The sequence below is a fragment of the Diplotaxodon limnothrissa genome, linkage group LG3 (genome assembly GCF_057381915.1).
Source record: "Diplotaxodon limnothrissa isolate DT_005_m linkage group LG3, D_limnothrissa_male_GT1.1, whole genome shotgun sequence".
Classification (NCBI taxonomy): domain Eukaryota; kingdom Metazoa; phylum Chordata; class Actinopteri; order Cichliformes; family Cichlidae; genus Diplotaxodon; species Diplotaxodon limnothrissa.
The window spans coordinates 47,070,826-47,142,914 of NC_140598.1; the positions used below are offsets into that span (position 1 = coordinate 47,070,826).

At 40.0% G+C, this 72,089-nt stretch overlaps 3 protein-coding genes across 3 annotated transcripts in view; all 3 read right to left on the reverse strand.

The window, feature by feature from the left end:
- Nucleotides 1-3,224: 3,224 nt before the first annotated feature.
- On the reverse strand, nt 3,225-36,151 carry LOC146636212 (uncharacterized). Its single transcript, XM_085350294.1, has 18 exons — nt 36,096-36,151; nt 35,943-35,976; nt 30,289-30,415; nt 28,073-28,348; nt 27,571-27,777; nt 27,213-27,345; nt 25,458-25,549; nt 9,289-9,555; nt 8,398-8,664; nt 7,997-8,275; nt 5,482-5,763; nt 5,053-5,172; nt 4,931-4,946; nt 4,728-4,783; nt 4,337-4,387; nt 4,199-4,255; nt 3,469-3,528; nt 3,225-3,301 (listed from the first exon to the last, which is right to left on the reverse strand). The coding sequence occupies exons 1-18, from the start codon at nt 36,149-36,151 to the stop codon at nt 3,225-3,227; spliced, it is 2,457 nt and encodes an 818-aa protein (XP_085206420.1).
- Nucleotides 36,152-45,881: 9,730 nt separating this feature from the next.
- Nucleotides 45,882-64,996, reverse strand: LOC146636213 (Fc receptor-like protein 5). The gene is made up of 15 exons (XM_085350295.1): nt 64,987-64,996; nt 63,452-63,718; nt 60,561-60,827; nt 59,915-60,169; nt 59,515-59,805; nt 58,541-58,813; nt 58,076-58,342; nt 53,836-54,135; nt 53,423-53,680; nt 52,930-53,178; nt 52,639-52,755; nt 52,309-52,403; nt 52,007-52,066; nt 49,581-49,623; nt 45,882-46,177 (listed from the first exon to the last, which is right to left on the reverse strand). Exons 1-15 carry the CDS (start codon nt 64,994-64,996, stop codon nt 45,882-45,884), a joined length of 3,048 nt encoding a protein of 1,015 aa, XP_085206421.1.
- Nucleotides 64,997-71,794: 6,798 nt separating this feature from the next.
- The window catches only part of LOC146636214 (uncharacterized), a 4,460-nt gene continuing 4,165 nt past the window's right edge, over nt 71,795-72,089 (reverse strand). The window contains exons 8-9 of the mRNA XM_085350296.1: nt 71,994-72,056; nt 71,795-71,868 (exon numbers count right to left, since the gene is read on the reverse strand). Of these exons, the coding sequence (XP_085206422.1) occupies nt 71,795-71,868; nt 71,994-72,056 (137 nt within the window). The remainder of the gene's footprint in view (nt 71,869-71,993; nt 72,057-72,089) is intronic.

Consider the following 72,089-nt stretch of genomic DNA (forward strand, 5'->3'; position numbering starts at 1 on the left):
AGGCACAGTGTGAGCACTCAGGTCGGATCAGAGCATCGGGCCATATAGTGTGAGACCCTGCATCGTGACCTACGAACTTCTAACCCCTGCGAGTCAATCGTACAGTTTGAGCAGAAGCTGAATAATGCGACTGAAAAAAATCGCACAGTGTTTGCCCAGCTTTAAACGAGAACTCCCACCGGGGAGACTCAAATATGGCATAAACAAAACACTCAGGGTTTTACCAGTGCCTACTATGATTGGTACAAATGACTGATGCTCTGTTCTTCTTACTAAAACATGTTTATGGATCAGTATGAATCAAACAATAGAAGTCAGTGACTAATGATGTAGGCCCAGCTCACAGAGCAAAGTGGCTCCCATCCTCACATCCAGCAGTGACACGTCTGAAAACTTCTACAACTTTCTGTAAAGAGAGAGAGTGAAGCAGCAGCACAGCAGACACCAAAGAGCTGTAACATACATCTGCTGATTGCTCTCAGATAAACATGTTAAATACTCTTTGTCATAAACAATTAGTAGCATGTCTTTTTTTCCACAAATGCAGTTTTTACATAAACCACTATTCAAAGCTAAGATTAGCTAACTAACTGAACCAAACCAGATGTAAAAATACCTCTCCAAATAAACAATAAATCAATTTCCATCTAAAATGAGAAAGAAATCTGCCCATGGTGCACTCCACTTAAGACAGCCAGGACATGCTCCAGCCCTCCTGAGACCCAAAGTTTTAACATGGTAAAACATGGATTCATAAACGATTAAAGCATCGTTGACAGATATGTCATACTCACTTATGGTACTGCTCACAGCAGTTGATGGTAATCCATGCACTCTCTTAGACAAAAATCCTGAGCTTCGCTAATGTGATGTATCCTATTACTCCACTGCAAACTCTTTTATAATACAATTCTGATTTGGTCATAAGATCTCCTACAGGAAGTGACTGAGCTTGAGAAAAATAAATACAGTGTCCTTAACGGAGTTAGAAGAACAGAAGATTTCTGAAAAGATTCAAACATACAGCTCTGCTATCACTTCCAACATAAATGAAGATGGGAAACTAAACAGCAGTGACATTTGTAAGGTTACTGAAGTTGGGTTAGGTGGTAGCCCACACCCCCCGCGCACACGAACGCACGAACACATCCTCCAACCACACACACTCATATTTTGCTCCATTGCGGTTTATTTCACACCTCAAACATTTAGTAAACAATTAAGCAAATACAAGTAATCTGCAAAATAAACTACTAACTCTTTTACGCTGCGTCCACACCTACACGGGTATTTTTGACAACGCAGCTGTTTTGTCCACACGTAAATGGCGTTTGTAATCACCAAAAACTGAAATTTTTTAAAACTCCTTTTTTGCGTTTACGTGTGGACAAGGAATACAGAGTTCGTCATGCAACATCAAAGGTATGTGCCTTTTTTCACATCGCCACGTTATTGTTTACATGAGATGAATTGCTATCAATAAATTTTTCAAAAAATGCCTCTCTGTGCAAAATGGGTTCAAAACATAAACAACTGTTGGATACTGTTTGTCCGTGATTTAGACAGGGGGAACAAATTGTGGCAGGATCAGCCTGATATTATTTGTATCCCGCTGTAACTTTACTGTATAAAGAGCTAACAGCTCCAAAATGTCCAAAGTAGTTAGTCATTACAACAACATGTGTGTGTGAACTAAAAATCAAGAATGTGGGATACTGTTTGTCTGTGATTTGGAGAGCCCAGCGCTGCTCCCGACGCAGGGAAAACCAATTCTACAGGGGAGACCTACCTTGGCACTTGTGCAGGTGAAGCCAAAGGGCAGATATGCTTCACCATATTTTCTAGTCTTTGGCTTAGAATGAAGTTGCTTTGGAAACATATTCAGTTATGCAAGTTATGCAGGCTTGTTTGCACAACAAGGCTAAATAATTATATAAACTTTTCTGAATCTAAATATTGTACTTTGGTAGAATTAAATAATAAGTGTAATGCAGGTCTATGATGATTTTTAGTGCTACTATGATTCTGGTTCTGTCTTGGTTAAGTCCTCAGTAGTTCTGATTTTGAACTGTTGTAGTCCTGTTTTAATTCCGGATCAGTTCTGGGTCTGGTTGAATTGGGGTTTAGTCCTCGTGTCTTGATACAGCCCTGACTTTGTTCTGCCTTGCTGCTTAATTAAAAAACTAGTTTAAGGTGTCCTGCACATGTGAAATATATTTTTTTCCTATGTGAAGTCATTCATTTTTGAACAAAACTCAAAACAGAGCATATTAATCTTTCAGTCATTTCTACCCCCCCCCCCCCCCCCCCCCCAAGAAAAAAACAAAAAAATCCCACATGCATACTACCCTTTTGGGCTAAGCCCCGGGTGTTTCAAATGTCTGGCTCCGCCTCTGCCACACATAGGAAGGAAGATAGATCAACGAGGAAACAGCACACAGGAGGGAGACATGGCTTAACCTAAATAACGTGAAGAGACAGGGGGACGCAAAACAGAACACACCGATGTCAGACATGGGCCTTCAAAGTAAAACAGGAAACACACTGACTGAACTGAGAGACACCATACCGACAGAGTACAGAGGGCAAACACAGGCAGAGATGACTAGACACTAAACTAAACCTACCCCAACACGATAATAATGATAATAATGATCAGAAAGCACAATTGAAGATCAGAACCTAAACCGTAATACACAATAGTACAAAAACACAAGAAACAGAAGATGCTGGGTCAAAAGGACCCAGAACTGTGGCAGTAGCTGATAAACAGTCATGTGTCACGCAACTCTATCTGGTGTGTTGGAGCAAAAAACATGAAGGAGTATAAGTCAACTTGAACAGGTTTCTTTTTCAGCAAACACCACAGAACACTGCAAAGTGAATAATATATCAGGTTTAATAAAGAAATGATTTATATGACACACGTAATCAGATAACAAAAACTACTGACAAAAAAAGTTAATCAACTTATAATATTGTTTTAAAAAAGCTTTTTGAAATGAGTCAAATGATACGTATTCAATTCAAGGTAACAGAAAAACATACTTAAAGAAATAAATAAATGAATAAGTGCTTATGCTAACGTGAAAACAGATCCTAATCTCAACGCTTGCCATCACTTTATAATAAAGCTCTATTTTAATAATACAGTCCATTAGCTTTTTTCCCCCACAATGATCTCTTCAATTCAGATTTGGGACCGAATCTACTTGCTTGAAAACTTATTGAAGGTACTCATTACCAAGAGCTGTTTGTGGCTTGATTTCAGAGTAAACGTCTTCATCAGTTGCTGCAGGAGCTGGATTTTCATACAAATAAAGACATCATTAGTCAAAGTTAATTGCCAGTAACCTCTTACTTACATACGACAGCTGTTCGTTTTTATACAGTTTTCTTTGATCTGTAAAAAAAATTGTAAATGAGACAGAAAGATAAATAAATTATTGATTGTATTACTTTACTTACATTTGTCTCTCTTGGATTTAGCTTTATTGTAGTAGACCTGTGTGTAGAACTGGCTGTCATCTAAAAGAGGATGGACAGATGCTCAGCATAAACAAAGGGTGGAACGATTTTTCTGTCAGTCAACACCAAACTTATCACATGAACTGACTGAAGGAGGTTCTCGCTCTATTAAAGGTGAGATTTCCTGATGACCCCTTGCTGTCATGTTTAAAAATCTGTTTCTTTCTCTGCTGCTGTTAGCTCTCATTTCAGTGTCAGAGAAGCTCAACCCTCCTCCACCCCTGCAGAGGATTACAGATTACTGCTGTCTTCATATTCCTTCTGATTCTGGGAGACACAGCAAACCTTCTGGCAACAGCAAGTGTGGACGATCCATCCTGAAGGAGCTGGTCTACCTATCCAACTAGAATGGGATGCAGGTACTGTTGTCATTTTTGGGCTTGCCATTTTGTTGCCTCTCCAGTGAACCTGCTGTCACTTTTAGCAGGTCATATGGAGTCACCATGGTTTATGCTTCCTAACTGGATGTATTTATGCCTCTTAAATTTAACTGGCTTTTGTTTTATTTATTTATTTTTGAGGAATGCACATGACAAGCAGACAGCATGTTTCTTCGTCTCTGTTAGAAGGCTCATATGAATGAATGATTTTAAATTTAATATAGATACTACTGTCCTATGAAAACATCTAATCTACTGTATTTCATGTTTTTATAACATCAAATTCTTACCTTTCATTGTGAAGTTTTTTAACTCAATCAAAGAATATGTGAAATCCCCAGATTCAGCTGGAACAGAGTTACATAGTCATACATAAATAAACATCACACAGACTCTATATACCTTATTGCCTTATTTATGTACTTTACCATTTTGTGTGTCGTCGCAGTCTTTGATTGATTCATAGAAACAAGCATCATCTACAAAATCAAGGCTGATGTTAGAATAACTAAAAAAATTAAAAAAACATAAAAAATACTGACACTCAAAGCCATGTAAATATATTAAATGTGGTTACAACATTACAAACAGCAAAGGCATAGCATTTTTACATCACTATAAACTTTCCAAAGAACATTTAAAAAGAACAAAGAAAACAAAAACGAAATGACAATTTCTGGGTAGATGATCAGATACATATACAAATTTTAATTATTAACCACTATAGTATGTGGATAGCATCCACTTCCTTATTTAGTACATTTGTTACATATTTACATTACAGACCAACAGCAACAATAATAGCAAACAAAGGCTGACCTTGGAGAGGAGAACTGTTTTGTCTCTGAATTTCATTCTGATTTGTGTTCTCAGTCCTGGTGGAACATAAGGTGTAGTAAAACAGTAGATTATTATTATTATTATTATTATTATTATTATTATTATTATTATTATTATTATTATTTAAGAAACACAGGATTTAATTCTTGTATGCTAAAAAGAGAAGTGAAATGTGAACCAACCTGACAAAGAATGAATCTGTAAAAAAAGACAATTACTTTTTTTAGTGTTGTAACACTACATGCAGCTTTTTAAACACATCATAGATCATATTCAATCTAATACCAGAAGAAAATGGTCTCACCCTTTGACCGCTTGAAGACATACAACAACAGAAGAAGAAGAAGAAGAATCAGTAAAATTCCACAAAGGAGTCCAACAATCAACCGGGTGAGAAATGAAGATCGTTCAGGCTCAGGTACTGCTGTAATAAATAATATACCCTAATTAGATTATTATAATGTGAATCACCACCACAATTTACATAGGGAGTTTACAGAACATATCAGCTATATTACAATGTTCTTAATAGTAACTGATGATTGCACATTTTATTGCAATCTGTGGTGGGTTTTTTTTTCCTGCTTTATTTGTCATCAATTCATATTCCCATTCACTGTCTTCTTTGTGGATCTTATGCTCTTCATATGTATATAAATGACTAATGACAATATTGATTTCCACATTCTTTATTCCTGGAATATTCACTCTTTGATAGTGATGGAAAACTCACCCTTTTTATCAATCCTGACTGACTGGCTGTCCTCTGTGTAGTAAACTGGGTTTCCTCTTCCTCCTCTGCACCTGTAGAGTCCTTCCTGTGAGACACTGATTTGTCCATTTGGGTAGAAAACTCCATCTTGTATGATCAGAGGTTCAGATGAGTTCTCATCTCTGTACCAGTAGTATTTCCATCCAGATGATGATGATGAGTTCACAGAGCAGGTCAGGGTCACATTTCCTCCTACTGGGATGTTTCTCATATCAGATGTTATTTGGGACTTTGGTTGATCTGCTGTTGAGTTAAGATAGAAAAAGAAAAAAAGTAAATATATTATACTGTACACAAAGGTCAGGATCTACACTGTACTAATGTTACAAGCCTTCATTTCCCCTCTTGTCCACCTCTGCTTCAGTTTCCAAAAACAAATACAAGGAAAAGAGACCAAACTGAAATGGTACGAGCGCATCACATTTTTATCACCCAACATTGTAAAAGCAGTGTTTCCCCTTTCCTACTCCATGTATAAAAAAATACTTTTACTTTTTTTGTGTGATTCTTTGTAGGTCCCACTGCAACAACAAATTCGTGAGATAACCCAACAAGTGTTAGTAAGCTTAGTCTCAGATGTCAGACCACTCAGGAGGAGATGAACATGCTTTACAGAGAAACCAGCCATATTCCCATGTCATAAAAAAAATCCCTTTTTAGTTTGGAAAAAAAGGCTCAAAACTCACAAATTACTGTTCATTAACTCAATAAACTCCTGGTCCAAACTTAATAAATAAATTCTAAAAATGTTCACAACACTTGGCTCTGTAAATGATGATCAATGTCACCAAATCATTATACATAGTTCTAGGATGTCTCATCCCACCTTAATCCAGCTGAACAAGGGAAATAGACTACTGATTATAGCGTTATCAGTCACCATGGCAACAAGTAAAAAATGAGTAAATTATTAGTAAGGAAAATGTTGACATCTCCTCCTGAAATATTACAACAACAAACCTACATCCATATGCTCTTTAACCTCCTACAAAACTTATTTTCTTCTTTTTACATTTTTTTCACACCCGGCATGCCCAGATGTGAGCCCTTTCTGTGGGTGCATAGACAGTGCACAGGCTACAACCTCCTCCATGCATCTGAACTCACGCACAAGGCTCAGATTATGTCCACTCTGGTTTTACTTCCATAGCAATGGGTTCAGATTGTAGTAATGACTGGGTGTCAAGCTAAATCTGGCAACCTAATCATTTTTTCCCCTCTTTATTTATGTTAATATTGCACTCAAGTGATGGAGCAGCAGGTCAGCATTGCGGTGGCATCATTAGCCGTGTGCAGATCCAAACTCAGCACCAGGTCCTAAAGTCAAACGAACACTGTGGCATCACTGAGAATTACAAACTGTCTAAATTCTTTCATCTTTAATAAAATGATCAGTGTTGTTGCTCTACCAGGTGTAACGATTAAATTTGACATCCAGGCATTCATGAAAACAGAATTTATGAAATTTAACAGAGTCAGAAGCTAGCAGGAAGTTACCTAAGGTGGTAACATGGTATAAAGATGATATACCATGTTCTGACTGAGGGAATTCTGAAAAATTCAAAGTACAGCTCTGCTATCACTTCCGACCTCAATAAAAACAGGGAACTAAACAGCAGTGATGTTTTTAGGGTTACTGAAGAGGCTAGCTGGTATATTTTGAAGTGACACGGGGTGACTAGCTACACATCTACGTATAGCATAATATAAACACATTAGCACAGTTAAGCTGGAGGATGAACACTAATTTTTTTCAAGTTGATAAAAGTTAACGTGGGGGTTCCCAATGGTTAGGGACAAATGCAATGGTATGGCAGGATGCTGTAAACAGAACAAACTTAAGTCAGGGGAACAACTGAGATAATCCATCCAAAATACGAGGTTAGTCATTAACGCAGAGCTTCCCAAAGTGTGGGGCCCGGCCCCTAGGGGGGGTGCACTGCTAGCATAATGGACAGGTTTTTTGACGGGGCGCCCACACAAACGCAAAGCAGGAGATGCAGCATTTTTCTTGTGAAACAAAGGGGGTTGCGAAAAAAGTTTGGAAACCACTGCATTAACATACTGCTGTATGGGCTCTAGGTGCATCGTAAGGTTTTCAAAACTGAGTTTTAAAATGAATAGTTCTAATAAAAAGCGAGGCAGACTGACAGTGATAACTGACTTTTTTTGGGGTTTTGTTCAGATTAAATAGAACAAGATACAAAGCATTAAAACATGTTAAAGACACAACAGCCTTAATAAATGAAGAGTAATTTGGACCCGGAAGCAGGGTTCATCACATCCTCACTTAAAGACTGGATACCAGTTGAAAGTTGATGACAAAGTGGTGACAAACTGTCTACAATGAGGCAACTATCAGGTGCAGCTCTTTGTCTGACTAACAATGTAACATGCTTTGTAGACCATTGAATTCATCCTGTGCTGACCATTATGACATTTGTCAAATGGAGATCACACAACAAACATGACTTACTTGATGCTGACAATGTGAAGGCTTCACTCCACTCTGTTGAAGAATATGAGTCATCTCTGCATCGACTCTTACACATGTAGTCTCCACTGCTGGACTCAGAAACTCTGAATGTCACATCATTATTGTGTGTCCACTGTGTGGGTGTCCTGGGTCCTCTCCATTCATACCACCACTCAGTGGTTTCACCTCCTTCCTGCACCTCACATGTCAGAGTGATCGTCTCACCTCTGAATATCTGAGGCCAGTTGGGTTGTTGTTTTACAACAACTTTATTGGAAACTGTTTACACATATTAACAGTTGAGATACAAACAGAAACATGAAATCAACACAGAAAACTTAACATTGTACGTTTGATAATCATGAGTGAATGTATATTTCAAACTAAATGACTGAACTCACAGGTTTTCTCAATGGTGACTTCATCACTTCTATCAGTGTAGTAAACTGGGTTTCCTCTTGTTCCTCTGCAGCTGTAGATTCCTCCTTCAGATACTCTGATATCTCTGTTTTGTTGATCTCTGATTTTACCTTCAGAGGTTCTTTGGGTTCGTCTGAACCACTCATATTTCCATCCATCAGAGCTCTGCACAGAGCAGGTCAGAGTCACACTGCCCCCTACTGGTATGATTGTTGTTCCTGCTTTCACTGTGGCCCTGGGTTTATGTGCTAATATGAAATAAAATATACACATCATGATCTATTATAAAGCTACACTTTAAAATATGTTTTCAGTGGATTCAATTTCTGACTTGAGGTAAAATCTACATATTTCACTATGATCATATTTCAGTTTTGTTTTTTGTTTTTTTAATTTTTATTTTCTTTCCGGTGTCCATCTCAACACTGTTCCAGTGGTGTAGTAAATCTTACATCCCAACAAAAGAATGGTATAGCAGTTTTTCAGTTTTCTGGCCTGAAGAAGTCGCACTTAATTAATACATGAACAAAATAGTGAACTACTTGTAACTAATTAGTAAAGTAATGCAGTTCACTGCTGAATGATAGACAATGATGGGTTAAGAGGGATTTGTATTTGTATGATTTTTGCTTAGATAACAGAAGTTTTTTTTCTAATTTCATTCACAAGTGCTGCTGTTACACATTAAAACGAATATGATGCATTATAGAGTGCATTAGCATTGTGTATATTGTGAGCAAAGTAACATGTAAGAAACAGTGGTTGTGTTCAAAGTTTCAAGTTTCCATGACAACATTAATCAAATGTACACTGTATTTTATCATCCAGATTAGTGTTTAAATGTATCGTTTGTTTTTTCACTGAGGACTTACCTAATACAGTTAGAGAGACAGTATTACTGTGCTTTGGTTTATGTGAGCTCTTTGTACGACTTGAGCACTGGTATTCACCACTGTCACCAGTAGATCTAATTTCTAATCTGTAGTTTTTCAGTGTGTTGTACTGGATAAATTCTCGACCATTCTTGTTAATTTTGTATTCCAATTTACTGTCTTTTCCTTTGTTCATGTTACATTTGAAGGTAACAAACTCCCCGGTGAAAAAAATGGACCAGCTGGGTTGAATAGTTAGCACAGCATCTAGATTCAAACACAAGGACAATATAAGCAATCTGAAATACTTTTATGACATCAAAGGCAACATCTGTGTTGATGTTTTCATAAAATGAGAAACGTATTAAAAATGAATAAATAAAAACAGAAATGGAAAGTGTTTAAGGGTGAGTATGCAGTATTTTCTGTTCAATCTTTACTAAATAGATAAAAAGGAAGTGTATTGGACATTTCTTTACTCTATATATTGATCACTTTAGTATTATTAATATCACTTGCTCACTTAGTTATATGCATGTACAATAGCACCCCAAATGGGCCTTATGCTCTATCACACATACACATACAGACAGAGTGGGGCCATTGTGAGTTCAGGTGAGATCTTATACAGACAGACAGTGAAACTCCCATCCTTATCTCAGAGAAGATCGAGGGAGGATTCGGGATGTAATTCTTTAGGTGCTAAGTAAGAAAACAGCGTCGTAATTCTTAAACTCTGAAGAGAAGGATTTAAGGATGAGGCTGAAGGTATCGCCCCCTCGTGACATGGGCCAACTTCAATTTCCTTTGTCTCTAAGTTTGGTCAAGGTATAAAAGGACAGCTGGAAGACTTTGGTCTCTGGGGAGTAGTGATGGGAATAACAGCGTTACTAACAGCGTTACTTTTTTCAGTAATTACTATTCCTATCGTTACAACGGCATTACCGTTGCTAACAAGAAAATGCGGTGCGGCCCGTTACTATTTTTCAACAAACAGACGGTTGAAGCTGTGTTCAGCTTACTACACCCTATATCAGTTGCACGGAAGTAGCTGACTACGTAAGTAATCTGGAAGCTACAGCTTTAACCCTTTAAGACCTACCATAGAACCAAGTCCACCAGAGCTTATATTATATTTTTACATGCTGTGGAGCCATTTATGGGAGCATTTCAAGTTGCTGTACATCAATACAACCATTATAGCCCAAATTTTAATAATATGTATTCATTAAGTGCATAGTAATTACATAAATTGCAAAAAAGTGCAATAAACTACAAAAAAATTGAAAATCGTTTTTGTTTTTTTAACATATATTTGTAGTTAGAGAAATTTAAGAGGCTTATCCCTCAAAACTGTAAATACAAAAAAGTTGCACAAAATAGTTTCCCACCACAGGAAATTTATTTTGAGTGTCTTCATAGTTTTATTTTTGAAATACACCAATTTTTATATACTGCAGGAAAAAACGAAATATTACAATGCAAATTTGTAAAAAAGCAGCATATGCATCAAAATAAACTATTTCCAGCAGTGCAATTTGAGTCCTAAGCATCCCAGAAACAACACAGAAAGTCATAAAGTCAAAGATAACTTTTAAAAACACAAGTATAGGCTCATTAGGCCCTGATAGTAAAAAACTACATTTCCGCGAAAATGATGTCACTTCCGGTTTTGGGCAGGTAATGGCGGACATGCGAAAATTCGCACTGACGTCTATTCTAACATAGGAAGTGTTATGAACAGCTTATCGGATCGGCAAAGCGTGTTTCTGGAATATTATGTTTTTGTTGCTGCAAGCGCTTTTTATGCAGTTTTTGCAAAGCTATATGTGGAAGGAAACTGTGACCTAGGACAAGCTGGTGGCATAAGATGTAAGTACAACTCCTTCGGTTTCATATGCAAAAAAATTATTGCGCTAGCTCACGTGGTTGCAGCACTACCGGGATTTAAAAATAGTTACGCAAAACAAAGTGTGCCCGCTCCGACCGGCTTTAAAGGGTTAAGCAGCTATGGGCGCTCCCACTGACAGTAATCACTTTCTGCCCGATGATCACTTTCAAGCACAACAACTGAAGCTAGGGGGGCAAAACAATCGCATGAGTGCTGCTGTTTGACTGAGGAAGAATATAGTAGCCGATCACATGACCACTTCAAGATGACAAAGCAACAAGGTGATATATACCAGTTTTTAAATTGTGTTGATAGGCCACGTAAAACCAGAGTCATGATAAACAATATATATACTTTTTCCTCATAGTTTCTGTCTTAGGACAGCGCTAGCAAGCACTCTCTGCTTATGAGCAAAAAACAAAACAAAAAACAGCCCTTTCGTGTTGGTGGAAAAATGTACCATGTCGACCAATCAAAAATGATGTGGCAACATGACATTTGGTTGTTTAGGAAGAGGGGGGAGGTTTACGAGTGACGGTGAGAGAGAGAGAGAGAGAGAGAGAGAAAGAAAGACAGCAGAAAAAGAGAGAGAGCGAGTTTTGAGATGTGAGAGATTTGTGACGTTTAGCGTGTTTGGAGCGTGTAGTTAATGTGTTGTCTTGTGTAGTTAGTGTGTAGTGTTGTGGGTAATTTTGTGTTGTGTGTCAGAACAATGAGGTGACTGCTGTCTCCAGGTAGAAAAAGGAGTGATACACCTGCTGCTGTCAGACCTGCAGGTATCAGGCTGTGATGTTCTCCTTTATAGTGGACAGACATTTTTGGAATGGCACAAATAATTTGTGTGAAATCTTATTGAATGTAGAACAGCTGATTGTTATGTAAATAGTTTTGAAATGGTTATTTAAAAAAAGGGGTAAAATGTAAATGGCTGCAAATAACTTTGTTGTTTGCAAAACTTGTGCATATGATTTTCAAATTGACAATTTATATTTGCATTTAAAGTTATGAAATATGATTCAATAAACATGTTTGTGGTTGTTACAGTAAAAAAATATCACTTTTTCTACTCGGATTTTATGTTTTTTGTCTGATTTTAGATCAATTGTGTTAATACAGTATGTCAAAATGAAAACAGAACTGTAACAGACACGTGAGGTTGTGCTGAAAAGAATGATACCAAACAAGGCAAAGTAAATAGTTTTTAACCCTTTAAAACCAGCTGGAGTGGACACGCTCCATTTTGCGTAACTATTTTAAAATCTCTGGAGAACTACAACCACGTAAGGTAGCGCAATAAATAAATAATAAATTTTTTGCATATGAAACCAGAGGAGTTGTATTGACATGTTATGCCATTAGCTTGTCCTAAGTCACGGTTTCCTTCCACATATAGCTTTCCAAAAATTGCATAAAAAGCTCTTGCAGCAACAAAAACATAATATTCCAGAAATATGCAACACTTCCTAGGTTGCAATAGACGTCAGTGTGAACTATCGTATGTCCACCATTACCTGGCTGAAATCAGAAATGACGTCATTTTTGCAGAAAATTTAGTTTTTTACCTTCAGGGCCTGATAAGCCTATACTGGTGTTTTTGAAAGTCATATTTTGCTTTATGCTTTTCTGTATAGTTTCTGGGATGCTTAGAACTCAAATTGCACTGCTGGAAATAGTTTATTTTGATGCATATGCTGTTTTCTTTGCAAATTTGCATTATAATATATAAATGGTAAATGGCCTGTATTTATATAGCGCTTTACTAGTCCCTAAGGACCCCAAAGCGCTTTACATATCCAGTTATCCACCCATTCACACACACATTCACACACTGGTGATGGCAAGCTACATTGTAGCCACAGCCACCCTGGGGCGCACTGACAGAGGCGAGGCTGCCGGACACTGGCACCACCGGGCCCTCTGACCCTCTGACCACCACCAGTAGGCAACAGGTGAAGTGTCTTGCCCAAGGACACAACGGAGCCGGGGCTCGAACCGGCAACCTTCCAATTACAAGGCGAACTCCCAACTCTTGAGCCACAATCGCCCCATAATATAATATTTATTTTCGTTGTTCCTGCAAGATATCAAAATTGGTGTATCTCAAAAATAAAACTATGAAGACACTTAAAATACATTTCCTGTGGTTGGAAACTATTTTGTGCAACTTTTTTGCATTTACAGTTTTGAGGAATAAACCTCTGAAATCTCTCTAACTAGAAATATATGTAAAAACAAAAACAAAAAAAAAAGATTTTCAATTTTTTTTGTAGTTTATTGCACTTTTTTGCAATTTATGTACTTTCTATGAACCTAGTGCATACATATTACTAAAATGTGGGCTATAACGGTTGTATTGATGCATAGCAACTTGAAATGCAACTTAAAGAAACTGATGGACATTAAAGAAACTGATGGACATTATGAACAATGCTGGGCATCCTCTGCACACGGCCATTAACAACCAGAAGAGTCTGTTCAGTGACAGGTTGCTTCTCCCAAAGACAAGAACTAACAGACTTAAAAACTCCTTTGTCCCACACGCCATCAGACTGTTTAACTCCTCTCTGGAGGGGAGAGGGAGGGGAAACAGGAGGACAAAGGAGGGGGGAACAACTAAGCTGTAGTGCCTCTTCACCTCACTGTACAATACCTTGTGCAATACTTTTGTAAATAGTCAACAGTGCAATAGACTCAATACTTGAAATGTGCAATTTCACTTGTATTTTTATTTTTTATTCCTATTTATTCTATTTATCCCCTTTGTATATTTTATTTATATTTGTCTCTGTATTTATATATATGTGTGTGTGTGTGTGTGTGTGTGTGTGTGTGTGTGTGTGTGTGTGTGTGTGTATATATATATATATATATATATATATATATAACAATTCTGTAACTGTAACTTCGGTCGTTGCTGTGCTTTTTGGAAGTCGAATTTCCCAGAGGAACCCACCCGAGGGATTAATAAAGTTCTATCTTATCTTATCTTATCTTATCTTATCTTATGCTCCCAAAAATGGCACTACAGCATGTATAATATAAAGATAAGCTCTGGTGGACTTGGTTCTATGGTAGGTCTTAAAGGGTTAAAGGTGAAATGTAGAAGTAAAATCAAAAGTAGTTAAAAATGGCCAATTATACACTGGACCCCACAGGGTTAGACTTTTTTTTTTTTAAATGACATCAGAAACAGCAGTATGCGACATTACGTGATGGCAGAGCTTCAGTTCATCCTTTGTCATTTTTTTTTTTTTTTTTTTTTTTTTAATAAATAGGACAGGGGGAATGAATGAGAGAGAGAGGGGGAGAGAAAGAAAGAAAACCCAAGGGGAGAAGAGACGGTGAGAAGGGGGGGAAGAGAGACAAAAAAAAAAAAAAAAACAAAAAAAACTCCTGGGTCACCTGTATGGGGAAAAAAACAAACAAACAAACAAACAAACAGAGGAGACAGCAAACAACAAAGAGCAACATAATAATAGAGAAAACAAAGCACCATCACAATAAACTAGCTAGTCATAGATATCAGTATTTACTAAGTAATAAACGATATTGTGCAGCACGCAAGATAGACAGCGCACAGTGTGCTTTGAGGCAGCAGCCAAGAGAGCTTTAGTCCGCGTCTGTGAATACCCATGTGTGCATACCTGTGTGGATCAGCATGCTTGCATTCCAAAGGTTTCTCCATGTAATGATCTGCTAGGGAGTGTGGGGGGGCCACAGCCCCGTCCTCCAGGGTGTGAAGCGGGTATGGAGGAGATCAAAACTCCAGACATCCAGAGGCCCCCAGAACACAAGAGACCATGGAAGACCAACAGAGGGGCAGCCGCGCCACTGTTCCAGTAAGAGCTAAGGAGAGTCCCAGATGAGGGCTCACTCAGCAGCCGCGGAGCAGAAGCCAGGGGGGGTTGCAGTGACGCGCCCGTGAGCTCCGCCGGCCCCCAGCTGCGCCTGAGTGACCGAGCCCTAGGCCGAGAGGCCGGGGGCACCCCACCTCCAAAGGGGCCCGAGCGAGCCCCAGGCCCCAGGCCCCGACAAGCGGCCGCCAAGGAGTGAGCCGGTGTGTACCTGGACGCCCACCCCCAGACACAAAGAACCACCAACACACCGACACCTGAGGGAGTCCGCCACCGGCAGGGGAAGTGGTGGTGGGTGGAGATAGGCCTCCAAACCTTGGAGGGCCTGAGGTGTCCCCAGAGAGGTGGCGTCTGATACCCAACCTGACATATAGACACAGACATACAGGCACACACAGACACAAACATCCATTCCCACCCTCATGCTCTCATATGCACTCACTCCACACTCAACCAACGTGGAGACAGACATAAAGAGACGCTGTACACACAATCACACTCCCCAAGCGTACTCTACAAACCGGGTCTAGGTACCCTTGCCCCTGGAGGGGGGAATTGCACCCAGACCCAGGTGGTGTTACCCTTTTCCCTGCGGTGGGGAGAGGCAGACCACCCCGACTCCGCAGCAGCAGGGAGGCCCCACACCCCAGACCGCAGTCGGACGGCCAACTCCTCCTACTAGCCCTCCCGCTCCAGCAGGCCGCAGAGAATGGGGGTGGGAGAAGACTCCAAACCTCCCTCCACCCGCTCATTGTAGTGTTGATGCATATGTGTTCTAAGGTGCAATTAAAACCCAGGAGGGCATGGAGCTACCTGCCAAGGAGCAGCAGGTAAGCGCATAGTCCCTCCTGCTAACCCTCAATGACTAAGTGTATTTAAAATTGAGAGGTGGGCAACGACGTCAGGGGTGAGGTATACACCCTGATGGTGATTTGGACTCCGTGATTGTGCCCACCCCCAAGATCCTATATGTATGTGTAATGAGAGTGTGAATAATGTGAATGTCTAAGTTGTGGGATAAAATTGAGGCAGAGGCAGCCAGAAGGGGACAGGGGGGGGGTAGCCTCCTCTGCACCCTGGTGACATACCCCCACTCCAAGGCCCTGCATGTGTGGGTGGTTGTGGAGGAGCGGGAAGAGGGAGGCAGCTGGAGATGGGGAGGGAAGGAAGGGAGGGGCAGGTAACCCCTCCCTGGGGCCAGCTCCCCCGCTGACCCCAGTAGGCACTCCCACCCTCCGCGACCCGCCAGGGAAGGGGGGCCCAGGCCCATCAGACCGGGGCCCAGTGCAGTAGCGCCCCCCGGCTCCACAGAGCCCTGGACAGTCCACCCAACCCCACCACAGAGAAAACTGCACCCACCCCACCAACCACACATCTTCCAGACTACATAAGACGGTAAACGCCCAGGCTGAGATCTTCCTCCACCTCTCCTGTATCTCCCCCTCCTGCAGAGAGTTCCTGAGAGAAGAAAGCTCCTGCCAGATATGACCATCCCCCCCACCAGTTGAAGAGCCCCCCAGGCGGCTCGATGCACCGGCGGCACCCTGCTCCAGGGCCGGGCCCCCATGCACCCACCCGCCCACAACCCCGGCAACACACCAACCAGGACCCGAGCCCCCGAGGCCCGGCCCGGGCCCCCGCCCAGAGACGGAGCACCCCCAGAACCTCACGCCCATCCCGGACCTACCCAGGGGCAGCCAGGTTGCCAGGTCAGTAACCCACGTCCGTCAGCACAGACCCTCCCCTAGCCCCGCTGCACGCAGCTGCGAGGAAACAGTCACCTGAGAGCCAACAGAGCCCTCAACCGGACGTGACCGCTACCCCGGGTTGAGCCCCCCAAGGAAGATGCCTCCGGGGAACCCCCCGACGCCCTAAGCCTGTCCCTACCCCCTCACCAATCACAACAGTGAAGGCGGGACCAAACTATGACCCCCCACCCCCACTAGGTGATGGAGCTGATAAAAGGGGCCCAGAGCAATTGATCTGATGTGGTGGCAGAGGCTGTGTCAAGACTAATGTAATCTAATAGATAATTTCTATATTGGTTAGAATTAAGATTATTTTTATTTTTCCAGTTCATGAGGACTGTTTTCTTGGCTATGCATAGGGCAGTGAAGATCATATGGGCTATATTCTTTTCTGAAGTGACATTATCTAAGCTGCCCAACAAACACACTAAGGGGGAGGTTGGAATGTTACATTTCAGACATTTTGATAAATCTTCACATATCTCGCGCCAAAACTTTTGCACTGGTGGACAGAACCAAAGAGCGTGGATGTAATTGTCTGGTGTATTGCCTTGACAGTGTGAGCAGTTGTTGGAAGATGTAAAGCCCATCTTGAACATCCGATGACCTGTATAGTGCACTCTATGAAGTATTTTGTATTGTATTAATTGCAGACTGGGATTTTTAATTAATTTAAAAGTTTTTAAGCAAATCTGAGACCAGAAGTTTTGGTCTAGGTTGACTGATAAATCTGCTTCCCACTTTGCAGTAGGAAGGGATATTGATTCATCTAATTTAGAAAGTGTTCTGTATATTTTAGATAATAATTTGGGGGATTTAAGAGTAAGAAAATGTGCCGCACTTAGTGGTGTTTGTAATTCAACTTGACTGAGGTTAAATTTCTTTTTTACTATGGATTTAATTTGTTGATATTCTAAAAACCTTGTCTTGTTGATCCCATATTGTTTAACTAGTCTGTCAAATGGAATAAATTCTGTTCCCTCTAATATATGTTCTAAGTATTTAATTCCTTTGCAACTCCATTCTGGGAAATTAATCATATTATTGTTTTGTAATATGTCAGGGTTATTCCAGATAGGTGTACGTTTGCATGGGATTAATGAAGACTCCGTTATTTTTAGAAACTCCCACCATGCTGTTAGAGAAAAGCTGATGTTGATACTTTTAAAGCATTCATGTCTTTTGATGTTTGAGCTAATAAATGGTAGGTCTGAAATCTCTAGATCCTTGCATAGTGCCTGTTCAACATCTAGCCAGGGCTCAACTAAGAAGGTATGTTTTAACCATTCTGAGATGAACTGAAGCCTGTTGGCTAAGAAGTATTGGTGAAAATTAGGCAGATCTAATCCTCCTCTATCCTTGGTTCTTTGTAGCGTTTTTAAGCTAATACGCGGGGGTTTATCTTTCCAAAGGAATTTGGAAATATATGAATCCAGAGATCTGAACCAATCTTGTGATGGTTTGTTAGGGATCATCAAAAATAAGTAATTTATTTTTGGCAAGATCATCATTTTTATAGTGGCGACCCTTCCCATGAGTGATATGGGTAAAGATTTCCATCTAGTCAGATCGCCTTCTACTTTCTTTAGAAGTGGGATGTGGTTTAGTTTAGTTAAGTCTGAAAGCTTAGGAGAGATATTAATACCTAAATATTTAATATTTCCGGATTGCAGTGGGGCAGAGGAAGAATTATGGAAGGAGCAGTTAATGGGGAGAACTGTAGATTTTGGCCAGTTAATTGAATAATCTGAAACTCTTGAAAACCAGTTTATTAAAGTAATTACCTCAGAGAGGTTGGTTTGTGTGTTTTGCAGAAAAAGCAACACATCATCCGCATAGAGACTGATTTTATGTTCTATGTTCTTACATTTTATGCCCTTAATTGTTGTAGCCTGTCTAAATGCTGCTGCTAGAGGTTCGATAAAAATTGCAAAAAGTGAGGGGGAGAGTGGGCATCCCTGTCTGGTGCCCCTCAGGAGACAGAGGCTGGAGGATGTCTGGTCATTTGTTCTGATACGAGCCGTTGGGGAATTGTATAATATTCTTATCCAGTTTATGAAAGAGTTTCCAAAACCAAATTTGTGTAAAGTTGCGAATAAAAATTTCCAATTAACTCTGTCAAATGCTTTTTCTGCATCTAGAGATAATATTATGGCTTCGATGTTTTTATCGTATGAGTAGTCTATTAAATTAAGTAATCTACGAGTGTTTGTTGAGGAGTGCCGACCTTTTATGAAACCAGTTTGGTCAGGATGAATTAAGAGGGGGGTCATTTTCTCTAATCTCTTTGAGAGAGCTTTGCAGATTATTTTAAGGTCTACATTTAAAAGAGAAATTGGACGATAGCTTGAGGGAAATAAAGGGTCTTTGCCTGGTTTTAGCAGGAGACTAATGTTGGCAGAATTCATATTTGGTGGTAGTCTGCCCTTTTCCTCGATTTCCTGCAACATGCTGTGGAATACTGGTGCCAAAATTGTCCAGAATTCTTTGTAGAATTCTGCAGGGAAGCCGTCTGGACCTGGAGCCTTATTATTGGGCATACTTATCAGGGCTTCCTGGAGTTCACTTGGCGTCAGTGGCGAATCCAATTCCATTGCTTGACTGTCTAGTAATTTTGGAAGAGTTACGTTGTCAAGAAACAGATCAATTTCATTTTTAGATGGGTTTATTTGTGGTGAGTATAAAGTTTCATAGAAATCCCTAAAAATGTTGTTTATTCTTCCAGGATCATATATTGTGTTCCCCGATAAATCTTTAGCAGCACATATAGTTGTTTTTTCTTTATTTATTTTTAGCTGGTTAGCTAGAAATCGACCTGATTTGTTACTGTGTTCAAAATTCTGCAAGCGAAGTCTTTGTATAAGGAATTGTGTTTTTTTATTAATAGTTTCATTTAATTCTAGTTTTGTTTTGCATATTTTGTTCAATGTTTCCTGATCTTGGTGGGACGCGTAGGCTTCTTCTAGTGATTTGATGTTTTTTTCTAATTCCTGAATATTTTTGTTTTCTTCTTTCTTTTTTTTTTTCTAAGTAACGCAATAGTTACTTTTCATTATTTTTAGAATCTTGTAACTCAGTTACTAACTCAGTTATTTTTTTGAAGAAGTAACTATAATTAATTACTTTGTCAGTGTTACTTGCCCAGCACTGCTAGGGAGACAACTGGAGTAATTTTGAAGGTATAAAAGGATCAGAGTGGCCGATCTTCAGAGACCAATCTGATGTTGGACTAATGTGTTTCTCTCCATGTTGCAGCACAATATTAAACCACTTTAAATCATCTTCACCTGGTGTTAGCAGTTTATTTTAAAACTTTCACGACAAAAGAAAATAAAAAAGTAAAACTGTTCAGTCACCTTGAGCGTGTCCAGTGCAGAGAAGTGTATAAAGCACTACAATAAAGACAGAAACTTCAGACATTATCAAACTTAAGAGACTGAAATACAGAAAATAAACAAATAAATGCATGCATAAGCACTTGTGGTTTATCAGTTTCTACTATAATGTGTTATTATCTTATATTATTATGTAAAATGCATCAAATTACTGTTGAGGAAGAAACAAACCTTTCTTAGATAATCTAAACCAGCTCCACTCTGATCTGAGTCAGTGCATCTAATCCAGTCTACAAACAACCATGTTGGTAACAAACATGAGAGTCCTCTGATCACATGACCTGAAATGGTACAAATGACTGATGCTCTGTTCTTCTTACTAAAACATGTTTATGGATCAGTATGAATCAAACAATAGGAGTCAGTGATGTACTCACAGAATAGGCCCAGCTCACAGAGCAAAGTGGCTCCCATCCTCACATCCAGCAGTGACACGTCTGAAAACTTCTACAACTTTCTGTAAAGAGAGAGAGTGAAGCAGCAGCACAGCAGATACCAAAGAGCTGTGAAGGAAACAATAGTTTTTTTTTCTGCTTTCTTCCTTTTACACTAAAATAACAACTTAACATGATCTGACTACAGCATGCTGTGATGTGTTTATACTATAGTATAATAGTATAATAATATAGTATAATATTTACACAATAGATTCTCAGAACTATTACTAATCTTAATAAATTCATACATCCACTCACACAAAACTATGAATTAGAAACAATAAATATCAACAAATTTGTCTAAACAGTTAAACAAAGTCTCTGAATGCTGTTACACTGCTGGATCTAGCAAAAAGTTTTTTCCCCCTGTGGAATTGTTGATACATTGATACATTTGTGGAAACTTGTTATTTTTCTGCTTTCCTCCAGTTTCTTATCAGTCTTCAAATTTCTAACAAATATCTGCTAATATTAAGTAATAAAATTACTTCTCAGTAATATGTTTATTATGGATGCTGGGAGTGCCCTTGATGGACTCTAATATTATACAGTTAATGGTTTTAATGTAATAAACGTCAAAGCCAGACAAAAACTTTGAAAAGCAGTTTGCTTGAAAGTGTTTCACACACTGGAATAACTGCATTGCAAGGCTTAAAACTTGACTGAGGTCTTACAGAAACAGGAGATTGCCTTTGCCTGCTCATTTTGTTATTAAGCAATTTTACCACTGATAATTATTACCCTCACAAACACAACACTACATAAACACCTCATTCAGATTGGTTCAAACTGCTGTAGATGGATAAGTGAACAAAAGCATTATAAAGGAAGAGAATACACTTTTCTTTACACTCTTTCTTTTATGCCACAGAGACAATCCCAAATAGGGTGCTGCTAATATCTAAGCAGCCATTAATTTCTCATACTAAAGGCTGTAACACAAAATTATTATATTGATTCAAATGTAAAGTAAATAAACCACAACATCTCACTCTAAAAACAGCTGGAGTGTGATGGAGGCCACCTGCCACTTAAGTTTTATAAGCAGTTAAGAAAATAGTTTGAGAGATGAATAAAGCATTAACTGATAAACAGAGATGTCATACTCACGGACAGTAAACCTTCACAGCAGGTGTTGTTGATCCATGCACTTTCTCACAGAGCAGTTGAATCTATAACTAAAAATATTTCCTAATTGAAAAAAACTGAGCTCAGTAATGTAAAGTACTGCATTACATCAGGGCCGATTCCTTTAACGTGAAATTCTGGAGTGGTCATAAATTCACACACAGAGAGTGAGCGGCCTCGAGCAAAACTGACATTTAGCAGAAGTGAGCTTGAGGCCAGATGGCGTGCTCTATGTTGTTTCTCTCTTCCTTAAAAGTAGCTGTAACTGCTGCACTCAGTAACCGCACAGTGGGGCAGTTGGGTAATGTTGCCCAAATCAAACATTGGCTAACTTTAAACAGGGACGCTGTTCAAACCACACCAGGTAATGGATGAGTGTCAAGGATTGCTGTGTGGCAGGCAGGAGATTGGGCCCAAAATTCAGGACTCACAACACACAGGAGTGAACTCAAAATACAGCTTTATTTACTGACTCAAGGAAATTATAGAAAACTAAACTACATGGGGAAATTATAACCTAAACTTCAAGGCAACACACAACATGAGGGAGAACACAACACTGACAAAAAGAAACACGGGGCTTAAATACACTGAGGGATAATGAGGGCAATGACACACAGAAGGAGAGCACAGCTGGGAGTAATTAGGCAGGACGAGACAAAGGAAGCAAACTAAAAACACTGGCATGAGACATAGGCCTTCAAAGTAAAACAGGAAACACACCGACTGTATTCATGGATGATGTAAGCAAAATTCTGCTTCTTGTTTGGTTTCCTGATGCACGTCTTTTTTTAAAGATATTAAACCACAACAGAGCTATACTAAGTGTGATTGGACTTTCCACCTGTTGAATTAAATGTGCTTTTTGCTGTTCACTTTAAGAGTTTGTGTTTGGGTTCTCGATCTTGCACCCAAACAGATTCCTTTTTAAAATATTTCCCATGTGGTGAAATTCTGGTTTTAAAGATGGTCATAACTTAGTGGGCAGGATGTGGGTGAGCATGGGGAAAAGAGAAATACTGTTTTGAAACAGAAGTGTGAGGTGAGATTTAATCCTGCTTCCTCTTTGAGCTAACACGTGTGTCCTTAAAAGTAGCTCTGAAAGCTCTATTCACAGAGATTTTTTCTTCCTTTAAACTTTCAGTTACCCTACAGTGGGCCAGTTCCTGGGGCTCATGGGAAAAGTTTGAAGTTAAAGAATCTCTGATAATCACAACATAATAAGCTGTTTAAACTTCAGTAAATGAATTCAGTTTTAGTATATAGTGAAATCAGCTGAGATCAAACTACATCAAGTGTCACTTTACATGAAATCAAAACTCTGTTTCCACTGAGAACACGTCTGCAGAAACTATATTTTTCTGGGGGGGTTTAATGAGTCACTTGCAAACAATGCAAATCTGTGATTTTTGGAGAGCAGAGCAAAGCTGCAAACACAGCAGTATGGATTAGGTAAGCAGTAAATAAACAAGAATGCAGTTTCAACATTTGCACTTCTTGTTTGGTTACATCATCAATGTCCTTTTTATGCATATTCAGTTGCAGCAAGACAAGTGTTAATTGTGCCATGCTTCTAATAGCTTCTAGCAGGATCTATGCTACATGTTTGACATCTAAGAAAATCTGAAAGCAGCAATAAAGGTATGTAAGCAGTTCAGTAGAACACAATCGATTTGGAAATATCATGATCAACAGTTATTAGTGAAATACAGCTGTGCTTCCTGCACTGCCCCCTAGTGATCAAACGGCTGTTACACTTGATGATGTATCATATTTATAAAGCTCAGTGTTATTGGGTTTGACTGTTATAGTTTACATTCAAGTCAATACAGCATCAGTCACAGCATTTATTTATTTATTTCAACATAATGTATAATACATTATGCAGTACAAATATGTATTGGTGCCCTAATGTAGCATTGCAAAACCTTTATTTAAAGCTGTATTGTCAGTTAAACCAGATAATACAAAAAAACCCTCAAAACAACAACAAAACAGAATATTGTGTCTATATCATTACATACAAGCAAATCCCAGCACGCTGCAATTACCATGGGAGACAGGGAATACAAATCTGTATGCTACCACATATGAGATGCTATGATATATGCTATAATATGATGCTAAAATACATTAAATTAGACACGCCACTCTATTCTGATATTCCATTATTCCAATTGAACTGTCAAATATACAATTATATACGATTCTGAGACTTGTGCAAAATATTTACATATGCATGGGTCACTCACAGTGCCCTATGCAATGCTTATGCAAAATTCTATCAAGCGTGTCTCACTCAGAGGATGTAGGGAACATATACAGCATGCATATGCTCTAAACATTATAGTATGATTACATTATGCTTCTCTTTGGCTTTGCTCCTGTTGCTCTCTTCACTGACCTGTAAGGCAAACACAAAAGACACAGAGTAAGGGTGTTATGTGGTGAGGCCATTTAATCTTGTCAAGGAATATTGTCAATGTAATCAGACATTTCAGTGCATGACTGTTGTGAGTTTACCTGCATTTTCCATGTTCACATCAGTGGAAAGAGGACTCTCATGTGGTTTATGATGCTTCCTTGCTAAGATAATCAGATGAATGAGCAAAAGAAAATAATTAATACATTTACATCAGTACTGCAGGTCAAAACCTTTCCTAATTAGTTTTTTGCATGTATTTTATCTTTTTTGCATGTGCGAGTATTTGTACTATACTTACTGTTCTTTCTGGAATTTTTAAGGTCGGTAAGAGAGTATGTGGCTTCATGAACTTTATCTGCTTCTGAAATATATATATTTGTATTTATAGGATTATAAAAAAAATCACCAGAATTACTGTTTTTAACTCAAATGTTTATGTATCTCTAACCACTCTGTGATATTCAAAACATGACATGTACCATTTTCACAATTTGCGGTCTCTTCCAAGTCAGCGATTGTTTCATAGTCGTGATTATCACCTTAAAAAAATAATACGCCAGAGTCAGAATTACAATTTAAAGCTATGACCTGTAAGTATGTGTATTTCTAGCTGCTGTGTGCTATTCAAAAGATACTGTGTACCATTTGGACCATTAGCAGTCTCTTCCGCAAGATGGAGTGTTTCATAGGGTTCATAATGAGCTTGAAGAAACAAAGTCAGAGGATCATGTCAGTACTATTAGAGCAAATACATCAACACAGTTTTGTTAAAGTGCAAAGACACAAAATTCGAATTTAATTTAATTACAGTTTTAGAAAGTTTGATTAACAGTTTGATCTCCCTGTTGGAGCTCAGTCTGGGGAGAGTTCTTTTTTCTCCTCGTCTTTCCTCACATTGTGCATTTTCCATTGCTATAACTCTCTGACCTGTCTTCCCCGTGATGTTTGTGTAATGGATGTATGGTCGGAAGGCTAAGATGGCGCTGGGAAGGCTGGCAGCCTTAACCCAATTTCCCCCGGGATGAATAATATTATCAATCAATCAACAGTGTATTAAAAATATTGTATGTGTTGTAATGATATGGAACAATAACTTTTGTTGATCCTTCAGTTCATTTAGTTAGATATACATTTCTGTGAGTAAATTCTGGTTTAACTCAGTTTTTAGGATTTTTTTGATTATTTGCACAACTTTTTGTGTTTTTGATATTTCATTGATGACCAGATGACCAGAACTCCTGGACTTTAAGAAGACTAATTATTAATACTAAACTTTAGTTTAAGCACTGACCATGCTGAAGAGATTTGTATTCATGGGTTTCATCCTGATTGTCTCCATGATTTCTGGTGGAGTCTTGACTGTTGATGTCCGACTGGATCGGCCTAATGAAAACATAACAAATGCACAGATAATAACATAATAAAGTAAATTTAGTACAGTAAGAAAATTACTACTGAATGTTTAAAATGAAAATAGGAATGCAGAGATTTATACCAACCCAGTGAAGCATAAATCTGTCAAAAAAGGAAAATGATTTTTTTTTGATAATCCAAACTGTTTTACTTCTATTTAGTGCTATGATGTTTTTATATTTTGTATCAAGTAAGAAAAATGTCTTACCCTTCACTTTTCTATAGCAATACAGAATACTCATTCCTAAGAGCAGGAGAATAATAAGAAGAAAGACTCCACAAACCAGTCCAACCAACCACAGAGGAAATGAAAAGCTTTCAGGACCTGATGGAGCTACTGTGATTGTAAACATTAACAGAAAACATTAAGAGACTTTATGTGAGAATTTTTTTCTAAACATTAAAAAAGATATATTCTCAAAGAAGTAGAGTCAGGTGACAAGAAGACAAAACACATACTCAATGATATACGCCATCAATGAGTACTGTATTAAAAAAAAAAAAATCCATCAACTGTTTTGATCCTGCTCACCTTTAACTGACATCCAGCTCTGTGCTGACTCTCTTCCTGAGTACTGACACTTGTAGAAACCTTCATCAGACTTTGACACTGCAGAGATCTTCAGCTCCCCTCGGGTATCATTTTGAATAAGTTTGTAATTGTGATAGAAAAACACATTAGAAAGTATTTTTTGTGTTTTTCTCAAACTGCAGCTCAGACTAACAGAAGCTCCCTCAGTCACAGGATGAACAGGACTCACCAGGATAGGACCATAATAATTATCTGTGAAATAATGAATGATGTTCCTGTTAGTCAGTGGGTAACCTTGAGAAAAAAAAAGCTGAAGGTCACAAAAATCACATCATCATGTTATTTTGGCAACTTCAGCTTTTTGAAGGTTTTCTGAAGGTTAGGGTTGTGATGTGTTGAAGAACTACTGTACATTTCCTAAAAGGAACTTTTTTTTTTTTTTACCAAATATACATATGACCTATAAAATATATAGTGCCTTAGACTCCAAACGTTAATCTCATAAGACATTCCAAATCAAATCTGTCTACTCACCAGCTGCTTGTTTATGCATTAGCACATATCAAACACAGCCACACAAGAAAAGAGGAACATGAGGTGTTATTTTAGATGTACTCTGATTTGATGGGTTTCTGTTGAGTTTACGATTTTCTTTTTATTAATTTTTTTTTTTTTTAGTATATATGTTAAAAAGGAATATTTGGTACTCTGAAAACTCTATGCAGCGGCGACCCCACCTCTAGCAGAATTATGAAAACAATTTTTCTTTTTTTCATGACATTTACTGCTTATTCACTGATAAGGGTCGAGCTAAAATAAGACTTACAATTGCCTAAATGTCCCACTTTTTGTCTCTTTTTGACAGATTTACTTTCAAACAGTACCGTAGTGGGGAAACACTATGAGCTAATAAATAACATAAACGGGAAAAAAATGACCAAAAGAACATGATGAATGTATAATAACATACTCTGTACAGTGATGTTGACTGCATTGCTGAAATCTCCTGATCCAGACTCACACCAGTACACTGCAGTATCTGACTTTAATATGTAATCGATTTTACATGTGGATCCAGTCATTCTCCTACAGTCAGAGTACAGTCGGCCGTCCTCAGAGAACTTCCTCACTCTCCACTCAGTGAAGTTTCCCTCACAGGTCAGTGAGACAGAGTCAGAGGTGAAGTGTTGCACTCTGTCAGGACTCACTGTGAGAGACGCTGCTGAACGAACATCTGGAAACAACATGCAGTGAAGACACAAAGCTCACAGATGTTAGGATTCAAAATATCACAGTGAAAATATTCTTTTGCTTTAATGTTTAAAGGTCAGTGCTAAAAGACGCAGTGTTCGTATTGGTCAAACTATAATTTTCACTTTCAATGCTAAGCCAAAAACAACCCATTAATTCACATTTTTTGGTTGTTGCATTACTTGAAAAAAGATAGAATCAAACTGACCTGCAGACCAGACAAACTTTGGTTGACTGTGATCAGTGTGATACTCTGGGTCTCCTCTTCCAGCTCTGCACACATATCCTGCTGTGTGTGTCTGTCCATGAATGATGTAGGAGTCCTGTGCAGTCCCACTGCCATCAGGTAGCAGCTCATAACTGGAGGATTTCTCTGATAGATCAGGAACAGCTTTATACCAGTAGAAGCTCCATCCTGCAGACGGATGTTCAACCTCACAGTTCAGAGTTACTGAGGCTCCAGGACTCAGCCATGATGGAGACACAGTGAGGACAGGACGGGGTTCATCTGTTCAACAAAGATTTTCTCTCAATCTTTCGTCTCTTAACTCTGAATTCAATGTCACTAAAATGTTGACTCACAAATATTTATGATGAACTTTAAGAGTGAGACTATCTAAACATGTCAAATATCTCAACATGTACTAATAAAAACACATTTTTACAAACTGTTTCTATTTCCAGGTTAAATGAACTATGACTCTACTTACTGTCAGAAACTGTCAGTGTGACTGAATCACTCCACTCTGTTGTTTCATGCTGTGAACTTTTCATTCTGCCCTTACAGCGATAGTTTCCACTGTTGGATGATGAAGCAGATCTAATCCTGTATTCATTTTGATTTGGAGCTTTTATCCTGCTGTTTGTTTCCCACTCATAATCCCACTCAGTGTCTCCTCCATGGAGCTCACATCTGACAGTGATCGTCTCACCACTGTATATCTGAGTCCAGGATGGCTGCAGGGTCACATTGGGCTTATTGGAAACTGTTCACAGAAAAGCATAAACAACAACAAGTAAAATTAGAGTAGATCTAGAAAAAAAAAATCAGTCAACGACACAAAATTTTGTGACCATTAAGTTATTCACAGGCAACAAACCTTGAATGTGACACATGAAACTAACAAAACAGATAATGTAACATTTTCAGGGGATGATGAATACAAAAATCAAAAGAAATGGGATTAATAAATGGATGCTTATTACTAAAATGTATAGTTAATAGCTTTTGTATGTGTGATGATCTTTGTGCAAAGATTTGTTGAGATTATCACACTTGTTAAGGAACTGGGTATATACATACATACATACATACATATGATGTAATTACAGTAAGATGACTGTAAAACAGACATTTGTGTCACAGATAAACTGTTTGGCACACCAGCATCTCTACACTCCACTGTCAGACTCAGCAGCTCTGCTGAATACACAATGTAATGTTATCATGTATCATCATTTCAACAGCTTTTAAATTGTAAATGTTTAAAATTTACTTGGTATGCATTACTTGGTTACTTTCAGCTGCTCCTTTATTCACATAAAATAAAGAGCTACACGTTTTGTTTGGAAAATGCTCTTCCTGACACAATCCAGGATTCGGTGTCTCCTCCCAGCACTGAACTCATTGCCTTGTCAGACAATATATAAACCAGCATCTACATCATGCAGCCATAGCTACAAGCTTTTATTTATAATCTATAATTGACTGTGTTTTTGTTAGTTTCAGGTGGACAAACACATTTTTAGGAGAAAAACACAGTAGAACTGTGAATAGGTCTGTGTCCACACAGAAACAGTAGGAATACTTGCATCTGAACACTTTGTTTTTACTTGATGTCATTACTGGTTATTATTAAAAAAAATGCATTACACATATATTCATATACTTTTTGTAATTACTCATCTGAGAAAGTAACTTTGTTTTGGATAAAGTAATTTATCCAAAACAACAGTTATCACAACATTCAAGGCTTGAGCGGTCAGCAAAAGTCGCATTCTCCCATCATCCACTCATTCAAAAATTCCCTCGATAAGCGAACAGGTGATATAACAATCACTACTACCGCCAACACCACCAGAAAGTCAGCACAAGAAAGCAAAGTTGAAAACCAGCACAAAAACACTTCAAAGCAACAGTTCAAATATACACAGGTATGGAGAATGCAATGCAATGCTCTACGCTTGAGTGCTCATCACTGTCTTTGTTACCTGCGCAAGTCAGTGAGTTAGCAGGGCAGTTTCCAAAGTGGATATAGACATAACTACTTTTTTTTTGCACAATAAGATAAGGTCACAATGGTAAATTCAAACTGCTTCCAGGACAAAAACAGTTGCATTATGTAGCTAACACAACTTTAGATCTTTGCAAGCACCTGCACACATAGAATGCTAACGCTAAGCTAGCCAAGAGCCCAGAGTGACGCTAAAGCTGAATAAATGCAGACCCCGCTTGACCCAACCCAGTCAAGTAAGCTGTAGTGAAGCCAGCTGCTGATAAACTTTTTCAGGTAACAAATGGATGAGCAGTCAGACTGCAGTCTCTATTTCTACCTGTTTTTTTTTTTTTCATGTAATTATTTAGCGGCAAATCTCATCTACAGTTGTCTCAAGGTGCTTTATTTTGTTGGGTAAAGACCCTACAACAATACAATCCTGTTCATGCTTCTAAAGTAGAATTACATTGGAGATCACTTTAAAGTCTGTTTGTTCTGGTTTTTATTTTTGCTTTGTGTTCATACCTAAATACTAAGAAAAAGATCATATGTATGCCTTCATCAGTGTTGCCAACTTAGCAACTTTTTCGCTATCTTTTTCAGACCCCTTAGTGACTTTTTTCTAAAAAGCGACTAGCGACAAATCTGGTGACTTTTGCTGGTGTTATTAGGAAATTATGACCACTCTTTGACTGAAAGCTCGCTCTTACTCTCAAGAAGCAGCGGGCGCTGCCCTGCGCACTTTGCCCATGCCAAAGCGCTCACAGACGGCAGATCATCCTCACTCAGCAGTCGCCCCCAGCTGCTGTCAGAGATGCTGGCCTCTACGTGTCCAAACTAGGGATGGGTACCGGTGGTTCTGACATAAACGGTAGTAACCAGACCAAAAAGCAGCACACATTTCGGTGTGAAATGTCCCTGAAATGTCATACACTTTGGATTCTAGCCAATCATTTTACCTTTGCAAGCGTAGTAGGTGGGCCCAGGTACGTACGTTCTTTTAGAGGAGAGCTACAGATTAAAAATGCCCAAGGCGAAGGGTCAAAAGTCTGGCTGTACTTCACAGCAAAAGATGCAAACTCAGCAGCCTGCAACAAGTGCTTCAAGCTGATACTGTGCAAAGAAGGTAACACCTCGAATCTGATGAAACACCTGGCGACGCATAGCGTTTTTTTAAAAGCCGAAAAATGCACCGTATTTGATAGCTTGCTGCGAGACCTCACACAGAGCACATCTACTGCGGGTGGGTTGCCTGTTATCTGACCCGGAGTTAGCAACATCCCCCAAGAACCCGAAGAGGAGAGTCCTGGCCCCTAGCCCTGCCAGTGTAGCAGAAATGATGACGGTTGATGATGGCAGCAGCAGCTGTTCTTCTCTGCATGAGTAGCTTAATGTTGTTCGTGTGTAATTTACGTTGAGTAGGCTAACCACGTTATTAAATTAACGCATGTAAGGTGAACTAGCAAACACCGTCATAGTTACATGCGGCTGTCTTCTTGTTTGATGGCAGATGCTCCCTTCACCCTGGCCAAAAAGGCTAAAATGACCAAAGAAAAAAGTGGAAAACAGCTCAACATGAGAGGTTTTTGGACAAAATTTGTGTTTTTTCCATTGTTTAAGCACTGCTTCCAGCCAAGAGTGATACCATATATGCCCTATAGCTGCAGAAAAGGCTAACATTGTTATCTTTTTAGAAAAAACAGCTAAACATGAGAGGTTTTTGGACAAAGTGTGTGTTCTCCATTCTTTAAGCACCGCTTCGAGCACGGTTTAAGCACCAGCACCGTTTCAAAAGTACCGGTTTGGTTCTCGTATAGGATAAAACCTAAACGATACCCATCCCTAGTCCAAACTGAAAATGAATCGCGCATGAACAAAGCCACTGCTCCCGCCCTTCTTTTACTCTTATTTTTTGTGAATCACAAGGTTTAAAACTCCATAAACACACACACACAAAGTAACTCCACCAGAGTGCCCATTTCGGGTCACTTTTGCCGGCACCAAGACCGAGTAAGGGAGATGGAAATGTGATAGCTAAAAGAATTTAATTTGTAGTTGTAAATGTATTATAAATGCACTTAGGATGTTTTTTACTCACTTTGTCTCTTCCACAATGTTATTTCTCTCTCCTACAACATGTTACAGGTTACAATTACATAAACATGATCAATTATGCAAATTAGGAGATGACGTTATTTAGCGACTTCTACTGACTTTTAGGATAGCCAATAGTGATTTTCCTTACTGAGGAGTTGGCAACACTGGTCCTCATTAGGATAGGGATTTGTGTTGGTGTGTGGGGCTGTAGCCTAAGTGTTATATTGCTAAATGGTAATTACATGACAATGTGTTTGAGGTCATTTTACAGGGAAATGCAATAGTAATGTAACAAAGAGTGCAACACATGACCTACTTCTTGGAGTAATCAGTAATGTCCTGCATTACTTTTAATAAAAATGTTCTGTGTAATACATTACTTTTTTGAGTAACAACCCCAGCACTGATCACAATAAAGACCTGAAATAACTCTGCCATCCACAAACATTTCATCCACAGCCTGTAATTAATTTGCATGAATGTGATGTCTTTGTTATGATGCTTAGAGATGGCAGTGACTCTCAAAATGGAGCCAATGAGAATCAAAAGAGAATCAGAATTGCTAAATTCTTATCAATCCCCATCTCTAGAGAGAAGCTACTGAAGTTACATCATTCAAATATTATGTTCGAATTTTTATGACTTCAAATACTGGTCTAAAAAATTTGGTACAAAATTTTCACTTTCACACACAATCAAAACTTTGTATTCCAAAAGAAATATAAAGTTCACCATTTTCCTCAATGGTGACTGGATCGCTTTCTATTGTGAGTGAATTTTTCTTGCTCCTTCCTCTGCAGGTGTAGATGCTCCTTTAGAGATACTGATCTGTCTATCCGATCCAACTTCTAATGTGGACCTGCTTTTGGATGAGGTTTCTCTGAACCACTGATATTCAAAGTCACCAGAGTGCTTCAGATCACAGGTCAGTGTTACATTGCCCCCTGCTGGTATGGTTGTGTTGTCTGCTCTGAGAGTGGCCTTGATTTCAAGTTCTGTCATTTGGTAATGCAAAGACACAAAAAAAAATAAACAAAAACCCTGAATTTACATTTAATACAAACTAAAATATGACTCACACTGGAGTCATGAGATTACAACACATCTGGGAGCAACATCTTAAACAGCAAAATAAAGACAACGTGGTTCAGAAAAGGTAAATGTGTAATATTAGTTGGTTAACCTATAATTTTCAATTCAAGACTTTTAAAAGTTACTATGTGGGATAATCACTACAAAGAAGAATATGATGACTACCTGTGCTTGTGGCTGTTCTTGTCTTCTCAGTGGTGGCTTTTGCTGGATTACTATTGGAATCTGCTGACATGATCACATACATTCACAAGAAGAAAACTGATCGGCACGAAGGAAACAAACTACAAAATACAAAAAATCAACCTCACGGGTGAATTTAACATGTTGTATGTAACATCCAAATATTACTTACAATATAGAATGTATAAAATTTTTTATCAAATATATCAACGAAGGTGCTGGGTCAAGGGAAATATAAAACACTTCACAAAATTGAAAGGCGAAGACAACTATTTCTCACCTTCTGCATTTCCACAGAAAAATGTGCTGAACACTAGAACAAATATTAATATCAAGACATTATCAATCTGGCAGAAAATCAGAATGATGAATAGAATATCAATAATGTTTGTTTGTACGTATATACTATGAGATCATAAACAAGCTGGGAACATGACAAAAAATAACTGACAGGAATTTTTTGAAATAAGAAAGAATTACAAGAAATACTAACTGGGTAACTTAAAAAAAACATAACTACAGTAAGTTTAATTACTTTTTCTAAACTTAGTCAAAGAACCAATTTTACATAAACAATCATACTGATTTAAAAAGAAAATTAATGAAAACAAAACAAGCAAACAAACAAAAACATAAACTGAATCCAATCAAACAAAACATATTTTTCTTTAATTAGTGGCACACAAACGGAGAAAATCAATGTACTTACAGAATAATGCCAGCAAAGTATTCCCCATCATCACAGTCCTGCAGCTCTCTGTTCCAAAGATAATTTCAAAGTGTGCTACTTTGAAGAAAGAGAAGTCACTGTTAATAAAAATGAGATGCCACTGTGACCCACTATTATTGTTTTTAAAATATTAGAGTCAATTAAATTTTTAAATGGATTATTAATGAAATAAATCAAATGTAAATAGTAAATGCATTGGTTCTCATATATATTTTTTCTATACCTGAGAAAACAAACCACTTTGTACAACAAGTCTCAATTATTCACACACTTATTCAAATAAGTGCATCTGATATCGCAGCGAAGCATGTGACAGCAATGTGACGATTTGCCTCTCCTGAGCGTGAAATGCAGACAAATGCAAAAGCTGCAGTACCAGCAGAGGGAATATAGATTTAAAGTCAACGGGTGGCGAGTGACCAAGGAAGGTATGAAATACATACCAGACTCCTACTACGCCAGAAATGATTAAGCTAGGTGGCTGATATGTATTTGACTATAATTACAATGTGTTAATAATGTTTCTCTAAATGTTTTCCATGACTGTTTTCATGTTGGCTTGAAATAGAATGTCTCCATCTGCTGGTACTGCAGTTTAATGCAACCTATTACATCCATAAAAGTGTGACATCCACATGTAGATGAGTATGGCTAATGCATACAGGGCGATCGTGGCTCAAGAGTTGGGTGTTCGCCTTGTAATCGGAAGGTTGCTGGTTTGAGCCCTGGCTTGGACAGTCTCGGTCGTTGTGTCCTTGGGCAAGACACTTCACCTACCGCCTACAGGTGATGACCAGAGGGGCCGATGGCGCGATATAGCAGCCTCGCCTCTGTCAGTGCGCCCCAGGGCAGCTGTGGCTACAACTGTAGCTTGCCTTCACCAGTGTATGAATGTGAGAGTGAATGAATAGTGGTATTGTAAAGCGCTATATAAATGCAATCCATCATTATTATTATTATTACTACATGCTTAGTCGAGTTGCAAAGTGTTTTCTATCAACAATGATGAAAGCATCAGGAGCAACTCTGGACCAGTATCTTGCCCAAGGATACTGGAACATGAAGCCTGGAGCAGCCAGGGGTTGAACCAGCAACCTTGCATTAGTAGCTGACCCGCTCTAGATGACAAATCCATAAATGACAGATGCCATTTATAAGCCCTGTAACAAGACTGAGTTCACTATCTGTTTTTCAGCAGTCAAGGGCACTTTGATGGCATCGTTCTTGGCATCATTTTAAGAGGACGGCTCTAATAACCAGCACTAAAACTCATAATGTTGCCTGCCTTCTAATGACTGCTTGTAGAGTGTGTTTTCAGTTTGCAACTGATTTCCATCTTTTTAACATCACACTGTCAGATGTGCAGATAGACACAGCCTTTTTCTTTCTTTTCTTTCTTGTTTCCCTTTATTTTTATCATGTTTCAGAAACACTTTTTTTGCTTGACTCTGATCTTGCAGCTCATAATCAGCACAGATCTATAAATAATCTTAATCTGCGGTTCTGAGCTTTGTCGTGAACACAGACACAGGAAACAACTCTCTGTATGGTTAAACTGAAGCGAGGAATTTCTTTGTTTGTAAGTAATGAGCTGTAAAACTCAGGTGTAATGTCATAACTGACATCTGTTGAACTGTTCTACAGTTAACAGCTGTGAACCTGGGCTACTGCAGGGTTGACAGACAGAAGAAAAAATAATGAGACCTGCCTGATCCCTGTCTGTTAGCACCAGCTGTAATTTCATTCTGATACTGAACAGAAAGCATATGCTTATTAAACACTAAAAAACAGTCTAAACCTTTTCACAATGTTCTGCTCTGACATTTACAAGCTGCAGTTCACCTGTCTTTAGATCTACAATGGTCAACCACAAAATGACTGTGCTACCAGTGTTCGATTTTTTGATTAGCTTTTTTGCTTTTTTTTGTTCTGTGGCCACAGTGAAGAGACAAGAGAGCGCAAAAGCATTCAAGCCAGTAGATATATAAATCAGTGGAAATGATCAATGGGATATTCAACAACCATCAATGGGGCTACAACGCAGCACAACATCAGATGCAAAATCCCCACAGCTGTTTGGTGGGGGTCTAACTTTCAATGGTGTCTGATAACAGCAAAACTCACAGAGAGAAAAGTGTCACACAAAAAATTCAAGGTTTTAAAAACAAATTAGTAGCTGATCTGCAAAATCCTTTTGCAGCATCTCAAAAATAAAGTGTTAAATTAACCAAACCATACCTCAAAAACAGGCATTCATCGTACCTTGCGATCATGTTCCTGATTGCGTTTCGTAACTCTGTAAAGAGTTACGAAATGAAAATAAGTTAAAAATCACTTTTGAGTTTTCCTTCTGCTGCTGCTGAATTTGTACTGCTGAAACATTCCACAGAAAACCATTTTGACCAGAGAGCGTACAGTCCACAGCTGTTGCATCCAGTGGGCAGGCAGAAGATAGTAGGGTCAAAGTTCATTCTTTATAAAGCTATATTGTGAAATCATATATATATATATATATATATATATATATATATATATATATATACACACACACACACACACACACACACATTTGGTAACAACATGTCCACGTTGTCCAATGCATTAAACACAAGGAGGAGGATAACGTACGAAAAATATCCACACAGTGACACATATGCAAGTATAAAAGGTTAGCCTTAGCATAAGCCTTGGTTTAGTTTAGAGCTGCTAAAAAAGGATTATACATATATAAAGTATACTCACGGTAGTTTATCAGGCTTGTCAGCAAACTGTAGTTACACATCAATATAAATATTTATAAAACTGCTAACTACTGATCAATTTAGATTTAATATTCACATCTGTGCTAGAATCCAAACTAAGAGTGACAATAATGAGGGGACTCAAATACCTGAACTGCTGCTGCTGCCCCTGCTGCACAGTTTCATCAGCTAACAGTGCTGTGGTTTCACTGGTCTCTTGTCATGTTAATGTGATGGAAGATAACGAGAATACTACCAAATTGAAACTCAGTGTGGTGTTTCTGTGTAAAACGCCTGCAGACTGCCTGTATGTGAACAACAAGATTGTTCTCATTCCGGAAGCGTAACATACCGACGATTTATCACATAGCGTATAATGCTACGTTTTGGGATGAGAACTTGTTAGAACTACTAACACCTCATAAAAATGTGACAGTCACACAGTTTGGTTACAGCTTTATAGAGAAGTCTACAGTTTTTTAACTGAAATCTTAATAGACAAGTTCACCGATTCCATGTTTTATGTTTTTACAGTCATTGGTACTTTCTTTATAAAGTTGATCATTCAGAAAAACCCACTGTTTGACTGCTGAAACCATGAAATTTAAAACCAGTTTGGTTTATATTTACAAATAATTGACGCAGTCCTGAGCACTTCTAACTGAGCAAAGCAATTCTGACCAGTCAGTCATTAACCAAGACAATCTAGATGTCTTTAGTACCCTCTCTGATAATCATTTTAAATAAATGCCCAAAAGAGTTGAAAAACGAATATCAATGTATTTTTTGCAATAAAGTTTCCACCAATTTATATTTATTCTATATTTGAAATAAGAAGTCTGCGAAATGTGTTCGTATTTTATCAATAACACAGAAACAACATCTCCACAGTATATTCTTCCACAGATATGTTGCTATTAACATTGTACTGGTACATAGGTTAAATGGCCACTCTTGCTTACACTCACAGAAGCATCTAGAATAATTATTTAGGTCAACAAACCACCAAGCAGAAAATAACTAAAGGAAAACCACAGGAAACCATAAGGAGGTTAAAAAATGCAACATTTTAAGTAAGTCACTAGGAACTCAATACAACAAGAGCACAAAACCCACAGAACAAAAAACAAGTGAAGAAAAAACAATGTATGAAACTCAAATAAAAAACTCCACAAATATTAGACTGCCAAACCAAGACATCAAACTAACAAGAGCTAAAAGACTCAAACAGGAACCCAAACAGGAACCCAATAAGGAAACACCAAATGATAAACAATACGACAAATCTCAAAAACCATGTTATACAACTGATTCTAGGAAGATTAATAATATTGATAAATAAAAGGAACCTAGAATAAATAACAAACTATCAAACTAAACTTAAAACCTGTATTTCTAAATTAACAGGAACAAAAGTCATAAGTTAACATAAGTTAAGCAAAAAAAAAAAAAAAAGACTGCAGCATCCAACTCACCATCTGGTTGGCTGGGTCATCATTTCATCCTCATTTGTCTTCTGTTCTTGTTCAGTTATTGTTGCTGCATAAGATATTGTTCACATCCCATTTTATTTTGATAGTATTTTGTCTCTTGTGCCTTGCATTTAGTTTCACTTCCTCCCATTCATCATTTTTTTTTTCAATGCAGGTTCCACTCTTCAAATTAGCCCTCAGTGATTTTCTATAACGGTGTCTTTCATTCGTTCATTCTCAAGTTGCACTGTGGACTCACTTAAAGGGCTGTGAATTATGTTTCATTTTTTACTTTAATTTAAAAACAAGATAAAGAGCTGTTTTTAAGATTTTATAGCGGTGGCTAAATTTGGGTTTACATTACATTAGTTCTCCTCTGAGTCACCACATTGAGGTTGTAATGAATGAAAGCATTTCAAAACAAACACCTCTGTTGTTATTAGCGATCACATGCTTTTTAGTATCCCATTTTGTGCACTCGCTTGTTTTGTTAATGACTTTGGGCTGAATCAGCGATTAGATGTTGTCATAATCACCCTTTACCTGAAATAACGATGTCATCATTGATTATAATGATAATCACAGTAATTTTATAATTGCACAGCTTACACAAACTCTTTAATTGTGTGCTATACCAGTTTCATAGCACAGCAATCTGCAAGTCAGAGAAAATCAGTCACCTCATCTCTGTGACCCTGTGAAGGATTCTCGGCCATAGAATTTATACTATTATTACAAATAGGAAAATAATAATTTAACCTAGATGAAAGACTAACCACATCTTACACACTTCTTCCTAACTGAATCTCTGTTCATCAGCACAACCTTTTTAAAAAAAAAAAAATAAGACATTTACTTTTAACAATGAAACCTGCAGCTTTAAATCTATTATTGAGAGTATTAACAGTGTCTTGCACATGTATAATTTTGAACAGTACAACTAGATTGCAGCAGTCATGGTTCCATCAGTAAAGGAAAGTCATCCAGGTCCTGAAGTAGTAAACAAGTTTCAGATAATCACATTGTTGCCATTATGTTTGACATTTGGTATGATGTTTTTTTATGAAGTTATGTGTTATTTTAATGCCACAGTCCACAGAATATTTTCCCTAAGCTGACCCCACAAGTATCCGATGGGGTTGAGGTCAGGACTGCAGGCAGGCTGTTTCATCCTCCCCACTCCCAAATTTTGGAGGTACTTTGATAAACCCTTTGTGTGGAAGTGAGCATTGTCATTTTAGATGATAGAGTTCGGTCTCAGTGATATGGGATTGCCACTTGTTGCAGAATGTGTGTCTTCTTACATTCAGGAGTTTCCTGCTTTACTATTGTCGTTTTTGTAAAGATTTAGTTTTTTGTTCTTTGGCTTGGGCCAGCGGATATAAAAGTGCTTTTTGCAGTTTGGTTTAAGAGTTTGTGTTTAAGTGTCTGATTTTACAACCACACAGAATCTTTTTTTTACATCTTATCGTGACATCCTGGTTTTAAGGCTGGTCATGATGCTGTGCAGGATGTGGGTGAGCTTGAGGAGAAGAGAAATAGCGTTTTGAAACAGAAGTGCATGTGAGGCAGGATGAGGTCCTGCTTCCTCTTTGAGCTAACATGTGTCCTTAAAAGTAGCTCTGACGGTGTATTCACAGAAATTTGTTTTCTTTAAGCTTTCAGTTACCTCACAGTAGGCCTGTTCCTGGGGCTCTTGGGAAAAGGTCAAAGTCAAACAATCTCAACATAATAAGCTGTTTAAACTTCAGCAAATGAGTTTCAGTATATAGTGAGATTCAGTGAGATCAGACTACATGAAGTGTAACTTTAAATGAAATCCAACATCTATTTCACAATAAAATAGTTTCCACTGAGAACACATCTGTAGTAATCAGATTTTGTAATTTGTGTCACATACAAACATCTGCAAATTTCTGATTTTTGGAGAGCAGAGCAAAGCTGCAAACAACAGTATGGGTTAGGTAAGTGGTGAATAAACAAGAACGCAGTTTCAACATTTGAACTTCTTGTTTGGTTTCCTCATCAATCTTTTTTATAAATAATTAGTTGTAGCAAAAGAAATGTTAATTGTGCCATGCTAGAGTTAATAGTTTCTTATAGGATCTATGCTACATGTTTGGCATTTAAGTAAAACTGAAAGCAGCAATAAAGGTATGCAAGCACTCAGGGGCGGTCCTAGCATGTTTGGTACCCTGGGCGAACAGAGGCGGATGTCGTCCAAGATAAGGACAATGCTGGATAATACCTCAAACCCACTCCATGACGTGCTGGCTAGTCACAGGAGCACGCTCAGTGTGAGACTGAGATTACCAAAAAACACAACTGAACGACACAGGAAATCATTCCTGCCCGTGGCCATCTCCCTGTACAACTCCTCCATCTAACACACTGTAAACACTGCAATAGTTATACCCTTTTTACACACACTCTTTTCTACTCTGTAAAATTCTTGTCAGTTTTATTTATAATTACTTCTGCTAATTCTTGATCTTTATAATTAAGCGATCTGTTACGGCCGAGAGGGCCCGGCTGTGGGTGTGGACTCAAATGCAGACACAGAGGGAGGCAAACGGGCGTGAACACAGTGCTTTATTTACAAGTGTCTAGTGAAATTACACAACAGGAGACTATGAATGCTATGAATTATGAAATGCTATGAACTGTGAACTGTGAGGCCAAACTGTGAACATGAAACTGAGTGCTATGGCTAGGTGCTGGATTTCACGGATGGAAAAAAGGGGCAGCGGCTTGGATGGAGGTACGCAGTCACTATAATGAGAAGAGACAAGTAGTCAGTGGCAGTCCAGTGAATCACAGCTGCAGGATTAGGCTATGGAGGTTAGGGCTTACGCGTTGCAGGTTTAAAGTGTCATGCGAGGAAGGGGTGTCCAGGGGGTTCCGGGTGAGGAGTGTCCAGAGAGGATCCAGAATATGCGTGGAGTGAGGGACTTGGCAGGGAGGCAGGCAGGTGTAGTCCGATGGTGGAGAGGAAGAAACCAGATGACAGAACCAGCGTCCAGGCGGAGATGAGAGTAGTTCGGGAAACGTGACTGCCAGGTGGGTCATGGGTTAGCAGAAGATCTGGCAGAGGTCTGTTGTGAATGCTGGTCTTATATGCAGGTGACTTGATTGGAACCAGGTGTGGAAGCTGATTGGAGTCTCTGCCTGAAGGTAGAACCCAGCGGAGTGGAAAAACCCCGTGCTCACCCGGACCATGACAGTACCCCCTCCTCAACGATCGCCCCCCCGGCGACCGAGCAGACCCGGACACGCGACGAGACCTGAAAAAATCAGAAACAAGCGCCGGGTCCAAGATCAGAGACCGAGACACCCACGAACGCTCCTCAGGCCCGTACCCCACCCAGTCCACCAGAAACTGCCGGCCCCTGCCCCACCGACGCACGTCCAGGATACGCCGCACCGAGAAGGCAGGATGACCATCGACGAGCCGGGCGGGAGGAGGGGGGTCGGAAGGAGGGCACAGAGGACTAGACAACACTGGCTTGACCTGCGAAACATGGAACACCGGATGGATCCGCAACGATGCAGGCAATGTGAGCCGGACTGCCGCAGGGCCAATCAGCCTGTCAATCACGAAAGGCCCAATATAGCGCGGAGACAGCTTGCGGGAGGTTCCCTGGAGCGGGATATCCTTAGCCGCCAGCCACACTTTTTGCCCCGGAGAGTAAGTAGGAGCCGCCGTGCGCCGCTGGTTGGCGTAGTGGCATTGGCGAGACACAGCGCGCAACAGCGCCTCACGAGTCCGCGTCCAGGCCCGGCGGCAACGCTGCAGATGATGCTGGACAGAAGGCACCGCAAGCTCAGCTTCTTGCTCGGGGAACAGAGGTGGCTGGTAACCCAAGGACGCCTCAAAAGGTGAAAGACCTGTGGCCGAGGCGGTGAGTGTGTTATGCGCATATTCAACCCACGGCAAGAATGTGGACCAAGAGGCTGGATTATGGGCAGTGACGCAGCGAAGAGTGGTCTCGAGTTCTTGGTTCAGGCGCTCAGTTTGGCCATTGGTCTGTGGATGGTAGCCTGAGCTCAAACAGGGTTTGGCCCCCAGGGCCGTACAAAAGGCTCCCCAGGCCTGAGAAGCAAACTGGGGACCCCTGTCAGACACTATTTCCATAGGGATCCCATGGAGTCTGAAAACATGTTCAACCAACAGTTTAGCTGTTTCTGAAGCAGTGGGCAGTTTATCTAGAGCTATGAAATGTGCTGCCTTGGAAAATCTGTCAACTATGGTAAGTATGGTAGTCTTTCCTGCAGAGTTTGGAAGCCCTGTTACAAAATCCAACGCAATATGTGACCATGGCCGGTGTGGGGTGGTTAGTGGGTGAAGCAGTCCGTAAGGACGGTGATTCCTGGACTTATTACGAGCACAAACCGTGCAAGCAGCTACGTATTCACGTACATCCCTATCCAACGTCTCCCACCAAAAGTGTCTCTTCAGTAGCATAGCTGTCCTACCTCGGCCCGGGTGACCTGTGAACTTGGCCGTGTGAACCCATTCCAAAACCTTGGTGCGGGCTGCTGTGGGTACATAGCGCTTGTTAGCTGGACCGGTGCCCGGATCAGGTTCTGCTTGCAGAGCCCGCTGAATGACGGAGTCTACTTCCCATGTGACAGCCCCTACACGACAGCTGGCAGGGAGTATGGAGGGCACCCCTGACCGCTCTGAGGCAGCTTCGAACTGGCGGGAGAGAGCATCTGGCTTAACATTCCGGGTACCTGGGCGATATGAGATAGAAAAGTTGAAACGGGCAAAAAACAGTGACCAACGGGCTTGGCGTGTATTTAGTCTCTTTGCATTCCGTAGGTATGTTAAATTTTTATGGTCTGTCCAGACTATGAATGGGTGCTCAGCCCCCTCCAGCAGGTGCCGCCACTCCTCCAATGCTAGTTTCACAGCAAGCAGCTCACGGTCCCCAATATCGTAGTTTCTCTCTGCCGGAGACAAGCGACGCGAGAAGAAAGCGCAGGGTTGTAACTTTGCTGATGGACCAGTATGTTGAGACAACACTGCCCCCACTCCAACATCTGATGCGTCCACCTCAACGATGAAGGGCTTGCTGGTGTCGGGCTGAATTAGCACGGGAGCTGTTGTAAACAGTTGTTTCAGCTTGTTGAAAGCTCTGTCGGCTTCGGTAGGCCACGTGAATGGGTGCTTTGTAGACGTGAGGCTTGTTAGAGGTGCAACTACCTGACTGTAGTTCCTGACGAATCGCCTGTAGAAGTTGGCAAAGCCCAGGAATCTCTGGAGAAGCTTACGGGATGTGGGCACCGGCCACTCTGTGACTGCCTTGACCTTTGCTGGATCAGTCTTCAGTTGCCCCCCTGCCAGGATATAACCAAGAAAAGAGACTGACGATGCATGAAACTCACACTTTTCTGCCTTTATGTACAGTTTGTTCTCCAATAAGCGCTGGATGACAGCACGGACATGAGCGTGATGTTCCTGGAGCGATCTGGAAAATACGAGTATGTCATCCAGATATACGAACACAAATCTGTTCAGAAAGTCCCTGAGAACATCATTCACCAAAGCTTGAAATACGGCTGGGGCGTTCGTTAGTCCAAAGGGCATGACCAGGTACTCGAAGTGGCCCAGTGGCGTGTTAAAGGCCGTCTTCCACTCATCTCCCTGCCTAATGCGAACCAAATGATAAGCATTACGAAGATCCAGCTTAGTGAAGATAGTGGCGCCTTGCAGGGACTCTGACACAGAACTGATGAGTGGCAATGGGTATTTATTCTTTATAGTTATGTCGTTGAGACCACGGAAATCAATACATGGTCGTAGCGACCCGTCCTTCTTACCCACAAAGAAGAATCCGGCAGCAACAGGTGAAGACGACGGTCGAATTATTCCAGCAGCAAGTGACTCTCTGATGTACTTCTCCATAGCAACACGTTCTGGTTTAGATATGTTGTATAATCGACTGGAGGGCAAAGGAGCACCGGGGAGAAGGTCTATGGCACAGTCATATTGTCTGTGAGGCGGCAAAGCTTGCGCCTTACTCTTACTAAAAATCTCTTTGAAATCGTGATATTCCATGGGCACACCAGTGAGATCGGGGGTTGTTTCTTCCAACGCATAGGGCTCCTCGGGGCCCGGGGGACACGCCGACCTCAAACAATTAGCATGGCAGAATTCACTCCAGCTTATTATCTTCCGTCCAGACCAATCCAAGTGTGGATTGTGTAGCTTTAACCAAGGGTAGCCGAATGTGAGGGGAGTGTCAGGCGATGAGAGGGCGAAGAAAGTGAGCTCCTCCCTATGATTTCCTGAAGTGATTACAGTCACTGGCTCAGTGTGGTGAGTTATTTGTGCAAAGACCTGGTTATTAAGTGCTTTCGCAGAAATGGGCGGATCTAAAGGCACAAGGTGCAATCCTAACCGTGTGGCGTGGTCAAAACTGATTAGGTTTTGCTCTGAACCGGAGTCGACCAGGGCCTGAAAGGTGTGCGTGGCACGGTTGATAACTAAACTGACTGTGAGAAGCAAACGGGGTTTATCATCACTATGAGAACCGCCCACCCGTATCCCCGAATCTACTGGCGGGCTGGCCCTTTTCCCCTCTTGGGACATGCTGCGATTAAATGTTCTGTCGACCCGCAATAAAAACACGCGCGTGCACGAAAGCGACGCTCTCTCTCCTCCGGCGGCAGCTGAGCGCGGCCGATCTGCATCGGTTCCGGCGCCGCGTCCACGACGGAGGGAGAGGCGGCCGACACAGGCGACTGCATTATGGGTGGGGCTGGCGTAAACGAACACGGAAGTGGGCGGAGGAGGGGACGTTGGGGTTTGTAGTTCCTTTCATTCTCCCTCTCTCTCAGCCTGATGTCAATACGGAGAGAAAGGGAGACTAACTCCTCAAACGTAGCGGGCTCATCCCGTGAAGCAAGCTGATCTTTCATGTTATCATTCAGGGACTGTAGAAAGATTCCCTGCAACGCGTGATCTGGCCACCCCGTCTCCGCGGCGGCCGTTCGAAAATCTATGAGGTAATCAGCAACACTACGGCGACCCTGGCGCAGCTTTAACAACTTACGGGCCGAACTGCCCTCAGAGACAGGATGAGTGAATGTCTTTTTAAACTCACCCAGGAAGTCATCATAAGAGCAAGTTCGCAGGGGATGGCTTGACAGGTATGCTTCTGCCCATTTTAGAGCACGGTCCCGTAATTTCCCTATGAAATAGGAAATCCGAGCGGCGTTGTCAATGAAGGTGCGCGGTGAGCGGCCAAATACCAGATCGCACTGAAGTAGGAACCCCGTGCAGCTCCCCGGATCCCCAGAAAAAGGTTCGGGCTCCGGGGATGATGCGTCGCGAAAAATCGGCCCACTTTGGAGCACGTAAGCCGAGGCAGGGGACGAAGTGGATGGCTGTGTGTCTTGTGCGGGGGGCGCGGGTTCGGGGGCAGGACGCGGCACGGAAACGAGGTTAGCTTGTAGAGTCTCTAGGGCAGCAAAGATCTTAGCCTGTCCCTCACCAAGGTCTTTCTGTGAAGCCAGGAGATATTGAATGGATTGCTCGTGGTGACCTAGGATTGCACCTTGTTTCTGAATGGCTGTCCGCTCTGCGTCTGCTGAGTCCATATTGTGGCCAGATCTTACTGTTACGGCCGAGAGGGCCCGGCTGTGGGTGTGGACTCAAATGCAGACACAGAGGGAGGCAAACGGGCGTGAACACAGTGCTTTATTTACAAGTGTCTAGTGAAATTACACAACAGGAGACTATGAATGCTATGAATTATGAAATGCTATGAACTGTGAACTGTGAGGCCAAACTGTGAACATGAAACTGAGTGCTATGGCTAGGTGCTGGATTTCACGGATGGAAAAAAGGGGCAGCGGCTTGGATGGAGGTACGCAGTCACTATAATGAGAAGAGACAAGTAGTCAGTGGCAGTCCAGTGAATCACAGCTGCAGGATTAGGCTATGGAGGTTAGGGCTTACGCGTTGCAGGTTTAAAGTGTCATGCGAGGAAGGGGTGTCCAGGGGGTTCCGGGTGAGGAGTGTCCAGAGAGGATCCAGAATATGCGTGGAGTGAGGGACTTGGCAGGGAGGCAGGCAGGTGTAGTCCGATGGTGGAGAGGAAGAAACCAGATGACAGAACCAGCGTCCAGGCGGAGATGAGAGTAGTTCGGGAAACGTGACTGCCAGGTGGGTCATGGGTTAGCAGAAGATCTGGCAGAGGTCTGTTGTGAATGCTGGTCTTATATGCAGGTGACTTGATTGGAACCAGGTGTGGAAGCTGATTGGAGTCTCTGCCTGAAGGTAGAACCCAGCGAAGTGGAAAAACCCCGTGCTCACCCGGACCATGACACGATCTTTATATATTAGTGCTAATTCTTAAATTTGTAAATTCTGTAACATATTGTATTGTTTAAATAGTTTAGTATGTTTTTTTTTTTTTTTTTTTTTGTCCCGTTTGGATCTATAGCCATCAGAATTGTTGTCTTGAGGCCAAGAAAGATGCCAAGCGGATTTATTTTACCAAGTGGATCATCATGGCCTTGCCATATTGGTCCATTTGATTGACCTTTATTATAATTATGAATTTATTTTATTTTCAGTTGCAAATGGGACAGACATAACTGTAGGATAGGACAGGGGGAAAGAATGAAAGAAAGAGGGGGAGAGAAAGAAAGAAAACCAAAGGGGAGAAGAGACGGTGAGAAGGGGGGGAAGAGAGAAAAAACAAACAAACAAACAAACAAACAAACAAACAAAAAAAAAAACTCCTGGGTCACCTGTATGGAGAAAAAAAAAAAAAACAGAGGAGACAGCAAACAACAAAGAGCAACATAATAATAGAAAAAAAAAGCACCATCACAATAAACTAGCTAGCCATAGATATCAATAGTTACTAAATAATAAACGATATTGTGCAACACGCAAGATAGACAGCGCACAGTGTGCTTTGAGGCAGCAGCCAAGAAAGCTGTAGTCCGCGTCTGTGAATACCCATGTGTACACCTGTGTGCATACCTGTGTGGATCAGCATGCTTGCATTCCAAAGGTTTCTCCATGTAATGATCTGCTAGGGAGTGTGGGGAGCCACAGCCCTGTCCTTTATGGTATCAAGCAGGTATGGAGGAGATCAAAACTCCAGACATCCAGAGGCCCCCAGAACACAAGAGACCAAGGAAGACCCACAGAGGGGCAGCTGCGCCACTGTCCCAGTAAGAGCTAAGGAGAGTCTCAGATGAGGGCTCATTCAGCAGCCGCGGAGCAGAAGCCAGGGGGAGTTGCAGTGACGCGCCCGTGAGCTCCGCCGGCAGCCAGCTGTGCCTGAGTGACCGAGCCCCAGGCCGAGAGGCCGGGGGCACCCCACCTCCGAAATGGCCCGAGCGAGCCCCAATAAGCGGGCCGCCAAGGAGTGAGCCGGTGTGTACCCGGACGCCCACCCCCAGATACAAAGAACCACCAACGCACCGACATCTGAGGGAGTCCGCCACCGGCAGGGGAAGTGGTGGTGGGTGGAGATAGGCCTCCAAACCTTGGAGGGCCCGAGATGTCCCCAGAGAGGTGGCGTCTGATACCCAACCTGACATATAGACACAAACATACAGGCACACACAGACACAAACATCCATTCCCACCCTCATGCGCTCATGTGCACTTCACACTCAACCGACGTGGAGACAGACATAAAGAGACGCTGTATACACGATCACACTCCCCAAACGTACTCTACAAACCGGGTCTAGGTACCCTTGCTCCTGGAGGGGGGAACCGCACCCAGACCCAGGTGGTGTTACCCTTTTCCCTGCGGTGGGGAGAGGCAGACCGCCCCGACTCCGCAGCAGCAGGGAGGCCCCACACCCCAGACCGCAGCCGGACGGCCAACTCCTCCTAGCCCCCCCGCTCCAGCAGGCCGCAGAGAACGGGGGTGAGAGAAGACTCCAAACCTCCCTCCACCCGCTCATTGTAGTGTTGATGCATGTGTGTTCTAAGGTGCAATTAAAACCCAGGAGGGCATGGAGCTACCTGCCAGAGAGCAGCAGGTAAGCACATAGTCCCTCCTGTTAGCCCTCAATGTCTACGTGTATTTAAAATTGAGAGATGGGCAACGATGCCAGGGGTGAGGTGTACACCCTGATGGTAACTTGGACTCCGTGTATTGTGCCCACCCCCAAGATCCTATATGTATGTGTAATGAGGGTGTGAGTAATGTGAATGTCTAAGTTGTGGGATAAAATTGAGGCAGAGGCAGCCAGAAGGGGACAGAGGGGGGGGGGGGGGGGTAGCCTCCTCTGCACCCTGGTGACATACCCCTACTCCAAGGCCCTGCATGTGTGGGTGGTTGTGGTGGAGCGGGAGGAGGGAGGCAGCTGGAGATGGGGAGGGAAGGAAGGGAGGGGCAGGTGACCCCTCCCTGGGGCCAGCTCCCCCGCTGACCCAAGTAGGCACTCCCATACTCCGCGACCCGCCAGGGAAAGTGGGGCCCAGGCCCATCCAGACCGGGGCCCAGCGCAGCAGCGCCCCCCGGCCCCACAGAGCCCGGGACAGTCCACCCAGCCCCACCACAGAGAAAACTGCACTCACCCCACCATCCACTCGTCTTCCAGACTACATGAGACAATAGACGCCCAGGCTGAGATCTCCCCCTCCTGCAGAGAGTTCCTGCAAGGTGTGACAATCTCCCCCACCAGTTGAAGAGCCCCACGGGCGGCTCGACACACCGGCGGCACCCTGCGCCAGGGATGGGCCCCCATGCACCCACCCACCCACAACCCCGGCAACACACAAACCAGGACCCAAGGCCCCGAGGCCCAGCCAGGGCCCCGGCCCAGAGATGGAGCGCCCCCAGGCCCTCACGCCCATCCCGGACCCACCCAGGGGCAGACAGGCTACCAGGTCAATAGTTTAGTATGTTACTGTTACAGTTTTTACGATTCCTTCTTGGAGAAACTGTAACCCAGGAAAAGCCCTGGGCAATGGCCGCTGTCACTCATATCAAAAACCGCCACTGCAAGCAGTTAAATACAGCACAGTGAATTTGGAAATCTCACGATTAACAGTGCACTGCCCCCTAGTGATGGCTGTTACTTGACGATTTATCATATTTCTAAACCTCAGTGTTATTGGATTTTACAGTTATAGTTTACAAATATGATATACAGCAGCATGATGCAAGAAAAATACTGCTGACAGACTGGAAATTTAAAAAGAAATCCATAGAAGAATAAACTTCTCAAAACTGTGCAGAAAGTGCTTTCATTCAACTTCATACACCATTAGTCACACCATTTATTTATTTTAACATAATGTATAATATGTCATACTGTACAAAAATGTATTGGTGCCTTCGTGTAAAAACAGAGTATTGGGTCTATATTATTACAAATCCCTCCACCCTGCACTGGAGACAGGGACTAGAAATATGTATATACTACGATAAACAAGATACTGTGATATGCTATAATATGTTGCTAAAATACATTAAATTAGACACGCCACTCTAATCTGATATTCCATTATTGCTCAGTTGAACTGTCAAATACACAATTCTATACGATTCTGAGACTTCAAATATTTACATATTCATGGGTCACTCACAGTGCCCTATGCAATGCTTATGCAAAGTTTTATCAAGAGTGTCTCACTCAGAGGATGTAGGGAACATATATAGCATGCATATGCTTTGATCATTATAGTATGATTATACTATGCTTCTCTTTGGCTTTGCTGCTGTTGCTCTCTTCACTGACCTGTAAGGCAAACACAAAAGACAAAAAGTAAGGATGTTATGTGGTGAGGCCATTTAATCTTGTCAAGGAATATTGTCAATTTAATGAGACATTTCAGTGCATCACTGTTGTGAGTTTACCTGAAGTTCCCGTATTCACATCAGTGTAAAGTGTACTCTTGTGTGGTTTATGATGCTTCCCTGTTAAGATAATCAGATGAATGAGCAAAAGAAAATAATCAATACACATTTCAGTGCTGGAGGTGAAAACCTTTCTTAACTAGATTTTTAAATGTATTTTATTTTTCTTTGTTGTTTTAAATTGCACATGTTGGATACTCACTCTCCATCCCAAAGTCTTTAACCTCAATAAGAGAGTATGTGGCTTCGGATGATTCAACTTCCTCTGAAATGTACATTTTGTTATGTTAGAGGATTATAATAAAATATCATTTGAGTTACTATTTTTAATTCAAATGTTTATACATCTCTAACCACCAGAAGTACCGAAGTACAAATACATTATTGCACTTGTACAATCTTCATCTATATCTGTATTTTTTTCTGACAATTTTCTACTTTTACTCCCTACTTTTTTAGACAAACATCTGTACTTTCCACTACCATTTCCAAAACAGGTTTGTCACTTATGGTTTTATGCATTTGAGGGGAGTTATTATTTTGGTACTGTGGGCCTTCACAGTAACACATGAAAGGAAATCCTGTTTTTGTATTTTTTAAGAGGCAAAACCATGTGTCATAGTCAGGGGTTACAGTAGGCTGGTGTTTTTTAGCTTTATTTTTTATGGGTTTTTGGGGGGCACTTTATCAGAAGTTTTTAAGTGATAGATGATTCCAAATGCAGAGTTTCTATCAGAAGAAGGGTTCGATTTAAAGGCAAGGACTGCAAAATGAGGTAGACTAACTGTATTGCTTAAAGGTTGCATGAAAATCCACTGCAGTTTAGTGCAGATTATATCATGTTCCTGGGCCGGTGACCCAGTGTTTTGAGTTTTGTATCATCATTGAATTTTGATTTTGTCATAGTTTATCTTTTCTAGTCTTTTGGTTCCTATGTATTCCCTAGTTAAGTCCGCGTCTGTTATGTTTCCTGTTTTACTTTGGAAGTCTGTGTCCAATGTCAGTGTATTTAGTTTCACTTCCCCTGTCCCGTCTTTAGGTTCATGTGTGTCAGCTGTGCTCCCATGTGTGGCCACTTCCCTTGATCATCCCTTGTGTGTATTTAGTCCATGTGTTTCATTCAGTCTGTGTCGCGTTGTCTGTGTTCCACGTCCTATGTCATGTCAGGTTTCAAGTCTCTGTGAAGGTCATGAGTCATGTTGCTTATTCTTATATTTCATAGTTCCTTCATGTTCTGGCACAGTCTTGTTTATAGTCTCACTGTTCTTAGTTTCTTCCCAGTTTAGGTTCCTGTTTAGTTGTCCCTGTTCAGCTCTTGTTTAGTTTAGTTCATGTACTCCAGCCTCAAATAAATGCTCGCCTTTGTTTAAAGTTAATTTTGTCTGCTCATCTGTGTCCGCACATGGGTCCTCCAAACACTCTCCACACGGCCAGCCACTGCGGACCTTGACAGATTAAGCAGGTTAGATAGTGTAATGTGATGGATTTATAGTGTAGAACAGTGTGTGACTGGTGCTCATTATCAGAGTTAGGTTACATGAAGGGGAGTAGAAATGAATTTGAAATTAAGCAGTGAATGGTTGTATACTGTATAGTATAAGAAAGCATAAACAGTGTAAAGGATATAAATCAACAGGATGATTCTTAACACATCTGCCGACATCTTGTTGAATTCAAATCCACAAAGAGCAGCAGGTACATTAAGTAAATCTACTGGAGCTCTCAATAGAAATTAATGTGTGTAGTGATTCCTTTATTAGAATTAACATTTAGATTGAAATAAAGATGTAATTGCATCTACCAAAATTATTTTATTAGTACACTAACATAGCACAAGGTTCTGTTTTCAGCTTTGTACAAAAGTATTTGGTGGAAATGTTCTTCAAAGAGCTACTTTTACATTCTTACTTTGAGTGCATTTCAGAGCCTGTACTTTTTCACTTTTACTTGATTTAAGACATTGAATCAGTGCTTCAACTTTTTTAGTATTTTTAAACACTAGTATCTGTAATTCTACTCAAGTACAGAATACCTATACTTTTGCCACCTCTGGTAACCACTGTGATATTTTAAAGATAACGTGTACCATTTTCACTATCTTCCAGGTCTTGGATTGTTTCATAGATGTGATGATCACCTTGACAAAAAAAATAAATAAAAAAATGAATGAATAAAAAAGACAGGGTCAGAGTATAATTTCAATACTTTTAAAATAATTATTTCTATTTCTAACTGCTCTGTGCTATTCAAAAGATCCCATGTACCATTCGCACCATTTGCAGTGTCTTCTGAGTGATGGACTGTTTCATAGAGTTCATATTCACCTTAAAAAAGACAAGGTCAGAGTATCATGTTAGAGTTTAATGTATTACAGCAACTACATATTTTTGTTAAAGTGCAAAGACACCAAATTAATTTCACTTGAATTATTATTATTTTTTTTGTCCTAAGTTTTTGTGTTCTGGATTTTTGCCTTTGATTCAGGCTCTTTGAAAAACAGTTGACCAGAACTCCTGGGGGTTATGAAGACTAATAATTAATACTAAAGTTTGATTTTATGACTCACCAGGGTGAAGAGATTTGTATTCATCCTGTATTTCATCCTGATTGACTCCATGATTTCTGGTGGAGTCTTGACCGTTGATATCTGACTGGATCGGCCTAATGAAAACATAACAAATGTACAGATAATAACATAATACACTAAATTTAGCACAGTAAGAAAAATACTGCTGAATGTTCAGAGTGAAAATAGGAATATAAAGTTTTATACCAACCCAGTGAAGCATAAATCTGTTAAAAGAGAAAAAAAAATTGTTTTTTCTCTCAGTGCATTTTACTTCTATTTTGTGCCAGAACATCATCACATGTTGGTGTATTTGTAAAAGTGTCTCACCCTTTGCCTTTCTATAGCGATACATTAAGAGCAAGAGAATAAGAAGAAGAGAGACTCCACAAACCAGTCCAACAACCAGGAACAGAGGAAATGAAGAGCTTTCAGGTCCTGATGGAGCTACTGTGATTGTAAACATTAACAGTAAACACTTAATGTGAGACATTTTTCAAAAAATATTCTTACAAAACAAGAATCAGATGAAAATCAAGACAAACACATACTCATTAACATACTCTATAGTGACCATGATAATCATTACAGAAATGCAGAAAATGTTTTGATCCTGCTCACCTTTAACTGACATCCAGCTCTGTGCTGACTCTCTTCCTGAGTACTGACACTTGTAGAAACCTTCATCAGACTTTGACACTGCAGAGATCTTCAGCTCCCCTCGGGGATCATTTTGAATAAGTTTGTCATTGTGATAGAAAAACACATTGGAAAGTATTTTTTGTGTTCTCAAACTGCAGCTCAGACTAACAGAAGCTCCCTCAGTCACAGGATGAACAGGACTCACCAGGATAGGACCATTACCATCATCTGTGACACAATCACACACAATTGTTTCAGTCACATCAGCTGGTGCACACTTTGAGAAAAAGCTGACAGACAATAATAAGAAGAGATTGTACAAATGTTTTTCATCATGAAGATCTGATCTTGTGTATTTAAAAACTGCTATTTTTCTCCAGATAAAATGACTTCACATACAGCAAAGCTGGGACAAATGTTCATGTGACATCTAAATCATCCAAATCCAAGTAGTAAATGTATAATAACATACTCTGTACAGTGATGTTGACTGCACTGCTGAACTCTCCTGATCCAGACTCACACCAGTACACTGCAGTATCTGACTTTGATGTGTTGATGTCACATGTGGATCCAGTCATTCTCCTACAGTCAGAGAGTCGGCCGTCCTCAGAGAACTTCCTCACTCTCCACTCAGGGAAGTTTCCCTCACAGGTCAGTGAGACAGAGTCAGAGGTGAAGTGTTGCACTCTGTCAGGACTCACTGTGAGAGACGCTGCTGAATGAACATCTGGAAACAACATGCAGTGAAGAGACAAAGCTCACAGATGTTAGCATTCAAAATATCAAAATGATTTTAATAAGGTCAATCTTATTGAACACTTCTTGAATAAAGGTTACAACACAAAATCTCTTCATTGAAAGGACAGAGAGAATCAATCTGACCTGCAGACCAGACAAACTTTGGTTGACTGTGATCAGTGTGATACTCTGGGTCTCCTCTTCCAGCTCTGCACACATATCCTGCTGTGTGTGTCTGTCCATGAATGATGTAGGAGTCCTGTGCAGTCCCACTGCCATCAGGTAGCAGCTCATAACTGGAGGATTTCTCTGATAGATCAGGAACAGCTTTAAACCAGTAGAAGCTCCATCCTGCAGACGGATGTTCAACCTCACAGTTCAGAGTTACTGAGGCTCCAGGACTCAGCCATGATGGAGACACAGTGAGGACAGGACGGGGTTTATCTGTTCAACAAAGATTTTCTCTCAATGTTTCGTCTCTTAACTCTGAATTCAGTGTACTAAAATGTTGACTCTTAGCAGTATTAACGGATCCCATGCAATCTCTACCGGCGATTCTCACATGCGTTGAGTCATATTCAAGGTTTTCAGGTTAAAAGATAAATTGGTTCAAATCGGAAGGCATGCCACTATCAGTATCCTGTCATTCTAGATACATTACTCCATTCCATTTTAAGTATTTACCTTCAGGTATGAAGTATTTAGGAATAGTATTAAATCCATAATTAGAGGATATTCTGCTTTCAAATATGGAAGCTCTTCTCCTAAAGATAAAAACAAATCTGGATAAGTGGGGTAAATGGAATCTTACATTATGGGGTAAAATTATTGTGATTAAAATGATGGTGGCCCCGCAGTTCAATTATGTTTCCATGATGTTACCTGTAAGAATTCTTTTACACATATTTAGTCAATTTGAGAAGCTAATTAAAGATTTTATGTGGAATAACAAGAAGCCAAGAGTGAATATAAAGAAAATGTGGGCCTCTAGAGACGGGGTGGGGTGGCTGAAGCTCAGGTGGCAGAGCAGGTCAGCCACTAATCAGAAGGTCGGTGGTTTGATCCCAGGCTGCCTCCTGGCTGCATGCCAAATATCCTTGGGCAAGATACTAACCCCGTGTTGCCTACTGGTGGTGGTCAGAGGGCCCGGTGGCGCCATCACCAGTGTGTGAATGTGTGTGTGACTGAATGTAGTGTTAAGCGCTTTGGGGTCCTTAGGGACTAGAAAAGCGCTATACAAATACAGACCTTCCAAATGTAAAATTGTATATGTGACAGACCCGGGTGCACGTTCAACATGCTTTGCATCCTTTTATTCACACACACGGTTGCTGTCCACAATACACACAGAGCTGCAGCTCTCATGCTGCCAGCTCAACGTAACAACCACAACATCAACAAACACAGGACCCAGTACGATATTTAAGTAGGTGGAGCATGATTACGGATGCCATGCAGGTGCGTCTGCCTTGCCTACACGCACCGCAATCCACGCCCGCCACAGTATAATTTACAGTTAGCATTTCAAATGTCAAGACTGGTCAAACACTGGACAGGATGGGACTCTGAACTGAGCTGGATCAAAATCGAACAGGAACTAGTGAGCTCTTTCAGACCCTTGGATGTTCTCTCACAGGGATCAGCTATTAATTGACAAGACTTTCATGATACCCTCATGCTCAGGTATTCTAAAGCTGTCTGCGCAGTGGTACACAAGATGTGTGGAGCATCTCATTTAAGACAACTTTATACCTCGCTATGGAACAAAACTGTTGTACAGATTGAAAAAAACAAAACAAAACAGGGTACTGGAAGGAATGGCTTGTCAAAGGCATACAAAGGATAAGTGATCTTTACTCAGGGGGAGTGTTTATGTCATTTGCTGAAATAACCCAAATATATGGTTTGTTAACAGAAAATAATTGTTGGAAATATTTATAAATAAGGGATTGTATTACCAAAGGAAAATTTACTCAAAGCATAAATACCGTTGTGGAGTTAGAATTGTCTGGTACAGCACATAGAGAAGCTGTTTTCTACAAACTGTTTAACAATCTAAAAAAAGAGATATGTAAAAACTTGATTGCTATATGGCAGAGAGATTTGAGTTGTGTAAGTTGTACACTGTTATGCCGCCGACACCCAGCTTTACCTGTCCGCCAAACCCGACTCTTCTCTCCCTCTGCCCTCCCTCACCCTCTGCTTAGCCGAACTTAATTCATGGTTTTCCTCCATTTTTCTTAAACTCAACAGCAATAAATCAGAACTTCTCCTGGATGGCTCCAAATCAGGACTAACACTTTTTCTGTTACAATCAATAATTTGTCGGTTTCTACCTCTCCCTTTGTGAAAAGTTTTGGCGTCATGCTTGACAGTACATTATCCTTTAACTCTCAAATCAATAATGTCACTCGCTCAGCATATTTCCAACTCCGTAACATCAATCGCCTCCGCCCCTTCCTCACTCCACATGCCACTGCTATTCTCATCCATAGACTCGTTACCTCTCGGATTGACTACTGTAACTCACTTTTATTTGGCCTGCCACAAAAATCCATCAAACAGCTTCAACGTGTCCAGAACTCTACTGCCCATATTATTACTAGCACTCCCTCTACTCACCACATCACCCCTATCCTGAAGTAGCTTCACTGGCTCCCAGTTCAACTCTGCATTAATTTAAAATACTCCTTTACACATTTAAGGCTATTCATTCTCTCTCCACCATATCTCTCTGATTTGGTACAGATCTCCATCCCATCCCGGTGCCTCAGATCCTCCTTCTTCTTTCTGTTCCTTCATTTCATCTTATTACCATGGGCGCGGGGCTTTTAGTTGCTCTGCCCCTCGACTTTGGAATTCCTTACCCCCTGACCTCAGAAACATCAGTTCTTTCCTCCTTTTTAAGTCCACCCTCAAAACCCAACTGTTCAAGATAGCCTACTCTGTATAATTACCTTATGCTCTTGAACTTTGTTATATTCTTGTGTTCATTTCCTGCATTTATGCTTGTCTTATTAATTCTGTAAAGTGTCCTTGGGTGTTTTGAAAGGCACTTTTAAATAAAATGTATTGTTGTTGTTGTTAATAACAATCTTCTCGAAGAAGATTGGGCAGAAATTTTTAATTCTCCAATAAATATATAAGAGAGGCCAGGTGTAAATTTGTGCAGTGCAATTTAATACACAGATGGCAATTCACTTCTTCTAAACTTTACAGAATGGGTAACATTCCCAATAATATATGCTGGAAATGTAGTTCAGATCCAGGGACATTTAGGCATGCTATTTGGGTATGTGGGAAAGTTTATCCCATTTGGCAAAAAGTATTGGAAATAATAGGAAGGTGGATTCGTTTGATAATACCCTTGTCACCAAGACTGTGCTTATTAGGGGATCGGTCTGTGTTACCTAGGGTTTCTAAATATGATTTTGTTGTTATAAAAGTGGGGGTGATTGCAGCAGCCCAAGTGATTCTCAGTGTGTGAAAGGAACCATCTCTTCCAGAATATAATAGGTGGGAAGAAAATATGCTGAAAATGGAGTCATATGAAAAATTCTTGGCTAGGATTAATGATGATATGGAGGGTTTTGACAAATTATGGGGACATGTTTTTGATGAGATTGATGGATTTTATTTTCACAGTGCGATTATCTTTTGTTGAATGTTATGTTTTCTGTGTTTTATGTTTGTTTAGGCACTCAATAAAGGAAAAAGTTAATAATTTGACTTTATTGTCTTTTTTTATGTATTAATAATTAGTAACTATTGATAACGGATCGAAAATGCAAATGTGAATTAACCGTGGGATTGGAAGCTGTCTTTCTTTTGTTTGTTTTTTTGTTAAATGTTAAAAAAAATGAAGACTTCAATTACAAAAAGGAAATGTTGACTCACAAATATTTATGATGAACTTTAAGAGTGAGTCTATCTAAACATGTCAAATATCTCAACATGTACTAATAAAAACACATTTTTACAAACTGTTTATATTTCCAGTTAAATGAACTATGACTCTGCAGTTCAGTTTAGAAAGAGAACAAAAACAAGCAAATGTCTGAATAATAACAAACTGAAGAACTTCATGGAAATGTGCAAATAATAGATATTACCAAACTTAGATATAATTTCAACAAACTGTACTATAATTGCACATCACATTGCTGTCATCTGCAGTATTAAGCCTTAGATGGCATTTTGTTTACATCCATTAAAACTTAAAAATTACTCTTATATTTTACCCTTTTCCTGTCACGTTTTATTTTTTATAACCTGCTTTTTAGATTTTCTTTTTCTAGGTAAAGAGAAAAAAAAAGAGTCACACTAAAGACTCTTTAGCTACAAAGTTAAACGTTTATTTTTCCCTCCTTTAGAGGAAACTCACATGATACAGTCAGTGTGATGATATCACTCCACTCTGAGAAGAAATAGTCCCTTCTGCCCCGGCAGCTGTATCCTCCACTGTCAGACTCAGTAGCTCTGATGATTCTGTATTTATTGGATGTTGGAGGTGTGTTTAACTTGGCTGCTCTCCATTCATACGTCCACTGAGCTCCTTCACCTCCCTGAATCTCACATCTGACAGTGACTGTCTCACCGCTGTATATCTGAGTCCAGGATGGCTGCAGGGTCACAGTGGGCTTACTGGGAACTGTTCACAGAAAAATATCCAGTTAGACACAAATAGAAACATAAAGATAAAAAAAATAAGATGGAAGAAATTCTTCTATTTGTCAGGAGTTGTCTCTCATTTAGGGGTTAATAAACTCACAGTTGTTGAATGAAATTATTAGCACAGAACACAACATAACATCTCTCAGTTTGGCAGAAATAAAATAATTAAACTCACAAGTTTCTGTAACTGTGACGTCACTGCTGTCCTCTGTGTAGTAAACTGGATCTCCTCTCCCTCCTCTGCAGTGGTACAGACCTCCTTGTGAGACACTAATAACTTTGTTTGCTTCATTTCCTCTCATGAGCTGAGCTTTAAAAGAGACTGAATCACGTCTGAACCAGTCAAACTTCCAGCCAGCAGAGCCCTCCACAGAGCAGCTCAGTGTCACACTGCCCCCTGCTGGTATGACTGAACTTTGTGCTGTCAGCGTGGCTCTGGGTTTACTTGCTGCTGAGTTTAAAAAAAAAAGATTTTTAAATCTTTGTCATTAATGTGTACACCACAGAAGGAGACAATTCACTGTAGCTAAATCCCGACATAATGTATTAATTAATTTATATTTTATCCATCCATTCTCTTCCTCTTAACCTTCTGCTTACATCAGTCTAATTCTAAGTTGTGTTTTCGATAAATTATTTGTCTTTGTGTTGTGCATGTTTTTTATGAATAAATTGAAGAAATCTCTACAAAAGAGATGGTCTGTGTTACACATAATTAATTTGCTGACTTGATTATCTGTTGGTTTTTCAAAAGTGAAGTTTGTCAGTGTGGCTCTGGCTTTACCTGCAGGAAACAGTAAAACATTAAAATGATAACTTTGTCTCAGGACAAACAATTTATTACACTTTAAAATTTAACAGCAAATAAAAATGAACAATTATGCTGCATGTGACACATTAGACTGTCTAACAAACTAAAGATTTGACTGATTTATCATTCTCTTATCAAACTGTCATCTCTGTACATTCCTCTTTAAATTGCTGATATTTTAAGAGCCTCCATGGTGTCTCTCCTTTCTGTTTGCACAGTGAGAAAAACTGTTGTCCTGAGCTGCCTGCAGACAGCTGGATCATTGTTGGAGTTTTCCTGTTAAGACAGATGTAAACATGAAAACATGAAATGTCAGCATGAATCATGGTCCAACTCACATGAAACTGTCAGTGTGAAGGCATCACTCCATCCTGTTAAGAGATAGTCACTGCTACCCCGACATCTGTAGTCTCCACTGTGGGACACTGAAACTCTGCTGATCCTGTATTCACTGGATGTTGGAGGCCTTTTTTTGTTGGGTGCTGTCCATTCATATTTCCACACCTTTCCTTCACCTCCCTGAATCTCACATCTGAGAGTGATTGTCTCACCAGTGAATATCTGAGACCAGCTGGGATGCAGTTTCACAGCAGCCCAAACTTTCCCTAACAAACAAATAAACACAAATACTAAAAGAATATCAGGAAAAAAAACCTTCATACTTATCAGTTGCAACTTTGACATTAATCATTGATTTCTGGGGGATTTTGTCAGAACAAAAAAACTCACCGATCTTACGTGGAACACTGTCCTCTGTGTAGTAAACTGGATCTCCTCTCCCTCCTCTGCAGTGGTACAGACCTCCTTGTGAGACACTAATAACTCTTTTTGCTTCATTTCCTCTCATGAGCTGAGCTTTAGAAGAGACTGAATCACGTCTGAACCAGTCAAACTTCCAGCCAGCAGAGCCCTCCACAGAGCAGCTCAGTGTCACACTGCCCCCTGCTGGTATGACTGAACTTTGTGCTGTCAGTGTGGCTCTGGGTTTACTTGCTGTTGAAGACATAAAATCATCGAAATTTTAAATCATGATCAGGAATAAAATTCTTACAGCACTAATCAAACTTTAAGCATTCATGGAGTAATTTATCTACGAACATAAAGATTAATTAGTTTCCCTGCATGTGACACATTAGACTGTTTAACAAACTAAAGATTTCACTGATTTATCATCCTCTTATCAAACTGTCATCTCTGTACATTCCTCTTTACATTGCTGATATTTTAAGAGCCTCCATGGTGTCTCTCCTTTCTGTTTGCACAGTGAGAAAAACTGTTGTCCTGAGCTGCCTGCAGACAGCTGGATCATTGTTGGAGTTTTCCTGTTAAGACAGATGTAAACATGAAAACATGAAATGTCAGCATGAATCATGGTCCAACTCACATGAAACTGTCAGTCTGAAGGCATCACTCCATCCTGTTAAGAGATAGTCACTGCTACCCCGACATCTGTAGTCTCCACTGTGGGACACTGAAACTCTGCTGATCCTGTATTCACTGGATGTTGGAGGCCTGTTTGTGTTGGGTGCTGTCCATTCATATTTCCACACCTTTCCTTCACCTCCCTGAATCTCACATCTGAGAGTGATTGTCTCACCAGTGAATATCTGAGACCAGCTGGGATGCAGGGTCACTGTGGTCCTGTTACGAACTAACAAATAAAAACATCACTGTTTTCAGCAGTACTTTTTCATCATAATTACAGTGGGGCAAAAAAGTATTTAGTCAGCCACCGATTGTGCAAGTTCCCCCACTTAAAATGATGACAGAGGTCAGTAATTTGCACCAGAGGTACACTTCAACTGTGAGAGACAGAATGTGAAAAAAAAATCCATGAATTTACATGGTAGGATTTGTAAAGAATTTATCCGTAAATCAGGGTGGCAAATAAGTATTTGGTCACCTCAAACATGGAAAATCTCTGGCTCTCACAGACCTGTAACGTCTTCTGTAAGACGCTTTTCTGTCCCCCACTCGTTACCTGTATGAATGGCACCTGTTTGAACTCATCATCTGTATAAAAGACACCTGTCCACAGCCTCAAACAGTCAGACTCCAAACTCCGCCATGGCCAAGACCAAAGAGCTTTCGAAGGACACCAGGAAAAGTATTGTAGACCTGCACCAGACTGGGAAGAGTGAATCTACAATAGGCAAGCAGCTTGGTGTGAAGAAACCAACTGTGGGAGCAATCATCAGAAAATGGAAGACATACAAGACCACTGATAATCTCCCACGATCTGGGGCTCCACGCAAGATCTCATCCCGTGGGGTCAAAATGATCATGAGAACGGTGAGCAAAGATCCCAGAACCACACGGGGGGACCTGGTGAATGACCTGCAGAGAGCTGGGACCAAAGTAACAAAGGTCACCATCAGTAACACACTACAACGGCAGGGAATCAAATCCCGCAGTGCCAGACGTGTTCCGCTGCTGAAGCCAGTGCATGTCCAGGCCTGTCTGAAGTTTGCCAGAGAGCACATGGATGATACAGCAGAGGATTGGGAGAATGTCATGTGGTCAGATGAAACCAAAGTAGAACTTTTTGGTATAAACTCAACTCGTCGTGTTTGGAGGAAGAAGAATACTGAGTTGCATCCAAAGAACACCATACCTACTGTGAAGCATGGGGGTGGAAACATCATGCTATGGGGCTGTTTTTCTGCCAAGGGGACAGGACGACTGATCCGTGTTAAGGACAGAATGAATGGGGCCATGTATCGTGAGATTTTGAGCCAAAACCTCCTTCCATCAGTGAGAACTTTGAAGATGAAACGAGGCTGGGTCTTCCAACATGACAATGATCCAAAACACACCGCCCGGGCAACAAAGGAGTGGCTCCGTAAGAAGCATTTGAAAGTCCTGGAGTGGCCTAGCCAGTCTCCAGACCTCAACTTACGAATAAATTCTTTACAAATCCTACCATGTGGATTCATGGATTTTTTTTTTCACATTCTGTCTCTCACAGTTGACGTGTACCTCTGGTGCAAATTACTGACCTCTGTCATCATTTTAGGTGGGGGAACTTGCACAATCGGTGGCTGACTAAATACTTTTTTGCCCCACTGTATGTGATTGATTTTTTTGTACATGAATCTTAAAAAGTAATATTAGGATTAATTCATTGTGCAGACACTCAGCTGTTGAACTAGTTTAACATTTTGTTAAGCTGTAATTAACTCTGTGTTTGTTCCCCTGCAAGCTGAAAATTTAATGTTATCAACAAAACTCATCATCTTATTATACTCAAGTTAAAATCAGATGCAGTGATCTAGAATGAATATGTTATTTTTATGTTTTATTGTATTTTATTTAATTGTTATTTACTTTTCTGTGTAGATCAATAAATGTATATATTGGTAATTAACTGATTAAACTGCATGATGTATGATTTGTTTCTCCGTAACAACAAAAGGTTTATATATACTCCATCCACATCTTCTACATACAAAATATGCTGTCAGTGTACCTCTGGGCTTACTTGCTGTTTAAGATATAGATTAAGTAAATCAGTAATCTTGCATGTGACACATTAGACTGTCTAACAAACTAAAGATTTCACTGATTCATCATTCTCTTATCAAACTGTCATCTCTGTACATTCCTCTTTAAATTGCTGATATTTTAAGAGCCTCCATGGTGTCTCTCCTTTCTGTTTGCACAGTGAGAAAAACTGTTGTCCTGAGCTGCCTGCAAACTTCCAGCCAGCAGAACCCTCCACAGAGCAGATCAGTGTCACGCTAACATCCCAGGGTGTATCAATAGCATTTTGCACCTGTGACTGAACTTCAACAGCATTCTGAGGAAGGCTGATGGTGTGGAGTCTGTGTCTTATGGAGAAAGGTTCTCTGTCTAGATAGCACTGATAAAGGCTAACTAAAAAAAGGAGAGTCTGGAACTGCTGTCTATGCAACCTAAAATCTTACCAAAAGTGAATGTAATGTATCAACGAAATATTAATTTTGTCATCAATAACATATGTATTTAATAAATTTAATTTATCAAGCAGTTTTGATTTATTTAATGATTATGTATCCATTCTTTGTGTGCTTCACCTCATGTTTGTTCCTGTGTTAACATTCCCAGTTAACAAAGGAATGAAAATGTAAAATAATCTTCTTTATAGAGATGAGAGGAGCTCCTGATGTTATATCATTTAAATATTATGTTCAAATCTTTTTTTACTGTTTCAAATGCCGGTCTAAAAAAAGGGTACCATCAACACTTTCATGCACAATTGAGAACATTTTATTCTAAAAGACACTTTGAACTCACCAGTTTCCTGAATAGTGACGGGATCACTTTCTGTTGTGACTACATCTGTGTTTTTTCTCCATCCTCTGCAGGTGTAGATGCCTCCTTCAGAGATACTGATCACTCTAACTGATCCAACATTTATTCTATACTTGTTTTCAGTCAAGATTTCTCTGAACCACTCATATACTAAGCTACCAGGGTCCTTCAGATTACAGGTCAGTGTCACACTGCCCCCTGTTGGTATGGTTGTGCTGTCTGCTGTCAGATTGGCCTTGACTTTGAGTTCTGTAATTAAAAAATAAAAACAAACATGCAAACAAACAAATAAAACAAACAACAACAAATAAATAAATAAAATGAATGTCGTTGAATATCTAATACAAATTAAAACACGAGTCACACTGAAGTCACATGGATGTATATGGAGGCTATAGTTTGACATATTAATCTAAAATTTTCAATTTCAGAGACTTTTAAAAGTGAGTTTGCGAGATAATCACTACAAAGATGATTATGATAACTGTCTGTGTTTATAGTTGTTCTTGTCTTCTCAGCGGTGGCTTCTTCTGGATTGCTATCTAAATCTGCTGAGATAATCAGATGAATTCAGGAAAAGAGCTGATCTGCATGAAGGCAACAAACTACAAAAAACAGAATTAGCCTCATGGGTGAGTTTAACAACATGGATGTAATATCCAAATGTTACATACACAAAAAAATATAGAAAACTGTATAATTGTATAAAATATAAGAAAAAAGAGCTGGGAAAATGTAAATACTAAACACATTACACAAATAGGAAACAAAGAAAACAATTTCTCACCTTCTGCATTTCCTGAGAAGAATGTACTGAACACTAGAACAAACATTAATATCCACACATTATCAATCATGAACAGATTTTTTCAGATGCCCCATTAACATGTTTGTAGCCATATATTTTGTGATGCTAGTTGTGATGATTGTGATGTAAATGAGTTAAAAGACTCAAAGTAACTTAAAAAAAACAACAACAACTTTAAATGCAGTAAATGTAATTACTGTGTTAATTACTGTGTTTAAACTAAGTCAAACAACCAGGTAATATTTTGCATAAACAATCATATTGATGTGAAAAACTAAATTAATAACAATAAAACAAAGCAAAAAAACAAAACAAAACAAAAAACAACAACAACTGGATCCAATCAAACTCTCAAAGAAACAGAAATTAGTTGCACACTAGTTTAAATACGTTTTCTAAACTTAGTCAAAGAACCAGGTAAAATTTTAAATAAACAATCATATTGATTTAAAAACAAAATTAATAAAAACAAAACAAACAAACAAACTAAAACATCAACTGAATCCAATCAAACAAAACATATTTTTCTTTAATTAGTTGCACACAAACACAGAAAAACAATGTACTTACAGAAAAATGCCAGCAAAGTATTGCCCATCATCACAGTCCGCAGCTCTCTGATCCACAGATAATCTCAGAGTGTGCTACTTCGAAGAAAGAGAAGTCACACTTAATGTAAATTAAATGTAAAATCCCACTCCACTCTCACCTGCCAGCATGTCCTTGATGTAGTGAAATGAAGTGAACAACGTGCCCAGGGTCCTGGGGTTATTGTCATGATCCTCGGTCTGTGACCCATTATTATTGTTTTTCAAATATTGGAGTCAATTACATTTGGAAATGGATTATTAATTAAATTAATCTAAAGAACCTAAATGATATTGAAGTCTGCCCATTAAGTTCTGTACATTAAGCATTTTTGAGTGCTCAATTCTAGTAGAGAAGAGCTTTACTAGAATCAGTTCGGATTGCATGTGGTAATGACTCAGGCTACAGGTCAAATGTAAATGCATTGGTTCTTATATATATCTTTTCTATTCTACCTGAGGACTGAAAGCACTTTATAAAACAAGTCTGAATTATTCACACACTCATTCATATAAGCATTTTTTTACATCAAAGTGCAATCCGATATCACAGCAAAGCATGTGATAGACACGCTGGCCCACCATGCGGATGTGAGGCTTTGCCTCTCCTGACCGTGAAATGCACACTCATACAGAAGTTGCAGTACAAGCAGGGTAGTTGCTAATGACCAAGGAAGGTATTGAATACATACCACACTCCTTCTATGCCAGAAATGATTGAGCTAGGTGGCGGATATGTATTTAAATCTAAATGTGTTAATAATGTTTCTTTAAATGTTTTCCCATGACTGTTTTAATGTTGGTTTGTCTCCTTCTGCTGGTACTGCAATTTACTGCAACCTTCCATAAAACCATCCATAAAGAGTGTGACATCCAAATGTGGGCGAGTGTGTCTACTACATGCTTAGTCATGTAATTGGGTTGCAAAGCGTTTTCTATCTAACACTGACACAATGATGAAGCATCAGGAGCAACTTGGTTACAGTATCTTGCCCAAGGATGCTGTAACAAAGACTGGAGCAGCCAGGGATTGAACCATCAACCTTGCATTAGTAGCTGACCTGCTCTAGATGACAGAAGCAAAAAAAAACAGAATGTCATTTATAACCCCTGTGACAAGACTGAGGTCACAATCTGTTTTTCAGTAGTGAAGTGAACTTTGATGGCATTGCTCTTGGCATCATTTTAAGAGGACGGTGCTAATTAGAATAGAATAGAATAGAATAGAATAGAATAGACCTTTATTATCCCACGGATGAGAAATTTCGCTGTCACAGAGCTCTTACAGCAAGGGAAAATAAAATATCAAAGGTAGACACAGGGTGGTCCTATAAACATAAGCAACCGAAGTTCATATATACAGGTATATAAAGGTAACAATGTACAGGATATGTATAGAAAAATTGAAAAATTGTATGGAAATATGTATAAATTAAACAGGGTTATGTATCAAATCTACAGAGCTATGTATAAAATGTACAGTAAACAAACAAGCTGGTGAGTACGATGACCAAAAGAATGTTAAGCTGAATTATAGAGTCTGACAGCTGCTGGTAAGAATGACCTGTGGTAGTGCTCCTTCCTATGTGGATGTAAAAATCTACTGCTGAACGAGCTGCTCAGTGCTCGTACAGTCTCATGCAGGGGGTGGGAGGTGTTGTCTATGATGGATGCTAGCTAAGATGGATGACTTAGCAGTACTAAAACTCATAATGTAGCCTGTCTTCTGATGACTGCTGTAGAGTCTGTTCCAGCTGATATTTAGTTAGCAACTGATTTTTCCACATTCATTTCCATCTTTTTAACATCGCATTCTGAGATGTGCAGTCTGATCTTGCAGCTCACCCTCGTCATAGAGCAATAAAAAATCTTACTCTGTGGTTCTGAGCTTTGTTGTGGACACAGACACAGGACACACAACTATCTTTGATGGTTAAACTGAATGAAGAGGTAATGAATACTTCATTCACACATATCATCTTGCAACAAGATGATATGTAAAAAAAAATTACAGTAGTTAATTATTCTGCTGGAATATTAGTGACTACAGATTAGGTCCTGCACAGAAGTGGACAAACAGGAAGAACATGATGTAAAGTGAGACACGTAAAATGTTTATAGGAGAAACAGAAGTAACATCAAACCTGCCTGATCTCTTTGTGTTAGCAGCAGCTGTACTTTCACTGATACTGACACAGGAAGTGCAGGTTTTTTAAATATCACGAAGCACAAGACCAATAATAATAATAATAATAATAATAATAATAATAATAATAATAATAATAATAATAATAAAGGCCAAATTACTCAGTGTTGATCCCAGATAAATTACTAAGAACACTCAAAACTTGTTCACAGCCTTGTGCTATGAAATTCACAAGCTGCAGTTCACCTATCTTTAGATGTACAATGGTCAACCACAAAATGACTGTGCTACCAGTGTTCAATTTTTTGCTTTTTTGTTCTGTGGCCACAGTGAAGGAGACAAAAGAGCGCAAAAGCATGCAAGCTAGTAGATTAAGTGTAACATTCACAATCAAATATAAACAGGTGGAAATTATCAGCAAGCATCAAAGGGGCTACAATGCAGCACAACATCAGATGCAGAATCCCCAGCATTGTTGGTGGTCTAACTTTCAATGGTGTCTGATAACAGCAAAACTCACAGAAAGAAACCTTTATAGAAATGGAAAGTAGAGGATTTAAAAATAAATCAGTGGCTGACCTGTACAATGGTTTTGAAGCACCTCATTTATAAATAGTGTTAATTTAACCAAACCATCCCTCAAAAACAGGCATTCAGAATAAAACACTGTAGCATTCTACCTTGTAATCATGTCATAGCTGTGGCAAGTTAGAAAAAGAAGAAGTTAGTCACTTTTGAGTTATCCTTCTGCGCAAATTCAATTTCTGTTCATATCTGCTGAAGTTATGCTGTTGAAATATTTCACAGAAATGCATGCTGTTCACTTCTGATCAGAGAGCATATAGTCCACACAGCTGTCACATACAGTGGGCAGGCAGAAGAAAGTAAGGCCAAAATTCATTCATTATACAGCAGTATTATAAAATTCATAAAAGTCTGTATATATACACGCCCAGGTAACAACACTGTCCACCTTCCCAATGCATAAAATACAATTATGGAGATGGATTATGAAAAAGTCAACACAGTGATGCATATATAAGTATAAAAGGTTAGCTTTTAGGACAACATTCATCTGCATTACTATATAAAGTATAGTCACAGTAGTTTATCAGGCTTGTCAGTAAACTATAGTTACACATCAATATAACTATTTATAACTGCTAACTAATGATCAATTTAGATTTAGATTTTAGATTCAGACCTGACTAGAATCTAAACTAAAAGTGACAATAATGAAGGGACTCAAATACCTGAACTGCTGTCACTGCTGCACAGTTTCATCAGCCAACAGCGCCGTGGTTTCACTGGTCTCTTGTCATGTTAATGTGACGGAAGTGAGAGAACACTACCAGTTTGAAACTCTGTGTGGTTTTTCTGAGCGAAACACCTGCGCATTGCATGTATGTGACCTACATACAGTGTTATTTTTTGTGTTTCTTATTAACTTAAAGGAACACCTCACAAAACTGACAGTCACACAATTTGGTTACCACTTCAAAGAGAAGTCTATAGTTTTTTAACTGAAAATGTAATCAACATGTTAACTGTTTCCATGTTTTATGTTTTTACATTCATCGTTAGCTTCATTATGAAGTTGATCATTCAGAAAAATAAACTGTTTGAGTGCTGAAACCATGAAATCTAAAACATGTTTGGTGATATTCCCAAGTAGGTGATGAGGTCCTGAGCAGTTCTAACTGAGCAAAGCAATTCTGACCAGTCAGTCATTAAAGAAACAGAACCAAGACAGACTACATATGTATAATACGCACTCTGAAAATCCTTTTAAAGATAACGCTCCAACACAGAGTTAAATCATTTATATCAATATATCTTGCAATAAAGTTTTCACCAAGTTATATTTATTGTAATGACTGATTTCTGCAAAAATACATTCATATTGTCACAAAATCACCAAAATAACACCTGCAAAGCATATTTTTCAACTGATATGTTGCTATTCACATTGTACTCATACAAAGATTAAAGGAGTGCTCTTGCTTGCACTCACAGAAGCACCTAATTATTAAGGTCAACAAACCACCAAGCAGAAAGTAACTAAAGGAAAACCACAGGAAACCATCAGAAAGTTTAAAAATGCAATCTTTTAAGAAAGCCGCTGGGAACTAAATAAAATAAGAGGAGAAAACACACAGAACAAAACACACAGAGAAGAATGAACAATGTATAAAACTTAAATAAGAAACTCCACAAATATTACATATATACAAAACCAAGACACCACTAATGCAAACAAAAAGACAGACAGGAACTGAATATGGAAATACCAAAAGACAAACAAATGACAAATCTCAAAGACAGGATTTAAAATTCCATACATTTAAAACAAAAACTTATATTCCCAGTTGATGCCTTGACTGCTAAATCCTGCATAATAGGCTGGTCAGAAGCCATGGCTCAACAGTGAGGTGAGAGCCCTACTAAGAGCACGTGATCAGGCCTTCAAATCAGGCCTTCAAATCAGGCCTTCAAATCTACAAAGAGTCAGTCACTGCTTAAAGGCATAGAAGAAGCCAAGCGCAAAATACAAACACCGTATCGAGGAACACTTTAACACAAAGAACTCCAGAAACATGTGGCAGGGGATCAATAATAATAATAATAATGGATTGGATTTATATAGTGCTTTTCAAGGCACCCAAAGCGCTTTACAATGCCACTATTCATTCACTCTCACATTCATACACTGGTGGATAGCCACAGCTGCCCTGGGGCAGACTGACAGAAGCCAGGCTGCCATATCGCGCCATCGGCCCCTCTGGCCAACACCAGGATCAAGACACTCACAGGCTACAAAGACAGTTACACACAAACCAACTCCACGGACATCACCTTACCTGACACCCTAAAACATTTCTTTGCCCACTTTGACCAAGAAAACAGGGACACCATCACTCATCCTGCCGTTACAGAGAGGGACGATGCTCCCATCCAGCTGGAGCAGCATCAGGTCAGAGCCACACTGCACAGACTCAATGAGAGGAAAGCAGCTGGTCCTGACGGTGTAGCTGGTAGAGTGCTTAAAGCATGTGCATACCAACTAGCAGAGGTTTTCACCACCATCTTCAACCTCTCACTGCTACAGTCTGTAGTACCATCCTGCCTTAAGTCAGCCACCATCGTTCCAGTGCCCAAGAAGAACACAGTGAGCTGCTTGAATGACTATCCTCTAGTTGCTTTAACACAGAATTGCCTATTTTTTTGAACAGCTCATCATATCACACATTAAAGCTGCCGTCCCTGCAGAACACGATCCATACCAGTTTGCATACAGGGCAAACAGGTCGACAGAGGAAGTTTCTCGGAGTCCACATCTCGGCCGACCTTACCTGGTCCACAAATATCTCCCACCAGATAGGGAAAGCACAACAAAGGCTGTACTTCCTCAGGAAACTACGTCAGGCCCAATTACCCCAAAGACTGCTAGTAAACTTCTACTGCTCCACCATTGAGAGCCTTCTGACTTACTGCTGCCCACTTTGGTTCAACTGCTGCACCGCGGAGAACAAAAGGAAACTGCAGTGGATGATGAGGGCAGCAGAAGGGGGCAATCGGCACTTCACTAAACCCCCTCAGAGACATCTATACTGGCAGACTTCAGCAGAAAGCCAGCATCATCCTCAAAGAGCCCTCGCACCCTGGACACTCACTTTTTTCCCCCCTTCCGTCTGGTAAACGTCACAGGTCCATCAGGTCAAAGACAAACAGACTCAACAGAGGTTTTTACCCACAGGATGTCAAACATGCCCTTTCTTCTTATTATCATTAAATTTTCTGCACACTGTTTTTTACACAGATAATGTACTGAAAGTGTAGTTATTTTAAATTGCAGAAAACATTTAAAATCATGGTAATGACTTCTTTAATAACCACCACAATAGCTATCAAGCCAAAAACGACATATGAAATGAAATGTAAAGTCTCCTGTAGCAGTCATATCACCATTCACCATTCCTGAGTTACTATTTATTGCATCATGTGCTGAAAGGGAACATGTACAGTATATACACACAGATACTCACGTGTGCATGTGTACATATATACATATACACATACGTGCACAAATAACATAAAGAACCAAGATAAACTAAGACAGAACAGACCCATAGCCGGTTTCAAAGGGACCCAAAAGCCTGTGAAAATAGCTAGGTCTTCAAGATTGATTAAACAATTTCCAAACAGGAGGGGGACTTTACAAAAGAGGGGAGACTCAGAGAAAGACCTCTCACCTTTAGATTTTAAGTGGAAGTGTGGACAAGACTGAAGGACAAACAGAATTCAAGTGGAAAAGTGCAAAAGTATAAAAAAAAAAATGAAAGAAGCAGCTTTAACACCAATCCAGACAACTGTAAGGGCTACAGATGCAAAATATGTTCAATTACAGAGAAAATCTTCCTGGACCCTCTCCCAGCTGTCACAGGGAAAAAGGTGGGATACACCCTGAACATTTTGGCTAACACAGTCAGATGACTTTGGACATTCACAAACACAGTTAACCTAACATGCATGTCTTTGGACTGTAGGAGGAAGCAGAGTACTCTGAGAGAACCCACACAGGCACAAATAAAATGCAAGCTGCACACAGAAAGGTCCAACTAGGTCGATTCAAACTCAGGAAATTCTTGCTGTAAAGCTGAAGCTTCTTTCTATGAACTTGGATGAAAATATATATACAGATGATGTATATTGTACATAGATGAAACACACACACACACACACACACACACACACACAGACAACAGACTTAATATGTGCCTATATTACCAAGAGCTGTTTTCCTGTAGTCTGACTTCAGAATAGATAGCGCCATCCGCTGCTGCCTGTGATGGTCTACCTGTAAATGGAGACACCAGTTAAGGTCCAGATTATGTGTGTTAGATGTTACATAAATTACAAAAACAATCAATCAAGTTTAACTAACATGAACAGAAAATTGAATTGAATGCTAGTTTAAAATACCTGCATTGTTCTGGGTTTCACCTTTGTTTTTGTGCATTACCAGGGCATACAGCAGATTATCATCTAAAAGATGACAGAAAACAGAGAGTTTAATGA

What these genes read in the sequence shown, in the direction of transcription:
- LOC146636212 (XM_085350294.1), bottom strand. Translation starts at nt 36,151, where the DNA reads ATGAACTTTGACCCTACTATCTTCTGCCTGCCCACTGGATGCAACAGC. An exon ending in AGTCAGGATTGATAAAAAGG is followed by an intron (nt 5,173 to 5,481) that starts GTGAGTTTTCCA and finishes TATTTATTACAG; the next exon opens with CAGTACCTGAGCCTGAACGA. An exon ending in AAACAGTTCTCCTCTCCAAG is followed by an intron (nt 4,388 to 4,727) that starts GTCAGCCTTTGT and finishes TTGATTTTGTAG; the next exon opens with ATGATGCTTGTTTCTATGAA.
- LOC146636213 (XM_085350295.1), bottom strand. An exon ending in CTTCAGACTGACAGTTTCAT is followed by an intron (nt 60,170 to 60,560) that starts GTGAGTTGGACC and finishes TGTCTTCAACAG; the next exon opens with CAAGTAAACCCAGAGCCACA. An exon ending in CGTCACAGTTACAGAAACTT is followed by an intron (nt 58,343 to 58,540) that starts GTGAGTTTAATT and finishes TTCTGTGAACAG; the next exon opens with TTCCCAGTAAGCCCACTGTG.